We start from the raw sequence: 72,089 nt of genomic DNA, 5'->3' as shown, positions 1-72,089 counted from the left end.
GACACAGGCTCTGTGGTAATCAGAGCTATACTAAGTGACATGTTATAAAACTCCAAAGAATTAGGAAAAGGCCACAGTCTGCCTTTCTCCTCGCTGCCAAAGAATGTGCTTCATGTTTTATTGCCTAGGAAGATAAAATCGAACACTGAGTCTGATCTGCAGGTTGTTCTGCTAATTTGAAGCCCTTCTACCTTATGTGTGCTTGGATGGCATAGGGCCCCTTCTTAGCCTCCTGAATTTTAGATCACTGAAGCAGAGGCTATGAATTTTCAAAGTTAGTGCCAGGAGGGCGGGGGGGGTGCTTGCATAACTCAGTCCTTCCACCCTTCTGTTTTCAACACCTCCTGATGTTTGCATCCTTCCAGGATGATAGAGCTTGAGAACCAGAGCTGCATGCAATCACTTGCTCTGTGATCTCATCCTCTTCTCTGCATCTCCAAATTCTGTCAGTGCCAAGAAGCTGCCTCACATGTTGCCAGTCTGGAAGGTTCTTCCTGGAGCCAGGGAGATGACTCAATGATCAATGAGAGATGACTCAGCAATTAAGATCTACTGCCCCTTCAGAACATCTGGGTTTATTTCCCAGCATTCCCAACTGGGGATCAAAACCAAGGGATCACACTCTGGCTTCTGGCTTCTATGGGAAAGTGCACTCATGAAAGTATCTGCGGGTGAGCACTCACACATGCACGCACACACATAATAGAAAATTAAAAAAAAATCGAAGTGCATAGTGGCATAAAATTTAATTCCAACACTTTGGGAGGCAGAAGTAGGCAGAGTTCTGTGAGTTTGAGGCCACCCTAGTCTATATAGTAAGTTCCAGGATAGGACTTTCTATTGCAGGTCATTGGTATTTTCTGGCATGCCTCAGTTCTTAAAGGGAGAGGACCCATACTGAAACCCTACATTATGTCCTAAATTAAGCACACTTATTTAGCTTTGTAAGTAGCACAGTGGCGATTATAATAGATGCACTAAAAAGGCTTTGTGAGAATAAACTGTGCAGAGTCATTGCTAGGCACAAAAGTGATGCTTGGACCAGTAACATGGCTCAGTAGGTAACAGTGCCCGAATGCAAGTCTGACATCTTGAGTTCAATCCCTGGAACCCACAGAGGAAGGAGAAAACTTAGTCTTGAAAATGGTCCTCGGGGCTGGTGAGATGGCTCAGTGGGTAAGAGCACCCGACTGCTCTTCCAAAGGTCCAAAGTTCAAATCCCAGCAACCACATTGTGGCTCACAACCATCCGCAACAAGATCTGACTCCCTCTTCTGGAGTGTCTCAGGACAGCTACAGTGTACTTACATATATTAATAAAATAAATCTTTAAAAAAAAAAGAAAGAAAATGGTCCTCAGATGGGGCTGGAGAGATGGCTCAGTGGTTAAGAGCAGAGACTACTCTTCCAGAGGTCCTGAGATTACTTCCTAGCAACCACATGGTGGCTCACAACAATCTGTAATGGGATCTGATGCACCCTTCTGGTGTGTCTGAAGACAGCAACAGTGTACACATAAATAATAAATAGATAAAACTTTAAAAATAAATTTTTTTTTGAAAAAAGAAAAGAAAATGATCCCCTGACTTTTGCATGCCTAATGCGGTACGTGTGTGATACAAACAGATTAATAATGATAAAAGTGATAAAATAATAATTTTTAAAGTATTAAATAAAATAAAACTATTAGAAACTCGGTCCTTCATGAACATGTTGAGTGGATGAAAGAAGAAATGAATGAAAGAATGTCTGAATCTCAGTTTTCAAGGATTCTTATATAGAAATGAGCTTACCATTTCACCAAATTTGTTAGGTGCATTCTGAGTTCGAGTCCCAACCTGCTTCTTCCTAAACTGATTAATGTCAACTAAAGACTGACAGGATTTAGTCACAAATTCAGTCAAGCTTCTCACCCAAACACCCCTTCTGGTTTTCAAACCTCACAAACTTTACTATGTCTAGTCCGTGGGGAGCTGTTTTCATCATGGGGAAGTTACCTATTTCTCTTATTTCCAATGTCACCCATAGGCCATGGAGCCCAGGAAATCTGCAGGGCAATCTTGCCAATTGTGAAGGACAAGGGGACCCTTCCTCCCCATAGTTCCATGTCACACAGTTGCATGGCCTTTTACCCTGCTTCACTCAAGCCTACTGTGAGTTTACACCTCCCATGTAGGTCTGTGTTCAAGAGACTTCTATTCCAAATCATGCAATATTGGGAGAATGCTCAAAACCCCCTTCCTTGGGCTAAGGAACAGCTCAATGGCAGAGTGCTTGTCTGGCAATGTTAAGACCCTGGGTTTGACTCCCCAGGACATCAACAGCAACAGCCAAACTTAACCAACTCAATAAAAATAAACCCTCTTTCCCTTTCCTCTAGAAGCCTGTTTGTGGAATATTGAGCAACACACAGGGTCCACCTATCCCTTACAAGATTTTTGGGTCTTAGATGGACAGGGTCCTCCAGTAGAGAAAGACTGTGAATAAAGGCATTTTCTATGATTCAAAGGGGGACCTTTCTGTACTCTCACCACACACACACACACACACACACACACACACACACACACACACACACAAACACACACACACACAAACACACACACAAACACACACACACACACCAGTATAAATGTATCCATTCAAAGGATACAATTAAATCAAGTGCTGGTTTTTAGGGACATAAAGCTGAAAGGATTATATACCTGATCTGCAGCAAACTCATCTAGTGACAAAGACAGACCTGTGAGTGGAAAGTGTTGTGTGTCACTTACTTTTACATCACTGTGACGAAATGAAAGAATCAATTTAGGAGGAAAGAGTTAGTTTTTGGCTCTTGGTTTCAGTCCATGGTTGCTTGGCCCAGCACCAGTAGATTTGGGCATCTGGCAACTTAGTACATCATGGTAGCAGCATGTAGCAGGTTTACCATGGCAGAGAAGCAGGGAGGGGAAGGGGAGCAAGTTCCCAACAGTGCCTCAAAGACATGCTCCCAATGATCTAACTTTCTTCCTCAGGCAACACCTAGAGGAAAAATTCTTCAAAACTTGGGTCTTTGGCAGACATTTCACATCTAAACTACCACATGCTATAACAGAACAAGGTGCCTTGAGAAGTGTTGAAGATATGCTCAACTAGGCATGGGAAGAAGGGAAGGTGTGCTCTTGAATTTTAAACCTTGCAAGCTGAGTTTTGGACTGTGGGAATGAATTCATCAGGTAGACTGAAGTGGAAGTTAGCCCTAGTGGATAAAAGGTTGGTTGGCTTCTGTTAAGTGCAGAAGACCATGTGGTAATGTGGGTTCAAGGCATTCGTTTTGGTTTTTGTTGTCTCCAGACAGAGTCTCACTATGTAGTCCTGGCTGACATGGAACTCACTATGGAGATCAGGCTGGCCTCAAACTCACAGAGATCTACCTGCCTCTGCCTCTCATGTGCTGGGATTCAAGACATGTACCACTATGCCTGGATTTCAAAATGTTCTTTCATTTCCAATCAGGGAGATACTTTGAAAATGCAAACCTTTTTGAAGTGGTTTGGTGACTTTCCATGAGCACACAACAGGAGTTTGATCTTGTGACCTAAATCATGGGAAGATAGAGCAACCAATTCCTGCAAGTTGCCCTCTGACCTCATGCTAGGGCAAATGCACACTCCCTTATATGTATGCTCATTCCCCCCCTTCCCAAACACTAATTGTGTAATGATAAATAAAGCAGGAACTGGGGATGGAGAGATGGCTCAGTGGTTAAAAGCACTGACTGCTCTTCCAGGGGTCCTGAGTTCAATTTCCAGCAACCACATGGTGGCTCACAACCATCTGTAATGGGGTCTGAGGCTCTCTTCTAGTGTGTCTGAAGACAGCTATATTGTACTCATATACATACAATAAATAGATACATCTTAAAAAAATAAAGTAGGAACTGAATGAGGAAATACCTGAGTCAATAGACTATGGTTCAATCTCTGGGTACAAGCAAGGTTGGAGGAGAAGTGAGGCAGCACAGTCAGGCATTCTGGGCCATGAAGGATCTCTTAGAGCATATTGAAGAATTTAGAGTTTATTCGTAGACTGTAGGGAGACCCTGGAAGATATTGAGCCACTTAAAACTACATTTGCTTTTTAGAAGGATCACTATGGGAAAGAGTCTGGCACCCAGTAAAGAGGGTGATTGGAAAGTTGATTAACCCAGAGATGGGAAGATTTATTATAAAATAACACTTGCAGATGAGGAGAGACCTAAATGGATAAGGGCACAGTGGGAAATGAGGGCTCAGGACCACAGTGCCCGTGGATAATAAAGTAAAATATCCAATCCAATGACACGTGGATTCGTTGCCAACTGATTGTCATTAGTTGAAGTGGAAGAGCCTGGAAAGTGGTGGTGAAGCTTCTGCTTAGATAATTAGAGGGAGAAGAACAAAGACAGTGAACCCTGGGCAAGAGAAGCGTCCACTCCCTGTGGGTTGGCAACCACTGTGACCTCCGTGAAAGTGAGCATGTTTTACTGCCCCAAGTAGTTCATCTGACGAGGGACCTATTGAAGTCAGGGGTACCATTACTGTGCTGAAACAGCATGACCAAAGCATCTTGGGGGAGAAAAGGGCTTATTTGGCTTAGGCTTCCACCTCACAGTTCATCATCAAAGGAAGTCAGAACAGGAACTTGAGCAGGGCAGAAACCTGGAGGCAGGAGCTGATGCAGAGGTCATGAAGGAGTGAGTGCTAGTTATTGGTTTGCTCCTCCTGGCTTGCTCAGCCTGCTTTCTTATAGAACCCAGGACCGCCAGCCCAGATATGACAGCACCCACAATTGGCTGGGTCCTCCCACATCTAATTATGAAATTGCCTGAATTTCTTCATTTAGAAAATGCCTTACAGCTGGATCTTATGGAAGCATTTTTCTAAATCTAGATTTCTCCTCTCAGATGACTCTAGCTTGTGTTAAGTTGACATAAAACTAGCCAGGGCAGGATCTGTATGATCAGACTTTAGACAAGGGAGAAGCCTGCTTATATGGGCTATGAGTCCCCTGAGACATGAAGGATGAAGGTTACTCCTGGCTTGACATCAGTGCTCTTCCTGCTTCACAGTAGTGAGCAGCATCTTTCAGGGATGCTGCTTGTTCCTAAAAGCTCAAGGCTGGATCACTGTGTCATCTTTTTGGAACAAGGGACAAGGACCACATTGATCAGGTGGCAACTCTGCTGTCAAATCCCTTGGTCTTGGCCTTGCTGGGCTCCCATCTCCAGCTAATTTTTCAGAGGGACCCAGAGAGCCTGCCTAACCAGACATTTCTACAGGTCTGGCCCATGCAGGGGCCTTCTTTGCCACACTCGGGGGTTCTACCCAGGGGAGGGTTCAGGGCATAGCCCTGGGGAGGCTGGGAGCCCCTAGGAAACTTTGACCAGGACAGGAGCTAGCTGCTTCTGCGTTTACTTCTTGGCACTAGTAAGTGGGACTCACCAAAATGCAATGCAGAGTCAGCCAGTGAGATCAGCATTGGCTGTGAAGCCCAAGCTGAGTGGGAGAGGTCAGGAGAGAGAGGAGAGGAGTACTGGAACAAACAGAACCAGAATGAAACCCTGTTTTTTAAGCACTAACAGAAAAGGGAAAGTTTGGGGGCAAAGTGCCTGGCTCCCCACTGCTGTCTGGGGGGATTATGCCCAACCCTCAGGCTGCTAGAGTTAGTTTTCCAAGCAAATCAAAAAGCCTCAGGAAAACTATCTGTAAGCTTTTCACAAAGAAAGCCCCCCACAGGGCATCAGACACTAGGAATTCCACTGCACTGAGAAAACAGTCTGTAGGGACTAGGTCGCCTCTGTGATTTGGGCATTGCTTCCACTTACAGGTAGCTCAGAATCCTACAAGCAAATCCCTCTGCCTCAAACACATACCAGGAGAGCAAAAGAGTGATCCAAGCATGGATATTAGACACTTTCAGCTCCACTGGGAACGCTTTTGGTCTTAAAAATATCTCTCATTATATTTGTGTGAGCATGCACTAATGTGGAAATCAGAGCGCACTCTGCAGGACTTGGTTCTCTCTTCTCCCACTTGGTTCTGAGAACTGAACTTAGGTCACCAGGCTTTGTGGCAAGTGTTTTTCCCTACTTTTTGGCCATGTTTATTCTCCAGTCATTATTTTGTAGACGAATCTTCAGAGGTTTTCTGGATTGTGGGCTCTGGAATGGGCTCACTGCTCACTTACCTCCATGAATGACCCCATGCCTGCCTACACTCATAAAGAAATTCCCAACACTCTGGCTTTGAGCTTCTCCACTAACTGCCACATAAAGCTTCAGAATTTTGTTTGATGGAAAATCCTGGAAATCCTATTAAGCATACAAGCTACCTGAGCTCCTCTCCTGAACACTAATTTTAAAGGTCTAAATAAGGCCTCCCAGAATCTAGATTTGGAAAATGAGGTCAGGGCAAGTGTACTTACTGGGCAAGCATGACTTGAGTTCAAAGCCTAGCACCCATGTGGAGAGGAATTTTAATTCAGCAGCATGGCAGCTCTGGCACGGGATCACATCCAAAGAGATGACCATGGCTTGGACCATGGTCATTGCAACCATAGCCCCAGTAGGTGAGAAAAGATGCTGAGGACTGTACCTATGGCAACCCAGAAGTGGAGAGCCCTAGGCTGGCCATGAGAAAAGACACAGCATTCTGAACAGGTGGAGAGGGGAGGTTTTACTGGACTATTCTGTGTGTTGGAGTTTATAGCCCATCCTTGGATAATACTTCTGAAATAACGTGGGGCTGCTGTTGATGGAATGAATCCTGACGTGAGCACCCACATGGCAATTCACAACTGTCTGTAACTCTAGATTGAGGAGATCAGACAGCCTATCACAGACATTCATGCAGGTGAAATACTATTGCACTAGAATGAAAACGAATATTTTCTTTAAAAAAAAAGAAAACTATTGTGGAAAAATGAAGAAAAAAGATAGACATGAGCTCTCAACTCCTGGTCATGGTGTGTGTGTGTGGGGGGGGGGGGGTTCTCAGCAATAGGAAATAACTAATATGACTGCTGTCCTTATGAAAGGAGAAATGTGGAATGCTTGCCCAGTTCCAAGTAGGCTGTCCTCTCATTCTGTCGTCTAACAATTCCCATGCTCCCTTACCAGACCTTCCCTTATATTTGTTCTATCTTCATCTACTTATCCAGCTAATCTTATCTTCTAGTATCTGTCTCTATTAACTACAGATCTCCTGTATGACAATCAATCTCTGTGATATCTTCTTCTATGATCTAGACCTGTCATCTATTTCATCTGCATTTTGGTTTTGTTTTATTTTTAGTTTTTCAAGACAAGCTTTCTCTGAATAGCCCTAACTATCCTAGCACTCAGTATTTAGATCAGGCTGGCTTTGAACTCACAAACATCCTATTGACTCTGGCCCCTGAGTACTGTGGTTAAAGAATCAGGCTACCATGCTCGGCTACTTTATTTATCTATTGTCTTTGTTATCTACCTAGCTCTGTCTTCTCTTTTCTTACCTCTTCATGTGCCAGTCATGTACCTTATTATTCCCTATCATCTATAGATAGTATCGTATCTGTCATCCATCTCTCTTCTATTGTCTTTTACCCCTGCCCCAGTTACTATTACCTCACCTCATTTTGTTTCTCTCAAAAGGACTCACAGGAGGTCTAGATGTAGCTCAGTGATAGAGTCCTTCTCCAGCATGCACCAAACTCTTGAGTTGTAACTCCACCCACCCCCGCCCCCACCCTGACCCCAGAAGAAAATAAACTGTGCATAGAGTGTATTCCCACGTATGAGAGGTAGAGACAGGAGGCTCAGGAGTTCAAGGTTATCCTTAGCTATGTATCAATTTAGAGGAAAACCTTGGAGACACGTGAGCCTAAACACACACATACACACAACTTCAAAATGACACATTCATATGATAGAGACCCAAAACTCTGATTTTTCTTAGATTAAATCTCAATAGTACAATAGAGTTCGCATGCTTTGAAATTGTACCCTTCTGACAAGATGAGAAAACAAAGTCCTTGTTTTTGGTGTATCCCTGTGTAAGCTAGAAAAACATCTCTCAAAGGTTAAGTGCAAACGAGTTAGCTCGAGGTCTGCCTAAGTCTTGGTAGGAGTGAGTTCTGCATTTCTACCAGGCTCCCAGGCAGCTGCTGCTCTCCAGACCACAGTTGGCACACCACAGATTGAGGCAAGAGTTCCTTTATTCATATGGAACTGTGTTCATGGCTGTCATCTTGAGCCTTAGGCTTCCAACATGGAGGAGGAGGAAGCTTGAAAGTTACTGTGTCTGATTGGGGGCAGTGTGGGGAAGTGCAAGGTGGTCCAATCACCACCCTCCCAACCAGCATGTTCATTCCTCTGTAAATAAGTTTCCCAGCCTACTTGAGCAGCTTGCCTAACCTATCATGGGTGAAGACCCCATTCTGTCTTAGCAGATGGCAGACCAATGGCTTTCTCAGTAAGGATTTTATGTCGCCTCTCATTCTGCCTTCCAAAAGCTAAGTGGTGCCATGCAATTAATTTTCTAGTAACATTTATGGAGTCCATAGAAAGACCCAGTCTCAAAAAGACGAATGAAATTTATGGAGGTCCTACTCTGTGTCTGCCCCATTTTAGAGCTTCCCAGAAGCTGAGTGCAAGAGGTGAGCATCAAGCAGCAGATTCTGGAGCTGGTGAGCTGGCTCAGTGGTTAAGAGTGCCGACTGCTCTTCCAAAGGTCCTGAGTTCAAATCCCAGCAACCACATGGTGGCTCACAACCATTGGTAAAAAAATCTGATGCTCTCTTCTGGAGTGTCTGAAGACAACTACAGTGTACTTACATATAATAAATAATTAAATAAATAAATATTAAGAAGCAGAAGCTTTAGTGATAAGTGCAAATTGTTCTGTAATGGAAGCTTCTAGAACAGATTGGGGTTGAGATGTATTGTAAGTTCAGTGAAATGAGTGCTCTCACCTTGTCTGACTCAATATTTGGCCAAAAACCAATCACTTCACATATCAGTGAGGATGGAGGCAGGCAGAGAAATGGGTGGTAGGTGTCTCACTGTGCACCAAGATCTATTAGTATTATTCTTATTAATCATAGTTCTTTTTTCTACAGTCCAGTCATTATCCCCCTCCTGGTCTAACCTCCGACAGCTTCTCATCCCTTTCCTCTTCCCAGTCTCCAAGACGATGTCCCTCCCCGCTACCCCCATGCATCAAGACCTTAGTGCTGTACTCGGCTCTGTTTCTTTTCTGCTGCCTTACAGATTCTCTGTCTAATGCTTCAAGGAAGGAGAGTAGCCAAGACCACCAATTTTGCCCAGACAGGCTGAGAAAGAATTGAAAAGAGCTGGACCCTCAGGCTCAGGTTTGGGGTTGATTCTGAAAGATGACACAGACAGTGAAGCCCATGTAGCTAATTGATTCTCATACATGCTTAATTGATTTTTGCCAAGTGCTTACATCAATACCCAGTCTGCAGTTTAACCATGCCTGGATAAAATAAGACGTAGAAGAAATGCTTATTATCCAGCTCAGTCAGCAAAGAAGTAGCTGCTGTCATTGACAGATGAGTCTCTTTCTGACATCAATGTCAGTTGGCATTTGTTTATGTTAATGAGCAAGCAAGGCTGGTAAAGATGTCTCGTGTAACTTCATCTGTCCATGACACCTGTGGCCTCCTTGCTATAACAGAGAGGATTGGCAGCGTTTTTCCACAAACATCTTTGCTACCCACAATGTGGTGGCTCAGATGTGCCTGCCTGTGAATATAATCCCCAACAAAGTCACAACACTCTGCTGCCTTGTTTGGCTTAGACAATCAGTTAAGCAAGAAGTCCAGTCATGATCAGCGGCTGCCCATTTCTCTGGTGTAAATACTCCTACGAAGCAATTTCAAGCTGCCAGACTATGGAACTAGGAAGAGATGCACAGTGACACAACACCATGTAGTATTTCTACCACATACACAAGTTCCCAAACCCAGCTTTCCTGATTGTGTGGCACAGCTCACCTGAGTAGCCCCCACAGACTCCAGTTTAAGGCTCCTTTATCTAGGACTGTCTACTTTATTTCAGCAGGGAGAGTCTACAGACTTTACTAAGATGACAAAATGAACAGTCTTTGTGTGCTGTTCTGTAAAATAAGCTGAGGATAGATGTGCTTGTCATTCATTTTCTAAAGTCAGTCCTAAAGGTGACCCAGAAAACACACATTTTCAAATGTTGAGGCCTAAACTGGGCATGGTGGCACTTACTTTTAATCCCAGAACTCAAGAATGTAGAAACAGGCAAATCTCTGTGAGATTGAAGCCGGCCTGGTCTACAAGTAAATTCCAGGCTATCCAGGCTACAAAGTAGACCCTGTCTCAAAAAATAAGAACAAACACAAGTGTCTGGCCCCAAGGATGAGCTTCCTAAGGTATTTTCTTCTTTTCAGAAACAAACACAAAACATGGATAATGGGATCGTGAACACTAGAGCAGAGACTTGTGGTGTAGACATGAGCACATCTAGGGCATACCTCAGTGGAAGAACACCTTTTAAAGTGGGGATGATTCAGAGGTTGAGAGCAGGTTCAACTCCCAGCACAGAAGTTTACAATCATCTGCCATACCAGTTCCAGGGAATGTGATGCCCTCTCTGGTCTCTGAGAGCACTGCATGCATGTGGTGCACAGACATACATGAAAGCAAAACAGCCACATACAATAATGACAAAAACTTTAAAATGTGTGTGTATGTGCGCATGTATATGTGTGCACTTTTGCATGTGTGTGAGTGCACGTGTATGTGTGCACTTGTACATGTGTGTGCATGTGTGTGTGTGTGTTTTAAAGATAGGGGTAGGGTGGAAAATGATAACTTGGCAGTTAAAAGTACTTGTTGCTCCTCCTAGCACTCACATGGTGGCTTACAACTATCTGGCCAGGCAGTGGTGGCACATGCCACCACTGGGACACTTGGGAGGCAGGGGCAGATGCATTTCTGAGATCGAGACCAGCCTGGTCTATAGAGTGAGTTCCAGGACAACCAGGGCTATACAGAGAAACCATGTCTCAGAAAAAAACAAAACAGAACAACTATCTGTAACCCCAGTTCAAGGGGATCCGACACCCTCTCTAGTCTTTGGGCACACCAGCAAAAAAACTGACCCCCAGATCTAAATTTCCATCTGTGTTATAATTGTGTGCTGCCAAATCCTTCCCTGCGTCTGTCCCCAAAGCACAAACCTTGAGGCGAGTGACCCATACATGTGGCTGTCTCTCACCTTGGGGTGTAAATTTGTTGCTTTCACAACATTATCTGGGGGCAAGTACTCTATGAGGTGGAGGAGAAAGTCCCAGTGACATTTCCCTGTTCACATCACGGGTCCTTGTGGGTGTCCCTATTTTATTGCATTGTTTACCACAAAGTTCCTTTAATACTCAGACCTGTTCATTCCAAGAGTAATCATTTACAAGTTAACTGCAAGGAAACTGGAAATGTCTGTTAAACCAGTCAAGCCTTCAGAAAATTTCGGAGCTGAGAACATTACCTTTTCCCTTGGCTGGAAAGTGAGAAATCTCAGGTTCTTGGGAATTACTAGAGGCAGAACATTCCTCTGGAAAATGGACTGTTAGCCAATCTTACTGGGCACCAGGCATGGGCTTTTCTATCCTTCTTCCTTTGGTTGCCTTAGCTGGATTGAGTAAAGAATGAAGCTTATGTTGCCTACAGGATTAGAGATTTCTGTCTTTTGGTCTTGCTGGTTTGGGGACTGTAGGTGAGGCAAGACATCTTGGTGGAAGAATGCAGGGGAGGGGAGATGCTCACAGCATGACAGAGGGGAATCAGAGAGAGGATAGAAGCCAGACTTCCAGTATTCTCTTCCCTGAAAGGATCTAGTAACACTTGTCCAACAAAGGCCTGTCTGCTAGCTTCCATTACCTCCCAGAAGCACTGTTGAGAGGATGCTGATGATGTCATCAGAGGTCTACAAGTCGTTATCTAGATGTTTTTAGCTCTTCAAAGTCTCAAAAAGAATCCACTTGTTTGAGAGAGGGTCTCACTGTGCAGCCCAGGTTAGCCACAGCCTAAGAGAGATCTGCCTGTTTCTTTTGTTAGAGTGCTGTGATTAAAGGTATGGCCACCACACTTGGCAAAGGCCTAGTTTTTAAAAATAACTCTCAGTGGTAAAACTGATCTGAAGTGTGGGGCGTGGTGGCACATGCCTTTAATCCCAGCACTCAGGAGGCAGGGGCAAGCAGATTTCTGAGTTCGAGGCCAGCCTGGTCTACAAAGTGAGTTTCAGGACAGCCAGGGCTACACAGAGAAACCCTGTCTCCAAAAAAACAAAAACAAAAACAAAACAAAAAAATGATCTGAAATGAACTGAATTTATGCATAGTTCTTGCTTATCCCAACTTCTGCAATAAAAAACCCTTTCTCTCTCTGCTACTGCTCTGATGTGGTTTGTCCCCTAATGGTCCTTGTATTGGAGCCTAGACCTTGGTGTCATGGTGGGGCTCAGGTGGGGACTAGGAGGAGTTAGGGCAATGAGGGTACTATCCTTGGAAGCAATTAAGGGAGTTTTCATGGGAACCTCCATTAGTTCTCATTAAAGCGATTTCTAAAGTAGGGAGTTGATGTCTGTTTTTCTGGCTTCCAGCCTGTGATCAATCTTACAAGTAAATAATGTCAACATTATGCTTCCACCTACATGAAGCTAAATGGAAGGGGCTGCTTGATCTTAGACTGTACACCTCTGTCCTAGTTTGTTTTCTGTGCTGTGATAAAACACTGATTAAAATGAACTTGAGGAAGGAAAGGGTTTAACTGGGTTACAGGTTATAGACCATCATTCAGGAAAGGCAAGGAAGGAACTGGAGGCAGAAGCAGAGACCGGGGAGGAATGGTGCTTACTGGCTTGCCTTCCTTGATCTACTTAGCCTCTTTCTTACACAGGCCAGGCTCACCTGCCTAGGAATTGTGCCACCCACAGTGGACTGGGCCATCTATATCAATTAATAATCATGAAAATGTCATACAGACATGTCTGAATCCCAATCTGATAGAAAAAATTCCATGACTGAGATTCTCCTTCCAGTTATATCTAGGTTTGTGTCCAGTTGACAAAACTAACCAGGGCAGCTTACAAATCCACTAGCTAACTTCCTCCCCTCTCCCCTCCCCTTGCTGTTCTTATTATCTCCCGGTGTAGAGATGAATCCACAGGCTCTATATACTCCAGATAAGCACTAACAATGTAGCATTTGGGCAACATCCTAGTCAACCTCCTCTTCTTCAAAAATTTCAACCTCAGGTATATTATAGCAACAAAAACAGACCAGTACACCCAAGGGAAAAATAATAGGACTATAGTCTTCTATATGAAAAATATAGTCTCAAATATATATGGATTCATAATTTCTCAGACTTTAAAAGTTACATAGGTTTACATGGTATGTATTTTGAACGAGCCCCTAGTGAGGTCTACAAGAATACTGTATGATCAAAGACATTTATATTTTACAGCAAAACATAAATGTTTGTATGGTATGGGATAAGTGAATTTGTATATTGCCTCAAATCAGTTTTAGGACAATTTTATCCTTGAGAATTATTATATATTTTTTGAGTCAGGATTTCTCTGTATAGAACCCTGGCTATCCTAGAGCTCACTTTGTAGACTTGGCTGTCCTTAAACTCATAGAGATCCACCTGTCTCTGACTGCTGAGTGCTGGGGTTAAAGGGATGTGACACCATTCCCAAGAAGTATTATTTTTAAAAATAGATATTTCAGGTATTTTAAAAAATAAACTTAGTGGTGTCCGTGTCTCTAATGGTAATATCAGCATTTCTTTTCTCGATGCATTAAAATATGTAAATGAGGGCTGGGGTAGTAACTCTGTGTTCGAGCACTTACCTATGGGTTCAAGGCCTTGGATTCAATCCTCAGTACCACATACAAAAGAGTGGGTAGTGTTCTCTTGATTCCTGTTCAACATTTAAACCTTAAATTATGTTCATGTCTGTGTGTGTGTGTCTGTTTTTGTGTGTATCCCTTTGTGTTTGTCTCTCTGTGTGTCTCTGTGTATATGTGTGTCTGTGTCTATGTGTGTGTCTCTCTGTGTCTGTGTGTGTATGTGTGTGTCCCTGTGTTTGTATGTGTGTGTATATGTCTATGTGTATGTCTGTGTGTGTGTGTGTGCGTGTCTGTGTGTGTGTGTCTGTGTGTGTGTGTCTGTGTGTGTATGTCTCTGTGTGTTTCTCTCTCTGTGTGTGTCTGTGTGTCTATGTGTCTGTGTGTGTGTGTGTTAGACACATTGATTAGTTTGACTGGTACTATATTATGTCAAGGAAAAACACTTCTTTCTTTTAACTTCCCAAGGCATCACAGAGACCATGTATCCAAAAATAAAACCTTGAAAAGTCACAGGGAATATTCTTCAATTTCAGAGAAGAACAAAAGGACTTATAGATGGGAAGAGAGGCAGAGGGATCAGAAAATTGCCTTGTGAAGGAGATCCTGTGCTATAACACAATACCCTCAAGTTATACATGCTGAGATAGTTGTGTCCCTGAGACACTAAATGGAAGGATGTTCACAATGGTGGAAAGTGGCAGAGAGTTGCAGAGTTTTAGGATTGCAGTTTATTGCCTTGCGCCGGAATAAAAGCTACCCACTGGCACAGCTATTTTTGAAGGCTGAACTTATTCACAGGCAGTGCTGGTAAAATACCAGAAGCCATACATAATGTCTGACCCCAGCTGCTACCTCATACAGCATATTTGTACATGGGAGCCTTAAAAAGATGGAGTGGTCTACTGTCCTATGGCAGCAAGAGACCACTTTTATTTCCCATGTTGGGCTTATAATGTCCCTCACATTCCCTTCTTTTCAGACCCACAAAAGGTTTTTGTAAAGTTTCTCTAGGCTGTATTGTTGGCAGCAGTAGTAACCATGCCTCTTGCCTAGGGAGTTAGAGGGTATGATTTTTGACTAGTGTCTTCAGAATCTCTGGATTTTTAAAATACAGCTGAGAATTTCTGAATGAGATATAGATGAAAATGTCCTAATTCAGATGATTTATTGGCCCAATTGTGTCTGTGATCAGTCAGCTGTGGGTTGGAGTACTCTCTGAGGACCATCTCTACCTCTGGTTCTCTTGGGTGTCCCCCACTTCCCACAGCACATCACTGCATTCTATGATTTTCTCAGGGTGAAGCCTGGCCTAGCACTGTAAAACTGGCTTCAGGTAACTGGGAGTGTCCCTAATTGTACAAGCTTAGGGGACAGGATGCTTAATAGGGGTTGGAGTATTCTTCCAAGTCGAAGGTCATGGGTTTGAATTCCCATTTGGCTTGTACCATGGTCAACTCCCTATGCAAAACACCTGCCTTTACCCTTTATCCCTGGCTTCTTAAGGCTGTGAGAAGGAGCACAGACAGAACATGGTCCCTATCATTGCATCCCCATCTAACTGTCCCTACATCTTGTCCCGCTAAAGTGCCCTGGAGGATTTCACTGTCTTGTAGGGGGCGAGCTACCCACACTGTCTCACTGGCCCTTTCCTGAGGCTCTGGTGGGGAATTCAGGGGGTTCTGAGGCTAATGGTGGCATTGGGGAGCAAAAGGGTGGGCTCCCTTCCAGCCGGGAAGCAGTATCCCCGGTTCCACTCCACGCCCTCTGGGCAATGTTGCTAGAGGTCATGGCGGGTGCGGGGTGGGAGCCGGGCACCGCAGCTCATGAGAGGGCGTGCCCTCGAACCCCAGCACGTCTGGAAGGCAGAGCAATTCAGCAGCCCACAGCCACTGACAGGCCCTGATCACACATAGCCGTCCTTGCCAAGGCCTCCGCTTCCTGGCGGCGCGGTAGCGGCGGGCGACCCAATTGGCGGCCAGGTTTGCGCCCCGCCCCGCCGGGCGGGCCTCCGCGCCTTCTCCAGCCTGGCCCTCCCCTTTCCGCGGGAGGCGCCCCGGACAGCGGCTTGGTGGCGCGTAATTCCCAATGACTGTGCGCGCCCGCTTCTGGGCTCGTTTGCCAAGGACTCGGAAGCTGCAGCTCCCAGAGCACAGCGGGCAGACCTGCGGGCTGTGCGCGCCCCTGCTGCCCCGGGCCTCCAGGGGTGGCTCCCGCGCCCCGCGGCGACTTCCGCGCCCGCGCTTCCCTTTGTTCAAGTCCCGGAGCGGCGTTGGGGTCCGAGCCCGTGCCCTGGGCGACTGAGGCGGCCGCAGTCCGCGCCCCGGCGCCCTGGCGATGCCAGAACAGATCTCCGTGTCGGAATTCATAGCCGAGACCCTTGAGGACTACAAGGCGCCCACGGCCTATAGCTTCACCACGCGCACGGCCCAGTGCCGGGACACCATGTCGGCCATCGAGGAGGTGAGCGGTAGAGTAGCCCGCGCCGGGCGGGAGGCTAGGGTCGCGGGGATCGCGCTGCGCCCTGGGCACCCGGTACACTTCCGCGCCTGGTGCCGGATACCCAGTGCCCTCCGCCTGCGCCCACACCCGGGAAAAGTTTCTGGTACCCCAAAGCCGGACGCAGCCGGACCAGCAGTGCCCGACACAGAAGCCCTTTGTTCCCTGCTCTAGGGAGAGGCTGCTTGGCCACCTTGGGCATTTTTTGGGAACGCTCCTGACTGTTTCCATTTCCCTCGCAGGGTTTCAGGTTCTTTGCTCCCATCCTCGGAGAGGTCAACTTAGGCCGCAGAGTCTGTGGCGGCTTGGAGCCGGGGACCCCTGCGAGCTCTGCGGCCCTGGAGTGATGGCTCTCCCTGCGTGGACCTCTCCAACTTGTTCCGGAAGAATCCCCGCAGGGGCAGCTGTGGCTTCTGAGCCAACATGTAGAGCAGAGCCAGGGACCCTAAGCTGCTTAGGCACGGGTGCCCATCCCATCTTGGGAGGCCTGGCAGTTCCCACTACTTGCCACAGAGCAGCGCTGTAGAGGGATGTGGAGAATGGTCTCTTTGAGGTCCAAAAGGTCTTTGGTGGCCGCTTCTGGGCTACCTGTGTGGTGCCTGTTGACAGTATGATCAGCTCCTGTGCCCTTAACCTGGAACAGGCCTGCATAGTCATTGTATTGAGTGGCTAAGCAGCGAGTTCTCCAGATCCTGGGGAAGAGGGACATCGAGAAGGAAGCAATTTGGGTTGAAAATTGAAGCAGGCTTGGAAGAGGCTGAGTGAGTCCAGAGACCACGGCTGTCCACAGCTTGGGAAAGCCTCACTTACATCATTTTCTTTACCTCCCCAACAGAATTTAGAGTTTCGTGTTTTCAGCTCTGTAGGCTTTGTGCGTCCAGCAGGACTCACAAAAGGTAGCTGGAGAACGAGACACACATGTGTAGCAGTAGTGAACCGATGACTACATTTCCTTTGTTCAGAATTTTAACATCAAGGTACATATTTTAAAATACTTGTGTCAGAGGCTGGTGTTCACAGAGCTTTTAAATTAAGCTATGTCATTACATCCTTTCCCCTTGCTTGAACAAAGTATTCGCTATTAGGCTTCTTCTGGGCAGGGGGTGGGGTGGGGGACTAGACTATTGTTCTTTCGTGTAAAATATTTGTCTTTGTAGACCTACACAGTCAGGACTAGACTCAATGAAAAATACTAGGTTCAGCATCCTGCTCTTGGAAGTGAGCTAGGGTATCCATTCTTCTCCTTCACCCTAGTCCCCTTTCTTTCCTCTCTCCTGTCTTCCCAAAGATCTGCTTGTAAATCTTTTGTAGCAAATTCAGTGATAGCAGATTGCTTTAGTGTGATTTCCTCTTTAGGATTTACTTTTTATTGATTTGTATCTGTGTGTGACACTCGGAGTGCAGATGCCCTCAGAGCTTATGCATCCAGAATTGTAGGCAGCTGTGAATTGCTTGGTTGTGGGTGCTGGTAATGAAACTTGGAACCTCCAGAAGAGCAGGAAGTTCTCTTACAACAAACCATTTCTCCAGTCACTGCATCACAGTTTAAAGACATTTCAGTGCTTGTTCCTAGGCCTTGGAGAAAAGTGAGGAGACCAGCAAAGGAGTAGGGGTTCATTTGTTGACCTGTCCAGCAGGTCCAGTTATTTGAGGGTCTGGAGGGGACCTCCTCCTAAGAACCAAGTGGGGGGTAGAGAGAGAAGAGGGCCTTGTGCGAATAACGACAGGGAAACCGTTCTGGAATGCATCAAAGTCCCAATGTATTGAGAAAGGCCCAAGGCTTAAATGCACAAGCAAAAGGGGAATTACAGACACTTATCAGTGGGAGGGATAGGGCAATACAAGCAAAAGGAGAAGTACTTATGGGAGAGTGGGCAATAGAAATTTTTTCTTTTGGCAGCTACTCGGGGAAGCAGGAACTTGGTGGTATCAGGGTGTGGTCAGGACATAGGCAATGACTTAGGGCTGGAACATGCCGTAGTTCTCGGAATCCATGTGTTGGTGGCCCGCTTTTGACCCCCTTTTCTTCTCGGTGGGAGAGGCCCAATTCAGAGATCAAGAGTTGTCTTAATAGCTCCCAACATCTCCCCTGTATTAATATTTTTATAAAGGCATATTGTATAATAAATTTGTAGCCACGTTTTTATCGATCGCCTAAACGTCTGTTTGCTCACTGGGTGATTCTCTAAAACCACGAAGGACACAAGGACAAGTCATCTATGAGGCTTGAATTAATGGTCCCAGCCTGTTGGGTATAACTTGGGCTAGCCAAGGGATTTAGGAACGAAGCAAGCTCCGTGGGTAGAGGTAGAGGTCTGATCCCCAGTGTTTAATGTTAGGGGCCATGTACAGGATTGACTCTCAAGCCCACAGATCTTTACTCAGAGTAACCCCGACCTGCTCCTGTGCCGTTTTTTTTTGGGGGGGAAGGACCCTAGGACACTCAACCTTCATGCAATCAGACATGCCTCTCAGAGACTAACAGCTTCTAGTCTAATATCTGTGCAGTACTTAGTCTTACAACTCTCACGGGCGACGGCTTCAAGTTCCAATTTTTTGATGTGTCTAGCCTGGGATGACTGTTTAGTTTCTAATGTGGTGAGAATGTATATTACCATGTCGGAAGCACAGACTACGGCAATCTATAAATGATTTGTGGCATGAGACTGATGGCCGAATTTATGGGGAGGGGAATGATCTTACTTAAGCATTTTATGGAGATTGAGTCTTTCTCCCCGAGACGAGGGTGATGAAGCAGCATCTAAGTCTGACTCTTTTCTAGTAACCTGCTTGTTATCGCCAACGTCCAGCCGATGGTAATGAACTGAAACAAATGCACTTGAAAGAGATGAATCAATTTGAGATTTAACAAATTGGGTCAATTTCTGAAATGTCCAAGGACCGAAGGAAATCAATAATAGGAGTCCCCATAGGGGCCCTAAAAGGGAGGGCAACGAGGTCGAAAGCCAGGGGGAGGTTAAAAACCAGTTTTAGTAGTCCACCTTTCCCCTAGGCCATTGTAAGTATGGGTGTAACTCAGCTATCTATAGTTCTACGTATCTGGTTCCTCTTTAGGTCTTAAACTTCCTTCTTCCTAGATGATGGTAAATTCCTGTGTAAGGCAGTGACCTAGCTTTTATTCAAAGTGATAGTGTAAAGCCAGAGACAATTTTGAATGTCACTGAATAGGCAACTTTCTTCCTGAATTCTAAGCCCATGGTCAGCTCAAGGACTTTCTAGGATGCTATCTTTTGCCTCCAAATTTTTATCTATATAATATGTTGCTCTGACAAAGCTATGGAAATATTCCTATGCTTATCATTAACAAAATGGCAGTATGTAGCTGCTGATCTAAAGCTGTGGTAGATACCTTTTTAAAGTTTGCATTTTCAGATTATTAAACCAAGGATGATTTTCTAACTCTAATAGGTAGCAAAACATAAGCAGGTCTCTTACAAAAACATAACAGTAGATTTCTTATCTAAATTAGGATCTACACAATAAATTGATTGACAAGAATTATAATGACTATAAAGAGACTTGCCAAGATTGGTGATCTTAACTCTTAAAATTATCTAACAATAAGCATATAGGTAAGGTACACAAACTTTCATAGCTATAAGGAGCTGGCCTGAATGGCCAAAAACAGTGTCTCTGACGAAAGCATCTTGTACATTCTCTGTACCAGTCTTTTTGCCTCACGAGTCAGCTTTTTTAGTTGTTTGTATTTTAAGTTGGCACCAGGTTGGTACTCCTTGCTGCAGCCCATGGTGGAGATACGAAGTTTCTTTATCTGTTTGTAAGTGGCTGCTCTCCGATTTCTCCTCTTTTGTGCACTCAACACAGCTTTCTGGTCACCACTGTCAGGGCACTTACAGGTCACATTGGAAGCTAGTATACTCTTGTAGCATTCTGTGGAACAAACAGAAACATTCCCCCTTTTCCCCATATTAAGTATCTGAACAGGATCATGGCATGTGCCAATAAGTGGATCCTTTTTTTTTTTTTTTACATTTTTTTCCCATTTTTTATTAGGTATTTAGCTCATTTACATTTCCAATGCTATACCAAAAGTCCCCCATACCCACCCACCCCCACTCCCCTACCCACCCACTCCCCCTTTTTGGCCCTGGCGTTCCCCTGTACTGAGGCATATAAAGTTTGCGTGTCCAATGGGCCTCTCTTTCCAGTGATGGCCGACTAGGCCATCTTTTGATACATATGCAACTAGAGTCAAGAGCTCCAGGGTACTGGTTAGTTCATAATGTTGTTCCACCTAAAGGGTTGCAGATCCCTTTAGCTCCTTGGGTACTTTCTCTAGCTCCTCCATTGGGAGCCCTGTGATCCATCCATTAGCTGATTGTGAGCATCCACTTCTGTGTTTGCTAGGCCCCGGCATAGTCTCACAAGAGACAGCTACATCTGGGTCCTTTCGATAAAATCTTGCTAGTGTATGCAATGGTGTCAGCGTTTGGATACTGATTATGGGGTGGATCCCTGGATATGGCAGTCTCTACATGGTCCATCCTTTCATCTCAGCTCCAAACTTTGTCTCTGTAACTCCTTCCATGGTTGTTTTGTTCCCACTTCTAAGGAGGGGCATAGTGTCCACACTTCAGTCTTCATTTTTCTTGAGTTTCATGTGTTTAGGAAATTGTATCTTATATCTTGGGTATTCTAGGTTTTGGGCTAATATCCACTTATCAGTGAGTACATATTGTGTGAGTTCCTTTGTGAATGTGTTACCTCACTCAGGATGATGCCCTCCAGGTCCATCCATTTGGCTAGGAATTTCATAAATTCATTCTTTTTAATAGCTGAGTAGTACTCCATTGTGTAGATGTACCACATTTTCTGTATCCATTCCTCTGTTGAGGGGCATCTGGGTTCTTTCCAGCTTCTGGCTATTATAAATAAGGCTGCTATGAACATAGTGGAGCATGTGTCCTTCTTACCAGTTGGGGCATCTTCTGGATATATGCCCAGGAGAGGTATTGCTGGATCCTCCGGTAGTACTATGTCCAATTTTCTGAGGAATCGCCAAACTGATTTCCAGAGTGGTTGTACAAGCCTGCAATCCAACTAACAATGGAGGAGTGTTCCTCTTTCTCCACATCCATGCCAGCATCTGCTGTCACCTGAATTTTTGATCTTAGCCATTCTGACTGGTGTGAGGTGGAATCTCAGGGTCGTTTTGATTTGCATTTCCCTGATGATTAAGGATGTTGAACATTTTTTCAGGTGCTTCTCTGCCATTCGGTATTCCTCAGGTGAGAATTCTTTGTTCAGTTCTGAGCCCCATTTTTTAATGGGGTTATTTGATTTTCTGAAGTCCACCTTCTTGAGTTCTTTATATATGTTGGATATTAGTCCCCTATCTGATTTAGGATAGGTAAAGATCCTTTCCCAATCTTTTGGTGGTCTAAAAAGACGGTGTCTTTTGCCTTGCAGAAACTTTGGAGTTTCATTAGGTCCCATTTGTCAATTCTTGATCTTACAGCACAAGCCATTGCTGTTCTGTTCAGGAATTTTTCCCCTGTGCCCATATCTTCAAGGCTTTTCCCCACTTTCTCCTCTATAAGTTTCAGTGTCTCTGGTTTTATGTGAAGTTCCTTGATCCACTTAGATTTGACCTTAGTACAAGGAGATAAGTATGGATCGATTCGCATTCTTCTACATGATAACAACCAGTTGTGCCAGCATCAATTGTTGAAAATGCTGTCCATCTTCCACTGGATGGTTTTAGCTCCCTTGTCGAAGATCAAGTGGATCCTTTTTATCTGTCCTAGACACTATTATATCCAGTTTTTCCAAAAACGAAGATGTGATCCAAATAATGTGCACAGGGATATAATTTCTCACAAAAATGTGATCCAAATAATGTGCATGGGGATATAATTTCTCCCCTTCTTTGTTTTTAAAGAAGGTATAATTTTTAAAGTTTTAGAATACCTTGTCTTTGAGAATTATAAAATATCTCAGTAACATGTGTAACATTAAATTGTTGACAAAACATCCCAAATCTTTGGCTGTTATAGCCAGTTTTAATTTGATTTAGAACACCAAGCAAGCAAAAAATAAATCAACACAGGCAATGACTAACTATACTTTTAGTTGCTTTTCTTGTTAAAGTAGTTGTAATTAGAAAGACTAAAGAGGTATCACATCATATGTGCTTATTTTAATTTTTTTTAAATCAAAAATGAGTATCCATTTGTAATAATTGATTAAGTATAAGTCCCCGAGAATTAGCACCAATGTGTGGAACAGGTAGAAACTGAGGACACTGAGAGCAAATCTTTACAATATGGCATGCACATTTATTTATTTATTTATTTTAAGTACTAAATTATTATTTTAAGTTACTAATTTGATGATGTAAAGAATGAGATTATATGGCCAATTATTTTTGTATAAGATCCATAATCTACCTGGGATATAAATCTAGCGTGGCATTGCCTTAAGAGGTCTTTTCTAGGCAATCTTTAACATTTTAAAACACCACCTACAGCACTTAATTTAATTATCTGTGCTGAAGCAGGCAGAAACTCAAACGAATAAACATGTGATCCAATTCACGTATACTTTTTTCTCATAGAAGGGTTGTTTTTAATTACAGTAAATGGGATGCATGCATGCATGAATTTATAGGAGATACAAAAGCATGCATATAAGGATTTTTAAACTTATTTTTAGGATGAGTATCAATTTTATTTAAAATGATGGTATGTAATAGGTCAAATATCAATATTTTGCAGTAACCAATTGCTGTTTGGAACAAGGAATTCTTAATTAGCACCACAGCAGCTTTATAATAGGATGTTAAAACTTTGAGGTGAATAAGGATGATTTTACATTAATGTTTTTTCTTGCCAGAGAATAGCTGTGGACACATTTAATAACAATAACTAGAATATGTAGCTAATATTTGATTACCACCAATTATAATCGATACCAATAGATTATAGAAGTTTCCTATATTTTCTGTTAAATCCTTTTTGGTTCTCACCAGTTAATTTGAATCTCACTTGATAGCACCTAACAAAGGCTTAGGTTCTCTTGTGGTAAGTTTAAGGTGAGGTCTTTAGCCAATTAACATCTCTTGGAAGCTTTTGAAAATAAAATTTTGAAGCAAATTTGTACCACAATTTTTTAGTATAATTAAAAACCCTAAATATTAAAAATATTGCCTCTGAATCTTATGGAGCAACAACTATTTCCTAGAACTTTAAACTTTCCTTTAGAGGCATTAGCTAAAATATTTTTTACCCAGGAAACAATATACACTGAAAGATTCAAAGTCTTAGCTTCTTGTATTGAAGCCTGGACAATGACAATTTTTTACATATTGTAAAGCTATGTTAGCCATACCTACAGGCAAAATTATCTAGTGATCACCAGTTCATTAAAAGCAAAACTCTTTGAATGTAAGCATTATTTTAAACATCTGAATAGATTTGCAGCAAAGCTAAAAAGAAATTTTCTTGAATACAGGGGAAACTTTCTTAGGCACTGTTTGCAAAATAAAAGAAGGTTACAAGCTTTTCTGGGGCTGCCTTGTATTAACTCAAACGTAAAATATTTTTTAATCTGAGCATTTTGGCCTTCCTGTAATAAGGACCGATTTTAGAGGAACAATTTAACTGTCTGTCCACGCCTCTGATTTTGGACAATCTTTCTTAGATGACTTATACCTTAAACATTTTCTCTTATAACCTTTTATGGTCCTGTAAGACCGCAACCATAGCCAAACTGATTGTGTGAGGGTCTAATTTCTGCACAAAGATGAATATATCTAGTTAACTCTGCCTTGCTTTGTATGGCTGAATGGCCAAAGTGAGCGGCATTAGTGCATCATAAGATGATTACTCTTGTAATAATCTTAGTTAACAATATATGGGTGAGTTAAAAATCCTAAGCTTTTAATCAAATTGCAAACTGTAGTCAATGGGACACTGGCAATTTTAACCATAATTTTTAAGTTTCTGTTGCAATATTAGAATATATCTATAACTTTTGGAAAGCAAGACCTAATTTTAAACAATTTATTTTCTTTAAAATTAATACTAGAAACATCAGTATCACTTTACGAAGTTTGGCTGTCAATTCATGAATGCATGACAGTGCAAATTTTAATGTTCCATTAAGGAAACATTGTTTTAAAATCTTATCTCTATAAGTCTACTTTTTAGGATAAGAATTACATAAAATTTTATCTCAATTTAGAAGTATCTTTAGAGGACTAGTTTTCTGGGCTGGTGCTTTTGTTTGAAAATGACTCTAGCCCTGAGTTACTACTTAAGCTACTTTGTAACCAGTGTTATAACTTTTTAATCATACCCAAATAACTTATAAGCCAATTCTCTATGACCAGGATATGCAGATCATATTTATACCTTTAAGATTAATCAAAAACCAGATGAAGTGGGTACACGAATCTTATAAATTTAGATAAAAGAATTTTACTTTTTATAGCTATACTTATAAAATAAAAACACACTTTGTCATTTGCTAAACACAATAATCACAAAATTGCAGAGAATTTTTTAGGAAAAAACAACTATCAGCTTATTTGTCTTAGAACTAAGAGGTTGTAGATTCTAAGTTTTTCAGCAGGACCTCTCCTGCTGTGCTTGATTTTTGCTAAAGGGAGGGGCCTCTCAGCCTCAGTTGTGCAAACTGAGAGTGATTCAGCAGGTAAAGTTTTAACCATTTATTTTTTCTTTTTAACATAAAACATAAAACAGTCAGTCATTCAGACAACGAAACAATCATTCAGACGAGACAAAAACATACATGAATTGACACGTGATTGGTGCACCAAACATAGACAATAGAAAGAGGGTAGTGAGCTTTTCCTGTAGGGGCCAGAGAGAATAAAACAGGGCGTCCCCCGATTTCTCTCTGTCCCTGGGAGAGTTCTAAAATCCATTTTCCTTTATTTCTTCCTTTCCTTTCCTGCTTGTAAGAGGTAGCTTGTCAAACCAAGATTAAAATCTAAAATTTTCTAACAGCTTCTGGCAAGTATCCAAAACTTCTAATTTATTTAATCTGAGGGCAAATTTTTGAGAAAACACACAATCTCTATACACTAAATGTCTCAAATAGCCTAAAAGTTTACCATGCTAAAGCTTTTTTGAAGCCATTATCAGTTCACACTTAGTCAAATTCTGAGGCATTATCTCTTTGTGCCTTATCCAACAAGGCTAAAGCAGAAGCATTTAATATAGACCACAATAAATCAGTGGAAGAGCGCCCCCCCCACCTTAGTATAGGCCCACCGAGGCCTCGGTTCATCTAGGTCTGCGTGCTTGGCCACGGGCGGGCCTGCGATGGCAAAGTGTTCTTGCTCAGACCCGCTGCCTTAGGCCGCAGGAGCCCCGAAGGCCCAGCCTTGGCCTTCACGCCTAGCCGATGGCTGCCTCGAGGGCGAGGGCTCCTGGCCTCCGCAGGGTAGGGACCGAGGCCGAGGCTGTGAGGGAACCCGGGCGAAGAAGGCCCGCACTTTCGAGCTCCCTGTGCTCTATGCTGAAACCCTACACAATCTCCCGTGGGGGCTAAGGGGTTGTCTGCAGTTGCTATTAGGGGAGACGGGCCTCGCAGGGGGTCCCTCTAGCCGTTTCCCTGGACCACAGTTACTAGGGTGTTGTCTTTGTGTAGGGCATTCTCTAGCAAAATGTCCAGGTTGGTTGCATCTATAGCAAGTTTTTTCTCCTATATTTAGTTGTAGAGCAGTCCCAATGGCCAGGTTAATAGACTTAGAAACTTGTTGAGAAAACACATCTACCTCATTTTAAAGCTTGATCATACCATTTATATCTAAACTCTTGGTTTTACTTCTCAGGGCAGCCCTAAATTCTGACTTCTAAGTTAAATATTGGCCTCTAGTGAGGACAGACTGAACAACTTTATTTCATTCATTGGCTATCAAGTAGCCTTTTCCTGCTAAACCTTCTAATATAGATCCAACTTTATTTTAAGTTAAAGGGTGTATTTTAGAACCATTCAATACCAGCCATGGACATCTCTTGTCCACAAAACAAAAATATTTTATTAAATTCCCCTTTTTTAAAACTCTTATCCCTCTCTCCTTAAGAGAACCCTTTATCTCTTGACTAAATTCCCCATGGTTAATGGGACAACAACTGAATGCCTAGGCTTACCTCCTGACGTCTGTACTCGACACTCGAGCGAAGTGTCGGTGGACTGTCCCACTGTTTCTCTGTCTGCGTGGTACCTCTTTAATCCTTAATTCGTTGTCCGGAGGGCAGTCGTACCTCGTGCCCCACGTCGGGCGCTACTTGACTCGTCCAGCAGGTCCAGTTATTCGAGGGTCTCGAGGGGACCTCCTCCTAGGAACCAAGTGGGGGGTAGAGAGAGAAGAGGGCCTTGTGCGAATAACGACAGGGAAACTGTTCTGGAATGCATCAAAGTCCCAATGTATTGAGAAAGGCCCAAGGCTTAAATGCACAAGCAAAAGGGGAATTACAGACACTTATCAGTGGGAGGGGTAGGGCAATACAAGCAAAAGGAGAAGTACTTATGGGAGGGTGGGCAATAGAAATTTTTTCTTTTGGCAGCTACTCGGGGAAGCAGGAACTTGGTGGTATCAGGGTGTGGTCAGGACATCGGTGATGACTTAGGGCTGGAACATCCTGTGGTTCTCGGAATCCATGTGTCGGTGGCCCGCTTTTGACCCCTTTTTCTTCTGGGGGGGGGAGACTCCCAATTCAGAGATCAAGAGTTGTCTTAATAGCTCCCAACAATTTGTGTCTGCAGTGGTGGCAGTGTAGAAATGTCCTTTGAACTTGGTGTCATTCCCTCATACTTGAAGCATGGGTCTCCTGTCATCTCCAAGGTAAAAGTGGCACTGTCCAGCATGCCTTAGTGGTAGAGACAAGGTCTACTGTGAAGATTGGCTGGCTGGAGGACTTGTATTGAAAGCAGTCCTATTTTGCTTTTTTGTTTTTTGTTTTTTTTTTTTTGTTTTTGATTTTTTATATCTATTTATTTATTTATTTTCAAGACAGGGTTTCTCTGCATAGCCCTGTGTGTCCTGGAACTCACTTAGACCAGACTGGCCTCGTACCCAGAAAATCTGCCTGCCTCTGCCTCCCGAGTGCTGGGATTAAAGACGTGTACCACCACGCCTGGCTATAACCAGTATTTTTATGTGCTTTAATTCTATGTTAAGAAAATGTGCTTTTGCCAGTTGGTTGCCAGCCAGACATATAAATAATAGTATACAGATTGTGCAGGCTGTGTTTATATTTTTAGGTAATATACATAGATGTATAAAATAACAAATGAAAAGGGAGGTAATGAATTTGAAAGAGAGCAAGCAGGGATATATGGGTTGGTTTGGAAAATAGAAACGATGAGATTATATTACACTTTCAAAAATAAAAAAAAGTAATTGTAAAGTAAGAAAGCATTAAATGGGCTTATTTAAGATTATTCCTTTTTGAGATAGGTCATATAGGCACAATGGAGTCATGTGAATCTGGGTTTCAGCAGTTGACAAAACAGGAGTTCTGACCACTCTGGTTGGTTCTTCTATGTCCTTTCACTATACAGATGTGGGTTTCCTTAGTGCAAGTACTAAGTACTTATTTCTTCAGAATTCTGGTACATAGTGAATATCAGCTGTAATATCCTGCAACATGAGATAACCCGTCCTTGATTTTTCTAAGTTCCCTTGGCTGAGAGCCTTTCTATATTAGACATTAGAGGGACAATCTATTAAATTTCCTTTCTATATCCATAGAGAAATTCATTCTGAGTTGAGATATGTTTACCTAGAGAACCTGTCCTAATACAACTGTGGCTTTTCTCTACTTTGCCACTGATGGCGATGTGCTGGCTACCAAGAGGGCTCAACAGTGTTTCCCTTACGTTCCTGGCTTTCCTCCCAGGGTTGGTTGGTACCTATCATCTGGTGAAAGGGAGCTGTAGTCTCCCTGAGCCCAGCACTGAGCCACAAACAGAACTCTTGTTTCCTAAAAATCCCTCTTTAATGTTCATTGCCTGGGCACCCTTCCACTCAGATTAATAACCTCACTGCACCTTGGGTAATGGGCTATGCATGCTCTTCCGCTGGATTTCAGGAAGAAGAAGGCAAGTGGGGGCTACCTTGCCAGCAGAGTCTCGCCCAACACCCGCAAGGGCCCACACAGGACTCCCCACGGGATCCAAAGACCTCTGGTGAGTGGAACACAGCGCCTGCCCCAATCCAATCGCGCGGAACCTGAGACTGCGGTACATAGGGAGGCAGGCTACCCGGGCCTGATCTGGGGCACAAGCCCCTTCCGCTCCACTCAAGCCCCGGGCTACCTTGCCAGCAGAGTCGCCTGACACCCGCAAGGGCCCACACAGGATTCCACACGGGATCCTAAGACCTCTAGTGAGTGGAACACAACTTCTGCCAGGAGTCTGGTTCGAACACCAGATATCTGGGTACCTTCCCTGCACGAAGAGAGCTTGCCTGCAGAGAATACTCTGCCCACTGAAACTAAGGAGAGTGCTACCCTCCAGGTCTGCTTATAGAGGCTAACAGAGTCACCTGAAGAACAAGCTCTTAACAGTGACAACTAAAATAGCTAGCTTCAGTGACTACCAGATGGCGAAAGGCAAATGTAAGAATCCTACTAACAGAAATCAAGACCACTCACCATCATCAGAACGCAGCACTCCCACCCCACCTAGTCCTGGGCACCCCAACACAACCGAAAATCTAGACACAGATTTAAAAACATTTCTCATGATGATGATAGAGGACATCAAGAAGGACTTTCATAAGTCACTTAAAGAATTACAGGAGAGCACTGCTAAAGAGTTACAGGCCCTTAAAGAAAAGCAGGAAAACACAGCCAAACAGGTAGAAGTCATTAAAGAAAAACAGGAAAACACATCCAAACAGGTAATGGAAGTGAACAAAACCATACTAGAACTAAAAAGGGAAGTAGACACAATAAAGAAAACCCAAAGCGAGGCAACGCTGGAGATAGAAACCCTAGGAAAGAGATCTGGAACCATAGATGCGAGCATCAGCAACAGAATACAAGAAATGGAAGAGAGAATCTCAGGTGCAGAAGATTCCATAGAGAACATCGACACAACAGTCAAAGAAAATACAAAATGCAAAAGGATCCTAACTCAAAACATCCAGGTAATCCAGGACACAATGAGAAGACCAAACCTACGGATAATAGGAATTGATGAAAATGAAGATTTTCAACTTAAAGGGCCAGCTAATATCTTCAACAAAATAATAGAAGAAAACTTCCCAAACATAAAGAAAGAGATGCCCATGATCATACAAGAAGCCTACAGAACTCCAAATAGACTGGACCAGAAAAGAAATTCCTCCCGACACATAATAATCAGAACAACAAATGCACTAAATAAAGATAGAATATTAAAAGCAGTAAGGGAGAAAGGTCAAGTAACATATAAAGGAAGGCCTATCAGAATTACACCAGACTTTTCACCGGAGACTATGAAAGCCAGAAGAGCCTGGACAGATGTTATACAGACACTAAGAGAACACAAATGCCAGCCCAGGCTACTATACCCGGCCAAACTCTCAATTACCATAGATGGAGAAACCAAAGTATTCCACGACAAAACCAAATTCACACAGTATCTTTCCACAAATCCAGCCCTTCAACGGATAATAACAGAAAAGAAGCAATACAAGGACGGAAATCACGCCCTAGAACAAGCAAGCAAGTAATCCCTCAACAAACCAAAAAGAAGACAGCCACAAGAACAGAATGCCAACTGTAACAACAAAAATAAAAGGAAGTAACAATTACTTTTCCTTAATATCTCTTAATATCAATGGACTCAATTCCCCAATAAAAAGACATAGACTAACAGACTGGCTACACAAACAGGACCCAACATTCTGCTGCTTACAGGAAACCCATCTCAGGGAAAAAGACAGACACTACCTCAGCGTGAAAGGCTGGAAAACAATTTTCCAAGCAAATGGACTGAAGAAACAAGCTGGAGTAGCCATTTTAATATCGGATAAAATCGACTTCCAACCCAAAGTTATCAAAAAAGACAAGGAGGGACACTTCATACTCATCAAAGGTAAAATCCTCCAAGAGGAACTCTCAATTCTGAATATCTACGCACCAAATGCAAGGGCAGCCACATTCATTAAAGACACTTTAGTAAAGCTCAAAGCATACATTGCACCTCACACAATAATAGTGGGAGACTTCAACACACCACTTTCTTCAATGGACAGATCGTGGAAACAGAAACTAAACAGGGACACAGTGAAACTAACAGAAGTTATGAAACAAATGGACCTGACAGATATCTACAGAACATTTTATCCTAAAACAAAAGGATATACCTTCTTCTCAGCACCTCACGGGACCTTCTCCAAAATTGACCATATAATTGGTCACAAAACAGGCCTCAACAGATACAAAAATATTGAAATTGTCCCATGTATCCTATCAGACCACCATGGCCTAAGACTGATCTTCAATAACAACATAAATAATGGAAAGCCAACATTCACGTGGAAACTGAATAACACTCTTCTCAATGGTACTTTGGTCAAGGAAGGAATAAAGAAAGAAATTAAAGACTTTTTAGAGTTTAATGAAAATGAAGCCACAACGTACCCAAACCTATGGGACACAATGAAAGCATTTCTAAGAGGGAAACTCATAGCTCTGAGTGCCTCCAAGAAGAAACGGGAGAGAGCACATACTAGCAGCTTGACAACACATCTAAAAGCCCTAGAAAAAAAGGAAGCAAATTCACCCAAGAGGAGTAGACGGCAGGAAATAATCAAACTCAGGGGTGAAATCAACCAAGTGGAAACAAGAAGAACTATTCAAAGAATTAACCAAACGAGGAGTTGGTTCTTTGAGAAAATCAACAAGATAGATAAACCCTTAGCTAGACTCACTAAAGGGCACAGGGACAAAATCCTAATTAACAAAATCAGAAATGAAAAGGGAGACATAACAACAGATCCTGAAGAAATCCAAAACACCATCAGATCCTTCTACAAAAGGCTATACTCAACAAAACTGGAAAACCTGGACGAAATGGACAAATTTCTGGACAGATACCAGGTACCAAAGTTGAATCAGGATCAAGTTGACCATCTAAACAGTCCCATATCACCTAAAGAAATAGGAGCAGTTATTAATAGTCTCCCAACTAAAAAAAGCCCAGGACCAGACGGGTTTAGTGCAGAGTTCTATCAGACCTTCAAAGAAGATCTAATTCCAGTTCTGCACAAACTATTTCACAAAATAGAAGTAGAAGGTACTCTACCCAACTCATTTTATGAAGCCACTATTACTCTGATACCTAAACCACAGAAAGACCCAACCAAGATAGAGAACTTCAGACCAATTTCTCTTATGAATATCGATGCAAAAATCCTCAATAAAATTCTCGCTAACCGAATCCAAGAACACATTAAAGCAATCATCCATCCTGACCAAGTAGGTTTTATTCCAGGGATGCAGGGATGGTTTAATATACGAAAATCCATCAATGTAACCCATTATATAAACAAACTCAAAGACAAAAACCACATGATCATCTCCTTAGATGCAGAAAAAGCATTTGATAAGATCCAACGCCCATTCATGATAAAAGTTTTGGAAAGATCAGGAATTCAAGGCCCATACCTAAACATGATAAAAGCAATCTACAGCAAACCAGTAGCCAACATCAAAGTAAATGGAGAGAAGCTGGAAGCAATCCCACTAAAATCAGGGACTAGACAAGGCTGCCCACTTTCTCCCTACCTTTTCAACATAGTACTTGAAGTATTAGCCAGAGCAATTCGACAACAAAAGGAGATCAAGGGGATACAAATTGGAAAAGAGGAAGTCAAAATATCACTTTTTGCAGATGATATGATAGTATATATAAGTGACCCTAAAAATTCTACCAGAGAACTCCTAAACCTGATAAACAGCTTCGGTGAAGTAGCTGGATATAAAATAAACTCAAACAAGTCAATGGCCTTTCTCTATACAAAGAATAAACAGGCTGAGAAAGAAATTAGGGAAACAACACCCTTCTCAATAGTCACAAATAATATAAAATATCTTGGCGTGACTCTAAGGAAGTGAAAGATCTGTATGATAAAAACTTCAAATCTCTGAAGAAAGAAATTAAAGAAGATCTCAGAAGATGGAAAGATCTCCCATGCTCATGGATTGGCAGGATCAACATTGTAAAAATGGCTATCTTGCCAAAAGCAATCTACAGATTCAATGCAATCCCCATCAAAATTCCAACTCAATTCTTCAACGAATTGGAAGGAGCAATTTGCAAATTCGTCTGGAATAACAAAAAACCTAGGATAGCAAAAAGTCTTCTCAAGGATAAAAGAACTTCTGGTGGAATCACCATGCCAGACCTAAAGCTTTACTACAGAGCAATTGTGATAAAAACTGCATGGTACTGGTATAGAGACAGACAAGTAGACCAATGGAATAGAATTGAAGACCCAGAAATGAACCCACACACCTATGGTCACTTGATCTTCGACAAGGGAGCTAAAACCATCCAGTGGAAGAAAGACAGCATTTTCAACAATTGGTGCTGGCACAACTGGTTGTTATCGTGTAGAAGAATTCGAATCAATCCACACTTATCTCCTTGTACTAAGGTCAAATCTAAGTGGATCAAGGAACTTCATATAAAACCAGAGACACTGAAACTTATAGAGGAGAAAGTGGGGAAAAGCCTTGAAGATATGGGCACAGGGGAAAAATTCCTGAACAGAACAGCAATGGCTTGTGCTGTAAGATCAAGAATTGACAAATGGGACCTAATGAAACTCCAAAGTTTCTGCAAGGCAAAAGACACCGTCAATAAGACAAAAAGACCACCAACAGATTGGGAAAGGATCTTTACCTATCCTAAATCAGATAGGGGACTAATATCCAACATATATAAAGAACTCAAGAAGGTGGACTTTAGAAAATCAAATAACCCCATTAAAAAATGGGGCTCAGAACTGAACAAAGAATTCTCACCTGAGGAATACCGAATGGCAGAGAAGCACCTGAAAAAATGTTCAACATCCTTAATCATCAGGGAAATGCAAATCAAAACAACCCTGAGATTCCACCTCACACCAGTCAGAATGGCTAAGATCAAAAATTCAGGTGACAGCAGATTCTGGCATGGATGTGGAGAAAGAGGAACACTCCTCCATTGTTGGTGGGATTGCAGGCTTGTACAACCACTCTGGAAATCAGTCTGGCGGTTCCTCAGAAAATTGGACATAGTACTACCGGAGGATCCAGCAATACCTCTCCTGGGCATATATCCAGAAGATGCCCCAACTGGTAAGAAGGACACATGCTCCACTATGTTCATAGCAGCCTTATTTATAATAGCCAGAAGCTGGAAAGAACCCAGATGCCCCTCAACAGAGGAATGGATACAGAAAATGTGGTACATCTACACAATGGAGTACTACTCAGCTATTAAAAAGAATGAATTTATGAAATTCCTAGCCAAATGGATGGACCTGGAGGGCATCATCCTGAGTGAGGTAACACATTCACAAAGGAACTCACACAATATGTACTCACTGATAAGTGGATATTAGCCCCAAACCTAGGATACCCAAGATATAAAATACAATTTGCTAAACACATGAAACTCAAGAAGAATGAAGACTGAAGTGTGGACACTACGCCCCTCCTTAGAATTGGGAACAAAACACCCATGGAAGGAGTTTCAAAGACAAAGTTTGGAGATGAGATGAAAGGATGGACCATGTAGAGACTGCCATATCCAGGCATCCACCCCATAATCAGTATCCAAACGCTGACACCATTGCATATACTAGCAAGATTTTATCGAAAGGACCCAGATGTAACTGTCTCTTGTGAGACTATGCCGGGGCCTAGCAAACACAGAAGTGGATGCTCACAATCAGCTAATGGATGGATCACAGGGCTCCCAATGGAGGAGCTAGAGAAAGTACCCAAGGAGCTAAAGGGATCTGCAACCCTATAGGTGGAACAACATTATGAACTAACCAGTACCCCGGAGCTCTTGACTCTAGCTGCATATGTATCAAAAGATGGCCTAGTCGGCCATCACTGCAAAGAGAGGCCCATTGGAGTTGCAAACTTAATATGCCCCAGTACAGGGGAACGCCAGGGCCAAAAAGGGGGAGTGGGTGGGTAGGGGAGTGGGGGTGGGTGGGTATGGGGGACTTTTGGTATAGCATTGGAAATGTAAATGAGCTAAATACCTAATAAAAATGGAAAAAAAAAAGAAAAAAAAAAAAAGAAGGCAAGTGATGTGAGGCAAGCTCAGGCAAGGTCTGAAGTCAGGTCCTGGTAATGCAGGATCATTGCTCACAGAGAACAGGAGCAGGCAGCTGACTAGCCTGAGCTGGAATGTGTTGGGAACTAAAACGGGGCCCTGGGGAAGAAAGGAAAGGGGAGAAGACCAACACCCTGCCAGAGTTCCACCTATGCTCTGGACAGAGATGTGGGAGAGCTGCCATACACTCCCCTCTCAGCCCCAGGTGTGCATCTAAGCCTTTGACCCACTCTTTGGGTCTGAACAAGGGGCAGCCCAGCCTGGGAGCCCCGGGGCTGCTTTTCTAAAGGCCTGGGGTTATGGGAGAGAGGAATGAGGGATGAGAGGTTCCCACACCGGTGAGAGTGAGCACAGTGGATCTTGACTGGAGCACTTGAAGGCCTTCCATGGGTTGATTAGAAAGGGCTCATTAGGAGAAAGCCTATCCTTTCCTCGAAGCGCAGTGGGCCTTGATGAGCAGAGACATTCTATGGTTTTAGAGCTTTATTATAGAAAGGCAGGGAGAAAGAGAGAAGGTAGAAGAGAAAGAGAGGCCCCCCTAGAAGGCTAGAAGGGGGAAGGCTAGATAGAACGAAAGTAAGAGGGAGAGAGGAGGAGAAGAGAGGAGAGGACAAAGAGAAAGGAAAGAGGAGAGAGGAGTGAGAGAAGTGAGAGGTAAGAGAACAAAGGAGAAAGATCAAGAGAGATAGGTGGGGCTGAACAGTCCTTTTTATGGGCTTTACTGTTGCTAGGTAACTGGGGAGGAGTTTAGCCTGAAGGTCAGAAGCTTGGGACATTGCCTACATGACTTTTATCGAAGCTTCTCTTGTTCTCTTGTGGTGGCTGGGGTGGGGGTTGGGGAAGGTAATTTAGGCAGGAGCTTGAGTTCCAGAAGCATGAGGTAATTAATGCCTTCCTCATCAAGTAAGGGAATTATCACCCTCCCAGTGTTCAGACCTTAGCTCAAAGGGAGACCAACCTGTTTATGCTTAGCCCAGTGCCCCACATGAATGTTGAGTTCTCCCCCAGGGCTGGGAGGGGTGAGTGTCCTCTTGGAGGACAGGCTCAAATGCTAATGTAGTGTAAACCACACCTGAGATCTGAAAAAGCTCTGGCCCTGGACATGAAGCACACTTTAACCTTGAGGAAGGGTGAGACCCACTGGCCAATCAAGGAGGCGGGATCTTCTGGGTGCCTTTCCCCAAGTTCACTGTGGCTGTGCAGGCTTGAATGGTTCTCTGTGTCCTGCTCTGAGCTCTGCTGTTGGGTCCTGTGAGAGGACCTCAGGGAAGCTCTGATTTCAAGGCATGGTGAGCACAGGTTTACTGCCCACAGAGGGTAGGGGCAGGGTGCTGAGCAGTGGAAGCTGGGGTGGTGAGTCCTCTCTGGGGCTGGATGGGAAGTATAAGCCATATGTGAGCACCTGTGAGGTCTCTCCTATTGCTCCTCACTTGCACCATCGGGGGTGACCTCTGAATAACTTCCCTATCATTGCCCAAATCGTTTGGACCTTAGGCTGGCTTGTGAAAACAAGGGTGGTTTCTTTGAGTCTGTAGCACACGTGTCCAAACCCCTTTGTCTAGGGCTAGGAAGATGTTCCAGGGCCTGGAACAGGGGTTGTGTGCCCCTGGTCTTAATTTCTGGGTAGTTACAGCAGTCTTGGAACCCTGCTCCATGGCTCACAGCTGCCATTTTCTCCTCTGTACAAGTGGTAGAATCTGCTGCGTAGCCTTCACTGCCCCCTCGTGGCCCTCTATTATGTGTGTGGCACTTTAGTATTCCCTTACTGAGAGAGGAAGTGAGACTGTTTCCATCCCAATTGATATAGTTACTCACCTTCCAACTTGGGTTAAGTCCTTCTTATCAAAAGGACCTGTACCCATTAAATTGCCCCTGACAGAGAGCTCTTTATGACCTCATTCAGGGCAAAATCAGACTCTGCAAAATGGTGGAAAGGACAAAGACATCATTTTTCCCCCTTCTAAACAACCCTGTTCTCAGTCTATATGTGACTCTGTAGTTTTGAACTTGGAGCTGTCAGTATATGGGAAGTTGTTTTTCATCCCTTCCAGCAAAGTTAACATATCTTCCTTAGACCAGCAGTCTTATTTCCGGGTCTGTGGGGCAATCTGCACCTCTATTCACCTTCCAGCTGTTTGGCCACCTCTTTGGTCTCACTGAACTGGGAATCCAGGGTTAAGAACACCTAACCACAGGGCAGTGCAGCCTCTCTTCACCCCATTTCCCTGTATCTTCCCATGCTCTGATCAAGGAGCCCTTCCCATTTTATCCTGGCTCAGACACTACTCCAACTCCCTGATGTGGTGGCAGGGGTCCTGTAATTGATATGGTTAGATCGTTGGTTTTGGAATTTTACAACTTTCTCATTTATTATTGTCTCTGTGACATAGTTGTTTCAACTCAACATTTCAGACTACAGTCATCTGAAGGAGCCTCAGTTGCTGGTGTGCCCTCATCAGAATGGCTGGTTTCTATGTCTCTGAGATATAGTGTTGATAATTGATATAGGAAGACTCTTCCATGAAGGGTGGCAATATTGGGAAGCAAGTGGTCTTGGGTTGGATGAGAGAGCTAGGTGAGAATTGTAGCTGCCTGTGGCCATGTGAACTGGGTTCCCCAGAAAGGCAGCCCAGGGCTGAAAGAGATCAGAGGGCAACAAGAGAATGAGGCCAAGACAATCCTTTTTGTTCAAAGCCTCTGAAGTTTACTAAGAGTCCCTGCTTATAAAGAGGGTAGGCCCATCCTCTGCCAGCCCATTCTTTGTGCCTAGAGCCAGCCCATAGGCGATCTACAGGGCTTGTCTCCAGATAGTCTCCAGGATCTTTCAGCAGGAAGCAGAGTATTGGAGAAGAGCAAATAGAGCCATCAAGGTCAGAAGGCTCTACCCTAGGTGTACTGGCTGGTTTTATGTGTCAACTTGACACAGCTGGAGTTATCATAGAGAAAGAAGCTTCAGTTGAGGAAATGCCTCCATGAGATCCAACTGTAAGGCATTTTCTCCATTAGTGATCAAGGGGGAAAGGCCCCTGGTGGGTGGGACCATCTCTGGGCTGGTAGTCTTGGGTTCTATAAGAGAGCAGGCTGAGCAAGCCAGGGGAGGCAAGCCAGTAAGTAACATCCCTCCTTGGACTCTGCATCTGCTCCTGCTTTCTGACCTGCTTGAGTTCCAGTCCTGACTTCCTTGGTGATGAGCAGCAGTATGGAAGTGTAAGTCGAATGAACCCTTTCCTCCCCAACTTGCTTCTTGGTCATGGTGTTTGTTTAGGAATAGAAACCCTGAATAAGACACTAGGTAATCTCCTTCTTAGTGGCAGCAAGGACAAAGTCTGGATCAGCCTGCTCCAAGGCTGAGGGAGGCTACAGAGCATGAGAGAGTGACCAAGCAAGAAAGCAAAGCAGGAAGTAGTGTTTGTTAAATGTTTTCCCCTTCATTTTCTAGCTTTAGTTTCTAGTCTGAGCTCCCAGTATGGTGGCCTGTGATCTGACAGAACCATGTAAAAACAAACATTTATTACCCGAGTTGCTTCTGCTCAGAGGAAAACAATCACATCAGCAGAGTTGCAATGTAGAGCAACAACAATAACAACAACAATAGCAATTGTTTCAAAAGCTAATTTTGCTGCTGGACAGAATCTATGCCCTCTTTTAAAGGAATATGGAAAATATCAGAAATTGAGATCCCAAAAGTCATAGAAAGCTGTACATGGAGCTTAATCAGTTGTTCCCATAGGGTCTGGAAGATTGGAGTGTTGACAGTAATGCAGCCACACGAAGTTGAGGTCATACTATTTCAGTGGAAAATAGCCTGAAAACTTTAGGAAGAGGTCATTTGTGTGATATTTTGGCCAAAAAAAAATCTTTTGTACTTGGCTTATGCCCTGAGATATTGAGTATTGAGTAAAAATTATTGCCTGATTTGTATATTTTTATTCTATTGATAAGTTTTTGTTCAATCTTCCTATTTCTTTATTCAAATTACATTCATATCGGTACACCCATCCCATTCCACCTTCCACAGTCCCTCATCACTGACTCCCTTTTATCTCCCCATGGAGGGTGGGAACCACTTGAGTATCCCCCAACTATGGCATGTCAAGTCTCTATAGGGTTAAGTCTCTGCAGGGTTAGACACATCCTTTCCCACTGAGGTCAGACAAGGCAGCCCAGTAAGGGAAACAGTTTGCACAGACTGGAACAGCTTAAGGGATATGTCCCGCTCTGGATGGTGGGGGCCTCCGTCCCAGCCTGCGTGTGCTCTTTGGTTGGTGGCTCCATCTCTGAGAGTCTCCTAGATTCCAGGTTAGTTGACTCCTAATGGCCCTCCTATTCTTTCAGAGGCCGTCAATTCTTTCGAGAACTCTTTTAAAATATTCCCTGAGCCCTGTCCAATGTTAGGTTGTGGGTCTCTGCATGTTTCAGTCAGATGCTGGATGGAGATTCTCAAAGGACAATTATGTTAAGCTACTATCTGCAAGTATAACAAATTATTCTCAGTAATGCCAGCCTTGGTGCTTGCCCATGGGATGGGTTACCAGTTTGGCAGGGTATAGTTTGGCCATTCCCTCAGTCTCTGTTTCATCTTTGTGCCTGACTTACTTGCAGACATAACAAATTTTTGGAGGAAAGGTATTTGGTTTTCTTGGTGTACTGAAAACTTCACTGCTGGTTCTGCCTGACTGCAAGATGTCACCTCTTCATGGTCCATAACTCAATGCTATATATCTCAGCTAAGATCACCTCCCTATCCGCATTTGTGGCCTCCTATTCATAGTCTCAAGCACATTCGACAGATGCCTCCACCCTAACTCCGCTCCCTCCCAGCATCTGCTAATTTCATTTCATTTTCCTGGCTTTCTGGCATTCTCTTGTCTCTTACCACACCTGTTCCTAACACTCCCCTTCTTTCTTGACTACAGTCCCATCCACTTTTCTCCCTTTTACCTGCCTCTTCTGTCTCTTTTATACCCTCTTCTGTGTGAGATTCAACCATGCTCATTTGTGCCTTGTCTTGTTTACTGTCTTTAGGTCTATGAAGTGCAGTGTGGGTATCCTGTACTTATGGTTATTATTCACTTGTAAGTGAGTACATACATGCATGTCCTTTTGGGCCTGAGTTACCGCATTCCAGATATTAGTTTCTAATTGTACCCATTTCTCTACAAAATTCATGATGTCCTTGTTTTTTATATCTGAAGAGTATCCCATTTTGTAAATGAAACATGGTTTTTTGTGTCCACATTTCAGTTGAGGAACATCTGCCTTCTTTCCTGTTTCTAACTTTTATAAATAAAGTGGCTATGAACTTAGTGGAGCAAATGCCCTGGTGTGTATATGCCTATGAAGGTACCCTAAGTGTAGTACTTCCCCTGCTTGTACGTTTTAAATTAATGGGAGGAGTATTCAACGTGTTTCCTCATCCCAGGATGGAACCTTAAACAAAACTTGCTGCAAATGTGGTCCAAGGGAGGCAGGGTCCATTAATTTAGAAGCCAAGCGTCACAGGTTCATCCACATTGTGCCGCTTCTGGAAACTGAAAGATGAAAATAGCATGGTCATAGATTCTTTCTCTATGGTTTCAGTTTAGCACCACTCCAGCCATCTTTTAACAGAGTCAGGATCCCAGGGAATACTCTGTTTGAGTTCCTTGAATTTAGGTGGTGAAGTTGATGCTTGAGTTGCATTTTCTGACCACAGGTTGTGGAGAAAATTAACACATTGAGAAATCTGCCATGGAGAGATGCTTACAGGGAGATGAAGTACCCTAACTGAGAGATGTATGAGAGGTTACAGGAAGAGCACCATCTATGCCTTTAGGAATTGAAGTCCAATGTGTTTGAGACAAAGCTATAGGATTTGGTGTTTGCCCTGCTGTTTGTCTTGCCTTTGTCCAATCTTCTCTCCCTGTGTGCACATTCCTATTGATTGGAATGGAAAGGGGTATTCAGTGCCAGTTTATGTTGGAAAGATATAACTTGCTGTTTGATTTTGCAACTTTGCTTTCTGATGTGGCTGTCAAGATATTGTCTTGAGTGTCAGCAGAGACTTTAGACATTTGAACAGTGCAGGAGCCTTTCTAGATTCATCTTGGGGAAGATGAAAGTGTATATACACTCAAAATTTTCCTTTTTCTTTCTTTCTTTCCTTTTTTTTTGTTTATCCTATAATTTAGATATTCATTATCACCCTGATCACTGTCCCTACTCTAGGTCCCTGTCCTCACAGATTCCCTCCTCCCAATCTCCTCTGTTTCTCCTTTGAGTGGGGTTGGGGCCCCCTATGTGCTCCATGGGTACATAGATTTTTTAGGATGGCATATGCTCATGACATCAATACTGCCTGAGGCTTCAGAGTCATTGGATTCTGGGTGTTGATGTTTCCCCAAACTCTTGTGTTTGTTTTGAAATTTTTAAATAAATAGGAGTGTTTTGCTTGTATGCGTGAATATGAATATCATGTGTGCCTCATCGTTAGTGTTGTTTGAAGGTGGACTCAGAACTCCTGTTCATAAAGCCATGTGTCCCGTGAATGCTAGTATTGACCACTGTTATCTGGAAGACCAGCAAGAGCTTTCCATGGCTGAGTTATCATTCTCTCCTGCCTTATGCTGCTTTTTATGTTCTACACTTATATTAATAATATTTTCATCTGTCCATTGGTCCATTAAATGTGCCTTGATTGCTAGTAAAGTTTTACTAATGTTGCTGTTTAAAGCGGTACACTTCCTGTTTCTGCTAGATGGGTACAGAAGTGCAGGTAATGTATACTTCTTTGTAGGAACTGTAGTAAACAACTGAGTTCTTTTCTATCATTTTTGTCTCCATGGTTGATTTTTTCAGTGGAGTAAGGGTCTTAATATGTAACCTTTGCTGTCCTGGAATGTGTTACATAGAACAGACAGGGATCCAGCTCAATGACGTATACCTGCCCGTGACTCTGGCATTAAAGACATGAACAAATACACCCTGCTTGTCCATGATTTTTCTAGTTAGTGATTCGTCATACAATTTCTAGGATGTGTCCTCAGTACTGTTGATCTATTTCACCCTACATCTCCCTCTCAATTGGAATTCCTCTCGAAAGTCTTTACCCTATTTATTTACAATGTTCATAAGCAACACAGGTGAACCTTCAACTCAATTTCCTTTAAAATGTTATGGTAGTTAGATTATAACTTCTGTGTCCAGAAGTCAGTGGAGGAAGCACCACAATTATATGAATATATGGTCAAGGAAGCGTACATTTGCTTCACAGTGATGTCAGTACCATGCTTTGTGATGTACACATGTATGTGACATTTTAGGATGTGGTGACTTATGATGATGTGCATGTGAACTTCACTGGGGAAGAGTGGAATTTGCTGGATCCTTCTCAGAAGAGTCTCTACAAAGATATGATGCTGGAGACCTACTGGAACCTCACTGTTATAGGTATTACTGAATTTTCTTTTTCTTTTCAAAATAGTGGGAAGACATTTCTCTTGGTTAGTGATTCTGCTCTGTTATTACAGTTGAGAACAAGGAAGACTGAGCTGAATAAATAGTGTCCAGTGATGTGAAAATTCGCAGTACCTTTAATTTTGCCTTATTTCCAATACTGTATCATTCATTATTCCGGTATTGTCTTTTAGGCTACACTTGGGAAAACCATCATATTAAAAGACATTGTCAAAGTTCAAGAAGAAATGAAAGGTAATTTTCACGTGAAAGCTTATGGAATTATGCCTCTAAGGAAATTTTACTATGATATGGAAGCTCTAAATCAAAGCAGGAGTGTAAAATGTTAATACTTCAAGTGTAACTATAATTACAATATTTTTAATATTTATTAATTTATTGTATATAAGTACACTGTAGCTGTCCGCAGATACTCCAGAAGAGGGCATCAAATTTTGTTACAGATTGTTATGAGCCACCATGTGGTTGCCGGAATTTGAACTCAGGACCTTCAGAAGAGCAGTCTGTGCTCTTTACCACTGAGCCATCACGGCAGCCCTAATTATACTGTTCTTTAAAAAATGTATTGCCTAGATATAGTTATCTGATTTATCTATCAAAGCATTCCTTTTTAAAAAAAAAAAGACGAGGAAACATTGCCTTAAGGGATACCTTTATTCAATTTGTACCTCTACTAGAGCTATACTGATCTGACAATGTGTATAGACTTATAAGACTTAGATATTACACATTGAATAGTGATAAATATATATCCAAAACCTTTGAACAAGCAAATAATCCATGGGAAAGTTGGTGATACTCATATCTTTATTGTGAAATTGATCATTTGTTTAGGGTACAGTTTATGAGAGTCAAGAGTGTTGTCATAGGAGAAACCTTAATTCATATATTACAGGTCTATGAGGAACAAAAAGTCAAACAGTGTGAATGCAGTGTGGAAACCTTTCATCTGTTACTCTTCTATTAATATATATATCATGTGTCACAATTGATGAAAGCCATGTGAGCATAGGGATATTGAAACAAGCAATGTACCACTTTCTATCCCAGAACTGTGAGAAAATTGTCAGATTCTGCCTTTGGTAGACATTCTGAATATGAGAAAAGTTGCAATCAATTGGTTTTCTAATTTTACTGGGAACTTCCCCAAGCTCACACTGTAGAAAATCTTTATGGGTACTAGGAATTTGGAAATTCTTTTGTTTGTCCTGGTTCACATTCAAATGTGGGACAATTCACGCTACAGGAAAATTTATGAAAGCAATTAGTGTTATAAAGCTCTGGGTTGTTCCATTTTCCTCATATAGATGAAATACATCATATAAATATCCCGTATAAAAGGATGTTATGAATGTCAGCCATGTAATAACCATCACAGATATCTCGAAAGATGCAAAACAACCCATAATGAGGGAAAACCCCATGAACATATAAAGTGATAAAACCAGTTGATCTGGTACATCTTTATCAGTAGACCAATTTGTAAACTTTATTCATCTTGATGAAATGATTGAACAGGGAAATTAATGTAGTAAACATATCACATGTGCCAATTTTCATTGCAGGTATGTAAGTAATCATAGTGGAGAAAAACTCTATGAATGTAATGAACGTTCTAAAGCCTTTTTCTGTCCCAGTCATCTCCAAAGTAATATAAGAAGACAAATTGGAGAGAAAACACATGAACATAACCAATGTGGTAAAGCCTTTCCAACACCCAGTCATCTTCAATACTATGAAAGAACCCATACTGGAGAGAAACCCTATGAATGTCATCAATGTGGTCAAGCCTTTAAAAAATGCAGTCATCTCCAATGTCATAAAAGAACACATACTGGAGAGAAACCCTATGAATGTAATCAATGTGGTAAAGCCTTTGCACAACTCAGTAGTCTCCATCGTCATAAAAGAACGCATACTGGAGAGAAACCCTATGAATGTAATCAATGTGGTAAAGCCTTTGCACAATACAGATATCTCCAGTGTCATAAAAGAACACATACTGGAGAGAAACCCTATGAATGTAATAAATGTGGTAAAGCCTTTACAAGTCAAAATGGTCTCCAATATCATAAAAGAACACATACTGGAGAGAAACCCTATGAATGTAATCAATGTGGTAAAGCCTTTTCACAATACATTTATCTCCAATATCATAAAAGAACCCATACTGGAGAGAAACCTTATAAATGTCATCAATGTGGTCAAGCCTTTAAAATATGCAGTCATCTCCACTGTCATAAAAGAACACATACTGGAGAGAAACCCTAAGAATGTAATTGGTAAAGCCTTTGCACGTCACAGTCATCTCCAACATCAGAAAACTAAACGTACTGGAGAGAAGCCCTATGAATGTTATCAATGTGGTAAAGCCTTTGCAGGTCACAGTCATTTCCAATATCATAAAAGAATACATACTTTCCTGATATAGCTGTCTCTTGTGAGGCTATTCCAATACCTGGCAAACACAGAAGTGGATGCTCACAGTCATCTATTGGATGGAACACAGGGCCATCATTGGAGGAGCTAGAGAAAGTCCCCAAGGAGCTGAAGGGGTCTACATCCCTGTAGGTAGAACAACAATAGAAACTAACCAGTACCCCCAGAGCTCATGTCTCTAGCTGCATATATAGCAGAAGATGGCCTAGTCTGCCATCATTGGGAAGAGAGGCCCCCTGGTCTTGCAAATTTTTTAAGCCCCAGTACAGGGGAATGCCAGGGCCCAGAAGTGGGAATGGGTGGGTAGGGGAGCAGTGTTGGGGGAGTGTATGGGGGACTTTCAGGACAGCTTTTTAAATGTAAATGAAGAAAATATCTAATAAAAGATTGAAATGTAAAAAAAAAAAAACCATACTGGAGAGAAACTCTATGAATGTAATCAATGTGGTAAAACCTTTGCAGGTCACAGTTGTCTCCAGTATCATAAAAGAACCCATAATGGAGAGAAACCTTAGAAATGTAATCAATATGATAAAGCCTTTTCTCAAAGTTATTGTCTCTATAATCAATGTGGTAAAGACTTTTTACTACTTTATAGTCTCCATTATTTTTAAAGAACACATAGAAAACAGAAACCTTAGGAAGGTAATCGGTGTTGTAAAGCATTTGATGTCACGGTCATCTACGATGACATAAAAGATCACATACAAGTGAGAACCCATGTCAATGTTATGAATGTAGTAAAGCCTTTGCATGCCATAGTTCTTTAGGCATACACAAGACAAACCACATTGCAGAGAAACCCCAATTTAAATGTTTGCTTTTCTGAGAGTTGGTTTGGTCATGAGATCTGTTCCTAGCCATTGAAAGGCTGAGGGAGAAACCTGAGAATATTTAGTAAAGTGTTTGCACAATTTTGTAGTCATGTTCATCATGGAAGAATTTGAACTGGGTAGAAACATTGTGAATCTATTTAGTATGGTGAAGCTTTTTCATTGAGCTTCTTTTTATGTACATTCTTCTTTATATGAGACTATTCGTATTGGTGACAGATGCTATGAATGTCAGCAGTGTGGTAAAGCCTTTACATTGTTGGGTCCAGTCAGGTTCATCACAACTCACACTCCACGACAGTGCAAAGGATAAGAATTTATTGGGCTGGGTGGTGGTGGTGCACTCCTATAATCCTAGCACTCGGGAGGCGGATGCAGGCAGATTGCTGAGTTCGAAGCCCGACTAGTCTAGAGTGCATTCCAGGACAGCCAGGGCTACACAGTGAAACCCTGTTTGGGAAAGCAAAAAAAGGAGGAAAAAAAAAGAATTTATTGGAATTAAGTCACTACTGATCAGTGAGAGACACAAAAGTATACTCAGAAGTTTATCTTCAAAACCCCACCGCCCACACCAAACCTGAAACAGAAAGTTGTATAGCTTTCAAACACAAAAATCTCAAAGTCCTGGGCCAACTTACAACTACATTTTCTCCAAAATCAAAACTTATTTTTATTGAATGAGTCAATAAATGGTGATTGCGAACTCCTTGTATTTTGTTGTTGTTGTTGCAGCTGCGGGTGGTGTTGGTGTCGGGCTGAGTCTGTGCTTTCCCTTCTTTTGTAGACAGTAAGAGATTATTTACTACCTCTGTTTTCATGTGTATCCTTAACTTTCTCGGTTAGATTCTATCTCTATCTCTTTGTGTTGGTCAGTATATTTAGAGAGAGGTTGTTTAAATTTGAGTTTATCGTGGACTATCTTAATTTTTTCCATTCACGGTGTAGTCATTTTTTTACATATTAAAATCCAGGCATCTGTTGTTTCTGTGGCACATGTGTGCAAACCCTTCTGGCGTCTACAGACTCCAAGCAGAAGACATCTGTGATCTTAATAGATCTTCCTTTATGTTTTTCCTGGCTTTTTACCTTTGGAGCTTTTAGTATTCTTTCCTTGAACTGTGTGTTTTGATTATTACACAAGGAAGAGACTTTATTTTATAGTCCCTTCTGTTTGGTGTTTTGATGATTCTTGTGTTTTCTTTATGTTAGGAAGTTTTTCTTCTAGAATTCGGTTTTCAATACTTTCTGAGACTTTGAGCGAGGATTCTCCTTCCTCTCTTCCTAAGTATTCTTATGTTTAGTCCTTTTACAGTGTCCTGGATTTCCATGATATTTTATATCAGGAAGATTTAGACTTACCGTTTTCATTGTCTGATTTACCCATTCCTTCTATTGCTTATTCTATGATTGAGATTTTTCCTCCATGTCTGTGTTCTGTGGGTGAACCTTGCCTCTGTAGTTCCTTTTTGCAGTCCTAAATTTTTATTTCCACTATTTCCTAAGATTTAGTTTTCTTTTTTGTTTCTATTTCCACTTTTATGTATTGAATAGTTTTGTTTACTTCACCCTTTGGTGTGTTCTTTCTTGGCTTTATTTATAGGAATTTTGGCTTCCTCTACTTTTTGGTTTGTGTTTTCCTGGCCTTCTTTGTGGAATTTATCAATTTCCTCCAATTTTTTTCTGTTTTCCTGGATTTCTCTAAGTGATTTGGTCATTTCCTCTTTAAGGAACTATGTCATCTCCATACACTTGGGGTTATAGTGTTTTTCTTGTAATTTAGCTTTGTTGCAATATTTAAGACCTTCTTTGACAATATAAATGAGCTCAGAGTCATTAGTCAGAGAGTGATAAATGCTGGTCCTTATTACATTATCAAGTACCAATGTCATGGAATGGAATGGCGCTATCTAAGCTAAGTATTCAGCTTAGATTTAATCAGATGTGTGATTAATTCCGAGTTTTTTCTTTCTCCTTATACTGGACAGGTAGCCAAGTGAGGCACTTTTTGAAAGAGTTACTTTTTGTGAGACACCTGTTTTTATCAGTATCCTTGGAGTCATCATTAAAAAGAAAGAGCTGATGGTGACAGGTTGAGCAACTTTATGTTTTTTATGTTTAATTTTCCAGCGTGTATTTATTCATATCAGGTGAATGAAGACAGACCAGATTGATAGATATGCAAACTGGGGACTTTAGCTTGACCCAAGCAACATTGAATTTCTGATTTTGGAGATATGTCCAATGTACCTTCAGGGTTTAGTCAGCTCAGATAATTATGACACAGGCCATTGGCTGTAGTTGTGTGTCATGTGACAGATCACAGTAACTGATATTGCACACAGGAGCCAGGTCAAAGAGTATTGAATTAATGCCATTTTTTTCTGCCAGATAACACACACACACACACACACACATATATATGTATATGTATGTATATATATATATATATATATATATATATATATATATATATTCAATTATGTTTCAATTTTTCCTTTTTTAATTAATTTTCTTATTTATTTAAGTACATCCTGTTCCTGTCCCATTGTGGACAGAGAGACAAGGCAGTCCTCTGCTACACATGTGCCTGGGGTAATGAGCCACCCCTGGATGCTCCTTGGTTTTTGGCTGGGAGTTCTGACGTGTCCAGGTTAGCTCACAGTTTTGTTCTTCCTATCTGGTTGCCATCCTCTTCACCCCCTGAAGTCAGTACACTGACCTGTCCTTATGTGACATTTCCCCCTACAACAATATATCAATATATAGATATATATGGATCTATATATTTCTATATCTATTCATCTCCATATCTATATATCACCTATAAATCTATATATCTACATATCTATACATCTATATGTATATATCTATCTATACACCTATGTATACACTATACACTATACATATATATACACATATATCACTAAATCTATACATATATCATCTATATATTCATATAGATATAAATCTATATATAAAAGTCTATCTTTAAATTTATATATATATTAATCTATCCATCTATAAGTCTGTCTATATGTGTAGTCTCCCCTCCCCCAGCCTGAAACCTGCTTGCTCAGGGGTGAAGCTTCCCACTCAATCGTTCTGCCACGCCCACTGCTGGAACCTGCCGCTTTGCTGTTCAGAGCCGTGCACGTGGTCACCCTGCTATTGGAACCAAAGATTAATTGGCGGGAATCGGGCCCCTTCCCCTGCTTCATAACTGCGTAAGGAACAGTAAAATTGAGCTTTGATCAGAATGCCTGTCTTAGCTGCATTTCCTTCTCTCTCCGCCTAGCCCCTCTTCTCTTCCAGGTTTCCAAAATGCCTTTCTAGGTTAGAACCCAGGCTGTGATCTGCTGGCCAGACACAACATTTGGCGAACCAGTGGGGGACTGAGAAATGGCAAAGGAATTTTGGAAGAGGCACTGCTGGTTTGGAGCTCCATGGAATAATTAAAGGATAAAGGAAATTCATACAGGAGAAGGTATGGGCTAAGCTGAAACAGCGTTAAACCCGAACGCTGGTTCACTTAGGTTCAGCAGTGAAGCTTAAGAGGAGCTGGGAACTATAACAGGCGGTGCGCCGTGGCTCTCCGAAGCTACATTTTTAGGCATGAGAAAAGAAAGGGTTTATTAAAAGGAAATTAATAATCAGGTGGATTGCATCATGAGGGAGGAAATTGTCCCAAAAAGCAGAGAGTAATTTCAGGAGTGCCATGCTTTGTTCTCTCTGGGCCTTATAGCAAAAGCAGTACTCAGTTCCCTTTTGTGTCTTGTCTAATGTCTGGTGCACCAATCTGTTCTCGTGTTCAATTCATGTATGTTTGTGTCCAGTCTGTATGAATGAATGTTCTATGTTTTATGTTGGATAATAAAGATGGTATAAAAAACTTTATCTACAAAGCCGAGAGCTGCCAAGTGCTTCAGCCAGGAATCAGACACATGGCAGGAGGGCCCCTGCTGGAAAAACTGTTCCGTTTTAGGAGAAAAGGGCGAGTGTATAGTCTCTTAGTTTCAGAGTAAAAAACCTGATAAATGGTTTGTGACTAATGTGTTTGACAAATGGTAAAGTTCCTTTTATTCTATGATTGTAGCTACAAAAATTAATATTCTCTGATTGGTCTAAATGTAACTGCTTCATTTGGTTCTTTTTTTATTGATAATGTGCTCTGTATGTTTTCACATTCAGCTCATAAGTTGTTGGTAAAGATTAATAATTGTTACATTGCTACAGATGTTTAGTGTTAAATTTAATAACTCAAGTTTAGAGTCCTTCCAACACGTGGCATAAGGCAGGCCAAGAGGCTGGGTCTCTAAAGATATTTCTAGTTTAGATAATAATTAATGTGGTTCCTATCCTAAATAGTAAAATTTAAGATAAGATTTAAAGCAATGCCTCTTTATTAAAGCGTTAAAACTTGCTTTAATAGGTATTCATAGGTATTAATTGGCATCCAAACTTCATAATATGATAGTAATGCTTCTAATATTAATTTTAAAGATGATAAATTGTTTTAAACTTGGGTTTTGCTTTCCCAAGGTTTTAGGTATTATCCTAACCTTGCACAAGAAACTTAAAAATTATGGTTAAAACTGCCATTGTTCCATTGACTGCAGCTTGCAGTTTGATTGCAAATTTAAGATTTTCTACTCACCCATATATTGTTAATTAAGATAATTATAAGAGTAATCATCTTTTGAAAGCGCTAATACAGCTCACTTCATACAAAACTGTGACAAAGTTATCTAGTTATGTTTGTCTTTGTGAATAGATTAGACCCTCAAACAATCAGTTTGGCTATAGTCGCTGCCTGGCAGGAAACTGCGGTACGGGCAATTTTTTCACAACACTGAAGTTGTAAAGAACGTTTTAACTGTAAGTCATCTTAAGATAGAATATCAAAAGTTAGAGGCATAGACAGTTATATTGTTCCTCCAGAATCAGTCCTATTACAGGAGGGCCAAGATGCTCAGATTAAAAAATATTTTATGTTTGAGTCAATGCAGGGTTCTGGGCAGCCCCAGAGCAGCTTGTGGCCTTTCTTTGTTTTGCAAACAGTGCCTGAGAAAGTTTTTCCCTGTGTTCAAGAAAATTTCTTTTTAACAGTGTTACAGATCTATTCAGATGTTTAATAATGCTTAAATTCAAAGAGTTTTGCTTCTAGTGAACTGTAATCACTAGAAAATTTTGCCTCTAGGTATGGCTAATATAACTTTACATTATATAAGAAAATTTTTTATTGTTTCTGCTTCTATACAAGAAGCCAAGAGTTTTAATCTTTCAGTGTATATTGTTTCCTAAGTGGAAAGTATTTTATTAACTAATGCTTCTCAAAGGAAGCTGTTTTCCTGCTACTCTCTGAGCCAGCTCCCCCACTGGAGGCTGGAGACTAGCCTTAGCTTTACAATTTGCAACTGAATAAAGTACCTAGACTTCCCCAAAAGAAGATCTACTTTCCTATTTTTTCATTGTCTAGATCTTGTGTTTTTCAAGCAGGTTAATCAACATTCTCCAGCCAGACCAGCGGGCATGCATCCCCGCCCCCAAGAACACACAGGTGGCAACTGCTATCTTCATTCCAAGGACATTCCAGCACGTTGCTTTCAGTCTGAATTGAAATTTAGGTTTACCAAGAGGGCTAGAAAAGTAGAAATTTCAAATATTAAAAGAGATTGGTTTTTATTTTGATAAACAAGCTTAGTCCCTTAGCTGGCCTCTGGTTTTCCACCCTTGCTGTTACTGCAAGGTCCCCTTAGTTCCTCAGGCTGTGGGAATAACAGGACTGAGGAGGATGACTTCCAGCTCCTATTTCAGCCACAAATCATGGTGTTACTAATGACATAATTCTTGCCTAGGCCTTGCTAAATCTGAGGTTGACAATTCTCCTTTAGGAGCTGCACAGTACTCAGAACTGTGCATACTGGTTTGTGATCATACGAATACAGTATTGCTACCGCTTGGTACAGAAAATTACTGCAGGAGGAGGTCCAGCTTGACCAGTTCTGAGTCCCCTGTGCGTTATACCCGGTTTAAAGGAGGTTGGTATCTAATTCCAGCTAAAATACAAAAATATCTAAGGCTCTGCCTCCCCTCCCCAAAAGATACCAAGAGCCACAGGTATGGGTCGTGTCAACACCCACGAGAGGAATCAGGTCAATGTCTACCCAAGCCAAGGTTAATAGCCCACTCATCTACGGATGAAAAAATTCATTTGATCACCTCAGTTAAGCGTTGCCTTTTTAAACTTAATTAATAGGGGGGAGAGAGTTTGGAGACCGTACTGTTGGAAGGGCAAGCCCTTCACAGCCTCCCACCCTAAAAAAGCCAATTGGCCTTGTACTATGGAGCCAGTCGTCACCCCCTTCTCCCTGTTTCCCGCCTGTCATCCAAAAATGTGGAGGAATATCAACTCAGAGTTATTCTTAATAAAGTGTATTTTTAATTTGTTCAGTCAAACTTAGCCAGGGTTCCAACACCCTACTTAAAATTCAACTAGGAAGTTACCTATTCAGCACTAATTAGCATTATAAAGTCAGAGCCTACTGCTTAGGGCTTTTCTGTTAGTTGTTTACTAGGATAGAAAGGACAGTCCTATCCAGATACGGTTTACCATAAGAAAAGTTAGGGAATCCCATGGAGACAGGTTTTTTCTTTAGCCCTAAGAATTCAGGCAGAACTATTAAGCATAGATAATTTTTTTTTTGCCTCAGGCCAGCCTTTTCCTTTTTTATTTTTATTAACAGCAGGGAGGAGATGTAGTCTCCCCTTCCTGAAACCTGCTTGCTCAGGGGTGGAGCTTCCCACTCAATCGTTCTGCCACGCCCACTGCTGGAACCTGCCGCTTTGCTGTTCAGAGCTGTGCACGTGATCACCCTGCTATTAGACCCAAAGATTAATTGGTGGGAATCGAGCCCCTTCCCCTGCTTCATAACTGCGCTTTGATCAGAATGCCTGTCTTAGCTGCATTTCTTTCTCTCTCCGCCTAGCCCCTCTTCTCTTCCAGGTTTCCAAAATGCCTTTCCAGGTTAGAACCCAGGCTGTGATCTGCTGGCCAGACACAACATATATGTTTCACTTGATGTAGCCTTGTCTAAAAGGACTGTTATGTTCTAGGTTTTAGATGTTCAGCCTGAGAGGAAACAGTATGAGTAACAGTTAATCTAATACCAGATCCTCGACTCTGGACCCATATTTTACGATAATTTTGGGGATTATGATTACATCATTCCTACCTCCTGTGATCAATCAGTAAACACATCTAATGCCTGCAGCTGGCAAGAAGAAAGGTTGATGGCATTTCAGTTCCCAGCCTTGGTGTCTTTGGAAGAGACCATGAAGGAGAGGGAAGAAGAAGCAGGAAAAGGGTCCCATGGGTGGATGGATTGGGAGAGCATGGCCAGGAGGGCTAGCCTGAGAGTATGAGCAGCCTGGGCAGAATATGGCAAGTGAGCCGGGCGTGGTGGCACTCGCCTTTAATCCCAACACTTGAGAAGCAGAGGCAGGCGGATTTCTGAGTTCTAGGCCAGCTTTGTCTACAATGTGAGTTCCAGGACAGCCAGGGCTATACAGAGAAACCCTGTCTCAAAAAAAAAAAAAAAAAAAAGAATATGGCGAGTGATATCTCAAGGTTCTTACTAAAGAAGTAGAGAAATTAGCATAGAGGAATGGTATATGCCCCATGATGGTGCTTTAATGCTTATAATTATTATTAGTCATAATTATTATTTCTTATTTTATTATTTGATATTATTTCACATTATTATTGTTTAATATATTATTACATCATATTAATATTATTTCTTATTTTATTATTTCATATTATTTATTATTTCATATTATTTATTATTACTATTTCTTATTATTAGTTTATTACTCTCTTCTTCGATTATTATTATTATTATTATTATTATTATTATTATTATTATTTAATACCTCTATAATTTATGTGGTGGTAAGAAATCCACAAGTAATATTTACCACAACAACTTGGCTGTAAAAACAGCTTGTGCCCAATGACTGAAATGCAATTGAAAGTAAGGTGTGATTTTGCACACTTGTAACCTCAGAACCCAACAGACAAAACAGAAACATGGCCAACAGTTACTTTCTTGCGATAAGAAACAGTTATTTTCTTCAGAGGAAGAAAGTTCTCTGGGATCTCTGCTAATAAGGTCTCACACACACACACACATACACACACACACACACACACATACATACACACAAACATGCACACACACACATACTACATACATACATTCACACATATACACACACACACCACACATAAACATACATGCACCACACATACACCAAACACACACATAAATATGCTCCCACAAAAACACCCATACACATATATGCCACTTACATACATTCACACATACACATGCACACACACGACATACTTATATTCACACACATATACCACACATACACATGTACACACACAACGTACAGCCACACATATAAACACACCACACATACCCCCACACAAACAGTCACATACATACCACATACATTCATTCACACATATACACATACACCAGACATTCACACACATGCACACACACATACACCACAGCACATGCACACACATAACATATACAGATATTCACACGCATACATACAAACACACCACACACACACCTCCCTTTTTGATTCTGGTTCATTTTGCTTAATAATGATTTCCAGTTCCTTCTGTTTCTGTGCAAGTATCATGATTTCACTTTTCTTCCCGACTGCATGAAATCATGTCATGTGTACACCCTGTGATCAATTTGGTTAACAAGAATGAATGCATAAAGCAGGCCTGGGCTGAGGAATTTGCATTGGTGTTCCACATAGCCAAGAGTGACAAGGCATGTCCCAGAGTCTCTTCTCCCTCAGTGAGCCCCTTGGAGCATGGCTCTTGACCAAGGTTGTGGGGAAGGCAGGATGAGGAAATCAGTAGCTGACATTGTTTGTATACCTACTTGCCTGGTGATTTCTGCTGCAACCACCAGGTTGTGTGTCTGATGACCTTCCACAGGTTCCACCATCTGCCTGCACTTTGACCCCATGGCTGTCAAATCAGAACTCCTGGAAGCTATTGAATCTGGGGACTTTGAAACACTTTGAGAAAATATGGACAAGGTGGAGCACGGGGTATCCGAGGTCAGTGAAGCTGGGCTGTATACATTGTAGAAGACATGCATCTGTGAACCCAGAACATGCAGCTCAAAGCATGAATGCTGTGTAGGCTGTAGCCTGAGTGAGGGCAATGATGTCCATGCTACAGATGCCCCATTCTGGTGGAGGGTGTTGACCAGATGGCCCAGGGAATGTCTCTGTGCCTGTCTCTCAATGTTTCTATGAGTCTAAAACTGCCCTAAAATAAAGTCAGTTAAAAATACATATGGGACCCAAGGAGCTAAAGGGGTTTGCCACCCCATAGGAGAAACAATATGAACCAACAAGTACCCCCAGAGCTCCCTGGGACTAAACCACCAACAAAAAAGAATCCCATGGCTCCAGCTGCATATGTAGCAGACGATGGCCTAGTCAGTCATCAATGGGAAGAAAGGCCGTTGGTCCTGTGATGGTGCTATGCCCTAGTATAGGGGAATGCCTGGGCCAGGAATCAGGAGTGTGTGGGTTGGGGAGCATAGGAAGGGGGGCGAGTTATAGGTGATTTTCAAAGGAGAAACAGGAAAGGGGATATTTGAAATGTAAAATAATGAAAATATCTAATAAAATATACATATGTGGACTGGTGGTGTGGCTCCATGCTTAAGAGTTCTTACTGTTCTTTGAGCAGACTCTAGTTCATTTCCTCCCTTTTTGAGAGGCTCACAATCACTGATAACTCCAGCTCTGGGGGATCGGATGCCCTCTTCTGGCCTCCATGGGCACCTGCACTAGCGTGCATATTCCCAACCTAACGTGCCCATATCTGTTAGGGAAGTACATGGCTTTTCTAGTCCAGATCTTGGATTTTTGGTCTGAGTCTGAATTCAGGGGTAGTCCTTTGTAAAGCACTGAGTATTGAGTGCCTGCTTTGTTTATAGCTACTGGTTAGGCACTGATGCAAGGTAATGAATGAAGTGATGCCCTCTTGACTTCATGGTGTCCAGTCAACCTGGCTGGGTGGGAAGAGGGCAGACACCCAGTCTCCACCACTATCCCTAGTCTGCAGAGCAAGGGAAGTCCTAGGTCCTCCTGCTCTTTAGAACAGACTCTGGGGCAAACCAGTGCTTTGTTCAGTAAGAACATTGCAAGTATGATCATTGCTGTGAATGGAGAGACTGCACCATAAGGGGAAACAGAGACAGTGCTGTAGCCTAGGAAGAGAAGTTGTGCTCGGGTGACAGGACTTTCCTGTCCCATTCTGACTGCCACTTAGCTCTTGAGTCAATTACTAGCCTCCCTGTGAGCCCCATCTTCCATCTCGAGGAAATGGAGGTAACACTGGGCCTCCCTCCTTGGTCTGTCCTGAGGATCTCAGGGGACAATGACAGCTTTCAGTGAGGTACAAGACTATTTAGGAACAGTCCCATAATACTGTTCACTGAGAAGAGGCCTCCAGTCCCCATGTTGGGAACAGAAGTAGGAAAGAGATGGCCTTCTGAGCTGGCTCTACAAGGGTGGCTAAGTTATATTCATCATGCTGACTGTGTGTATCTTTGACCAGATTGGTGATGGTAGTGTGCTGTCTGAGTTGGGATATATTTTTACTCCATGTGTACATTTTCTTTGTGCCATTTTCTGAGCCAGCGAAGCACGTCTGGGCAGTATGGGCTTTGAGGAAAAGGCCTGGTTCGGGTCACTCCCAATAAAATCCAGAGCAGGACCTTGGGTGCTCTTTGAGCCTTCCCAAGACCAGCCAGGATACTCTATCAAGCATCCTAATGACCAGAAAAGAAAAAGGTCTAGGAGCCACACACAGCTGCATCTGGATAGCCCAGTTACCTGAATCCATAGAGCAATGGCCATGACCATCACCCACATTGGCTTTGTGACAATGTTATTCCAGCTGAGGGTCACCAGTATCTCACCAGGCTTCTGTTAATGGGGGATCATAGGAATTAAACACACACACACACACACACACACACACACAGAGAGAGAGAGAGAGAGAGAGAGAGAGAGAGAGAGAGAGAATATTTATACACAAATGCACACATAGTACACACGTGCATACTCATGTAAACACACACACAATCAGCTTTACTTGGGTACTTGGGGTAAGTGAAGGGATGTTGTGAGCTCACCCAGGTGCCAGTGCACTATGTGACCTGTGGTCTTCTTTTCCACGGGCATGTCTAGCAGCTTGTCGAGCCTGTGCATCATCCCCCAGTGGTTCTGATCCCTGCTCTGCCTTGGCCTCCACTTGGCCCTAGATAAGTCACCCCGAGGCCAACAGGCCTGCAGAGCATTAGAGCTATGGATGAAAGGGGTGCCATTTGCAGAGACTGTGGGGACAGTCTCTTCAGTGATCTCAGAGGACAGGTCAGGAAATTGAGGCTGAGAGGTAAGAAGAACCCTGTAAGTACAAGGATGAGCCAGGCATACTTAACCATGAGGCCAGCATCACCACCATTGTTTCAGAGTTTGTCCATGTTTCATGGTTCTTTCTAATCCCAATGGCTGCTACCTCAAGAGGTCTGCAAGATGCAGAGGCAAATGCCAAGTGGTACTTTTGTCCCTGGCTCTAGTACAGGCAGCTAGTTCCCTAGAGACTTAGACCAGCGGTTCCCAGCAGACCTGGGAGTGGCTGGGTCTCCCTCACCCCTACCCCCAGCCCCAGATATCCAAGCTCCTATAGCATTCATAGAGGGAATTTCATGGCACAGGTGTCCTCAGGACTTCCTGTGGGTGGAGTTCTTTTCTGGCCTTCATCTTCTGGAGGGAGAGGATATCTCCTGCTGCCTTTTTCTTCACTCCCCCACATTCCATAGACACTCTGTCCAGGTTGTCAGTGAGTCTGAAGGAGATACCCAGAAAGAGGCCCTTGTCTTTGGAAAGAGGGTCTTTGGGTCCCCTCAATCGAAAATAAACACAATGGAATATGGCAGTGGCAGCACAGAACTTCAATCACACCATTCATGAAGCAGAGGCAGTTGGGTCTCTGTGAGTTTGAGGCCAGCCTGGTCTACAGAGTGTGTTCCAGGATAGCCAGGGCTACACAGAGAGACCCTGTCTTGGGAGAAGTGCAGAATAAAGAAAAGCAAAAAGAAGGAAAAAACATTCTCATGTCGACCTCTGTATCCTGCATGGGAAAGCATGCCTGTGTGTATGTGTATAAGGGTGCATGTGTGTGTGCATGAGTGTGTGTATGATGGTTTTTTTGTATATGCTCGGCCCAGGGATTGGCACTATTAAAAGGTGTGGTACTTTTGGAGTAAGTGTGGCCTTGTACAAGTAGGCATGTCACTGTGGGTGTGGGCTTTGAAACCCTCATCCTAGCTGCCTGGAAGTCAGTATTCTGCTAGCAGCTTTCAGATGAAGATGTAGAACTCTCAGTTCCTCCTGCGCCATGCCTGCCTGGATGATGCCATGTTCCCTCCTTGGTGATAATGGACTGAACCTTTGAACTTGTAAGCCAGCCCCAATGAAATGCTGTCCTTTGTAAGAGTTGCCATGGCTGGTCATGGTATCTGTTCACAGCAGCAAAACTCTAACTAATATAATGTGTAGCACACATACACACACACACACACACACACACACACACACACAGACAGGAAAAGGGAGTTCAGTGTCTGATTTGAGGAAGTGCTCTGAACAAAGCAGGACCAGAGTCTGAAGTTAGATGAGAATTGATGCTAATCCTAGAGGCCTTTTCCAAGAGAAAGCACATACACCCAAGGACTGACCCTGTCTGAAACAGACAGCAAGAAGGGCAGAGGGGTGGAGGATCTGCAGGTGCAGAAACACTGGGCCTGAAACAGACTTACCAGGGTCCAAAGGGGCGAAAAACACAGTAGTGATGTCCCCAAAGTGTAAGTCTTAACAGAAGGTCAGAAATGCCATTCGGAATGTTGGGGAGAGTGACCATGGAGTCTGGGAAATCTGCCCCCAAGGAGTGGTGGGATGTTTGTGTCTGAACAGGCTGCAGGGTGTGAGTAGGAGCTTCCTGGGTGACTGGAGTGGGTGTGACCTTGAACAGCCTAGCTTAGTGAGGAGAGTCACCCACATTGCTCCCTTCCTGTTACAGTAGCAGTTTTTATTAAGAAAAAAGTACTTGGGGATTTCCTGTTCTTTTCTTCACCTTCTCTGGATCCCCAACTCTTGTGGGGCCTCTTGGGCTTGGGAAAGAGCAGAGGGAGAGAGGTCTGGCAGTGCAGGGTGGGGCTTTCCGTGCAGCCTTGCCAGCTGCCCCTCTTTCTCCTTTTACATTGCACTTTTACCTAGTTGCTCAAGTTTTATGCATATGGATTAATTTGTGTGTGGTGGGCAAGTGATCCAGCTCATGTAGGTCAGAGGACACAGCCTCTGGGATTCAGTTCTCTCCTCCTACCACGTGAGTTCTCAGGCTTAAACTCAAGTCATCAGGCTTGGTGCCTGGTGCCTTTTCCCAGGGAGTTATTTAGATGGCTCTGATGCCTTTTTTTATTATTATTTTAAAAAACAAACAAAAAAAACAGACCCCCCCCTCCAAAAAAAGTCATTGATGCTCTGGGGAGTTGGGAGTTTGAGCTCTTGTCATATGGCTTGGGAGTCAGGAAGGTTTTGCAGTGACTAGTGCCTTGACATGGGACTGTGGCTCAGATGGCAGGCTGAGGTTGCATGCTGGTACCCAGAAATACCATATCCTCCCTCCCATAGATCTCACTGGTTAGCTGTGTGTTGTCCCACTCAGAAGAGGTGGGTACATCTCTCACTGTAGCCTTCGACCTCCCTGGCTGGGGTCAGGATGGCTTCTCCAGAGAGGTCCAGAGTAGCCCTCCAACCTATGTCTGTGGACCTGAGGAGGACTGTGGGATGGGAACACATTATCTCTCACTCATGATATCCCTGAGTAAAGTGATCGATCACTGGATGCCATAGGATGCTAATTGCTGTGAATAGGATCCCAGTGTAGTGGCATCAGCTCCAGAGTCCTTGGTACTGCACAGCACTGTACAAGAAATAGGATGACATTCATATATAATATGAGAGTTTTCTACAACCACATTGAAAGAGAAAAGAAAAACGGGGTGAACAATGTCCACAGTCTGTTGGATTTAACGCTTTTTATATCAAGCGGGCCCAATAACTGTGTATTTTACACTAAGGACTTACTTAGTTTGGAATAGTGGTTCTCAAACTTCTAATGCTGTGACCCTTTAATACAGTTCCTCATGTCATGGTCACCCCAACCAAGAAATTGTTTTTATTGCTACTTCATAACTGTAATTTTTGTTATCGTTACAAATCATAATATAGATATGTGCTTTCTGAGAGTTTTAGGCAACACCTATGAAGAGTCCTGCAATCCCCAAGGGATTGGGACCCACCCATTGAGAAGCACTCGTTTAGACCTACTATGCTTTCTTGCCTAGTTTAGAAATTGAAAGGGGTGTCTGCAGAAAGCTAGGGAATCTGACAGTCTGGGCCCTCATTTGTCCGTTCAGCCTCAGTGCAGCTTGTGTGGCTCCAGGTGCATCTCCTGTAGCTGATGGCCATTCTGAAGTGGCTACACTGAAGTGGAGGCTAAGGTTGTTTGAGTGTCAACTACAGCAGGATGGAGCAGGACAAGGGGGAGGACGAGGAAGAGGACGAGGAACAATATTCTGCCGGTCACCCTAAGGAAGAGCACAGTTGAGGCTGATTTCCCCCTGCCACCTTCTGTTCCACCTGACATGGAACAAGCTCTCCATCAGCCAAGCCCAGATGGTCTGTTGAAGTTCAAATTCACAGAGGATGCACCCAGTCTCTCCTGAGTCCAGGACTTCATAGGGATTTGGTACCCACGTCTCCCACCACCTTCCCTCCAGGGTCTATGTCTAGCAGTCCTTGAGGTTTGGCAGTCTGACTGATGAGATTGCTGCGTGGTGGGATGAACTGTACTATGCATGTTCCTAGCCAGCACTGAGCTGTGGTTAATGGGACATTGGAGCTCCCAAGGGCCTTTCCCAGCGACAGCACAACTGTGCTGTTAGCAAAGCTTTTTACTCGCAGTACCAAGCTCCGTTAAATATTTTCACAGAGCTCACCAGCTACTTGTTTGGTCTTTCTTTAATTTACAATTCAGTGTGTTAAGGACAATAAGAGCATAACAGACCCTGGGAGAATGGGTAGGGGCTGTTAGCTCCCTCCCCCAATTCCCATTACAGTGAAGTCACATGTCCTTGATGCTCCAAGGCTGTTGTCTGTCAGATCTAAGCCCTGCTAGAATCTGAAGTGAGAGGTGGCCATGTGAAACCAAGAGACCCTCATTCCTCCCTCCTAAAAGGATGAAAGTAGGGTTGTCTGATCAATGAAGCCTGGGTTTGTCTGATGGCGGGAGCTAGGTAGGTATTTTTCTTCAGTTGAGTAGGCACAGTGATTTTTCTCTCCCTGCATAAGCATTCTTTTTTTGCCAGGTGTTTTCCCAGACAGCTAAACATCACTAAGGCTGGCTCGGTTGCTTAATGAATGACAGAGGGGTAACGGGGTGTGTACCACTGAGCCCGTCACACATCTTTGCTGCTGTCTCAGTGCCTCCAGGAGAGGTAAAATGAGTTCTCTCATATTAAATGTTTTATCCAGGTCTCTGTTAGGCATCTACGGGCGAGCCCCAGGAAGCATCTGTGAGGGCGCCAACATTTGTGGGCTCCACTTAGCAGGTTCATGAATGTGAGCATTAAGAGATCATGGCTTTGACAGCCACTTTATTGGCCAGGATCTTCTTTGGGTACCACCTAAATGCATCTTGGAAACTCATTGCCTCTCAGGATGGTAGCTGGGAAGGGGGCCAGGATAGATCCAAACCCAAAGGACAGAGCCCAGCTTCTAACCTAGGTCTTTTCTTTCTCAATGGGACTCTTTCTGCTAACTCCTAGTGTAGGACCCCCGATATAGGGACCCCCCACTCTATCCAGGGATAGGGTGCACCCACGAACATGCAAGAATCTTGTTGCAATACACATGAGGCTTTATTGGCAGAGCTCTGGGCCGACAAATACCTCACACAGAAGGCAGGGGAGTCGACTCCGAGTCTCCAGAGCTAGGGGTTTTTATGAAAGAAAAAGGGATAGGGGTGGGAGGAATTTCAACAAAGGTATGGGATTGGCTCATTCAAACATTAACAGTAAGATTACATGTCAGCCAAAGGGCATCAGGACCTTGTTCCTGTGGGCTGGGGGCTTATCTTTGTTCACATAGCAACCAGTTGATGTATGACTTTACTCTGGCACCAAGGGGCAGTAGACAGAGGGGAGGTTCTGGCCAGATGGTGTCTACTCAGACAAGATAGCCTTGCCTGCATCCTTGCATTCTTTTTCATCTTTAGAAGAGCCCTGCCCTGGCATCTGGGCTCCTAGACAACTCTTTTACATGAATCCAGCAGTCCGGCGGCTTCCTGATCATGCTCTCAAGGGAGTGCGGAGCCACCACAGTGATATTTTGGCCCATGGTTAATTTATCAGCATCCTTTACCATCACCACTGTAGCTGCTATCGCATGCAGGCAAGAAGTCCATCCGCTAGCCACAGGGTCCAGTTTCTTTGATAGATAAGCGACAGGACGCTTCCAGGGTCCCAGAGTCTGAGTGAGGACCCCTCGGGCTATTCCGTTCCCCTCCTCGATGTATAGGGTGAACGGCTTATTTAAATCTGGCATTGTTAGGGCCTGGGCCTGAAGCAAAGCCTTTTTCAGAGTTTCAAAAGCCGATTGATGGTCTTGGGTCCAAGTAAATTCCCCTTTTTCTTTAGTTAGGGGGTACAAAGGGGCTGCTAGGGTGGCAAATCCTGGTACCAACAGTCTGCAGAATCCTGCTGTTCCCAGGAACTCTCTTACCTGACAGGGAGTGGTTGGAGTTGGAATCTGCATCACTGTTTGTTTTCTGGCATCAGTCAGCCATCGTTGTCCATCTTTCAGGATGTATCCCAGATAGGTCACCTGGGTCCAGCATAACTGCGCCTTCTTAGCTGAGGCTCGATATCCCAACTCACCTAACTCAACCAGGAGATTCCGAGTTCCCAGTTCGCACTCTTTGTGTGTCCCTACAGCTAGCAAAAGGTCTTCAATATATTGCACCAGAGTCACTTGTGGATTATTAACTCAAAAAGAGGCCAAGTCCTGGTGTAAGGCTTCATCAAACAGGGTGGGCGAATTTTTGAACCCTTGAGGCAGCCTCGTCCAGGTGAGCTGTCCTGTCCTTCCACTCTCTGGATCTCTCCACTCAAAGGTGAATAGTGGTTGGCTATTGGAATGCAATCTTAGACAGAAGAAAGCATCTTTAAGATCTAAAACAGTGTACCACTTTCGCTCAGGCGACAATGTGCTAAGCAGGCTATAAGGGTTGGGCACCGTGGGGTGGATGTCTTGTACTCATTTGTTTACTTCTCTAAGGTCTTGGACTGGGCGGTAGTCGTTTGTTCCTGGCTTCTTTACTGGGAGCAGAGGGGTATTCCAAGGGGATTTGCAGGGAACTAGGATTCCCTGCTGAAGTAATCTGGTGATAGGAGGACGTATACCCTCTCGTGCTTCTTTGCTCATAGGGTACTGCCGAACACCAATGGGAGTGGCTCCCGACTTGAGCTCGATCACAACCGGGGTAACTTGTCTTGCCACACCCATTCCTCCAGTCTGGGCCCATGCCTGAGGAAATTGATCAATCCAGTCCTGTAGCCCCTCAGGGGGGTTTGACTCATTTTGATAAATCCAGTATTCTTCTCCCAATTGCAGAGACAGTGCTAAAGTCTGAGGCTGTTCTATTCTCCACGATACTATCGGCCCAGGAAGGGCAAAGGTTATTTGTGCCTTTAATTTTGTTAATAAGTCTCTTCCTAGCAGGGGCATAGGGCACTCTGGAATGAACAGGAATGAGTGAGTCACCTAATTCCGTCCTAGGTCTACTGTCCTGGTCATAGTCCATGGGTATGACTTTTGTCCTGTGGCCCCAATTACAAAGGTTCTCTCATTTTTTCTTAATTTGCCTAACGGGGTCTGAAGAATTGAAAATTCTGCATCTGTATCAACCAGAAAATTTATAGGGTTCCCCTCCACTTCTAGGGTTACCCTAGGCTCGTCTTCACCTAGTCTTCACCTTCTCCAAGAGACAATACTTGTGTCTCTTGCTTCTTTTTAGGACACTTGCTGGCCCAGTGGCCTTTCTCCTTGCAGTATGCACACTGATCTTTTTCTAGGCGTGGTCGGTCTCTTCTGGGTCTCCATGGCCCCTGCTGTTTTTCATCTCTCAGATCCCCTGTCTGTATAGTCCTACCCCTTTATCTACCACTGTGGCCAGAATTCAAGTCAGAGCCTTCTCCTGCCTCCTTTCTCTATTATCTTCGTCTTTTCTCCTCTCTTTCTTTTCTCTTTCTAACTTTTCCTCCTCTGTTTCTCTCTTGTAATACACCTTTTCAGCCTCTCTAACCACATCCCTTATAGTATAATCTTGCAATCTTTCAATTCGCTGCAGGTTCCTTCTAATATCAGGAGCTGATTGCCCTATGTAGGCCATAATCACTGAAGCCCACTGTCCCTCTGACATAGTATCAAATGGGGTATACCTCCTATAAGCCTCCATGAGTCTCTCTAAAAAAACTGAAGGGGGCTCAGTTGGCCCCTGGATAACTTCTTTTACCTTAGGCAAATTAGTGGGTCTACGAGCGGCCCCTCTGAGACCCGCAACTAGTGCCCATCGTAATTGGACAGCCGTTCCCTACCTTGTGCTGTGTTATAATCCCACTGAGGACGAGTCAAAGGAAATCCTTCGTCTATCTCGACTGGTGTCTGGACTGGCCGACCGGCCCCATCTCGGATGTTCTTCCATGCCTCGAGGAGAATTCTTTCTCTCTCCTAGGTGGTGAACAGGGTTTGTAGGAGCTGTTGGCAACCATCCCAGGTGGGCTGGTGTGAGTACATCAGAGACTCTATCAACCCTTTAAGCCCTGTAGGATTTTCTGAGAAAGGGGGGTGGTTTACTTTCCACTCATAGAAATCAGAGGAAGAAAAAGGCCAGTATTGCAGAAGCTGTAGATCGTTCTGGCTGGCAGGGGGAGCTCCAACAGCCCTAAGGGGAAGTGCCATCTTAGAAACGACTGGCCTGTCACTGGGGGCTCCCCGCTGGCTTCTTGTTCCTGCTGAGGGACCTCCCTCCCCGATCCCTAGAACCAAAGTTGGAGCCATGGAGCTGAGGGTTGGGGTACAGGTTGGAGAACCGGGAGATAAGGTGGTGGTAGAGAGTCGGGCCATTCAGGGGGCCACTCTATTTCTGGGTAGATTTTAGTAATGGCTGCTGGCTGCAGCGGAGTAGATTTTTTGCTGGCTTCTCCAGGGAGTAGTTTCGATTTCCCCTTCTCAGCATTTTCTCGGACTATCAAAACCTTGGGACCTGGACGTAGGGGTGGGAGAAATGGACAAACCCACGCTGGGGGAAATCACGCTAAATCTTCCCACACTGTGATGTATGGTTGCTGGACTGGGTGCGATCCTGGTCCTTCCTGAAAAACAACGGCCTTTACGGCCCTAATGGTGGGGAGATCAAACGTTCCTTCGAGAGGCCAACCCACCCCAAAAGTGTGCCATTCCGAGGTACAGTAAGCGTGCCAAGGTTTCTTCTTAACTATTACTGATAGATTTTGTCCTCTTGCCCTAATGTCCGTCCAATGGTCCTTAGTCAAAGATATTGGGGTTGAGACAGTCTGTCCCATGACAAAAACCAGAAACAGAGACAAAATGAAGACAGAGACAAGGGATACCAGAACGTCCAAGCATACTCATCCCTGCCTGGACCCATACAACAAGCGAAACGCTACCTCTGACGGGCTGGGATTCAGCGTCCACTCCTGCTCTGGCAGAAAGAGCACCTGATCTCCCTGGCTCTGCCAGAGGACAGCTGGGTCGTCCCGGCTGTCTCTGACCCTGAGCACTTCCTCCAGGGTCACCCTTGGAACGTCTTCCCAGGGTTGCAGCTTGTGGACTCAAGACATCTCCTTCCACAGCCACTGGACCCACACGGACCTCCGTGGCAGCTGCCAGAATACTAAAACTTGAAAACCGAGACACAGATTCAGCGGCACCGCACTCAGACACACCAAACTCACACAGACGCACCTCCAAGGGGTATTCTTGGGGTTCTTTGTGCTCCCAAATCCCAGACAAGCCCCCAGATGTAGGAACCCCCCCATATGGGGACCTCCACTCTAATCCAGGGATAGTGTGCACCCACGAACACGCAAGAATCCTTCTTGTTGCAATACATACGAGGCTTTATTGGCAGAGCTCTGGGCCGACACATAACTCAAACAGGAGGCAGGGAAGTCGACTCCGAGTCTCCAGAACTAGGGGTTTTTATGAAAGAAAAAGGGATAGGGGTGTGAGGAATTTCAACAAAGGTATGGGATTGGCTCATTCAAACATTAACAGTAAGATTACATGTCAGCCAAAGGGCATCAGGACCTTCTTCCTGTGGGCTGGGGGCTTATCTTTGTTCACATAGCAACCAGTTGATGTATGACTTTACTCTGGCACCAAGGGGCAGTAGACAGAGGGGAGGTTCTGGCCAGATAGTATCGACTCAGACAAGATATCCTTGCCTGCGTCCTTGCATTCCTTTTCATCTTTACAGGAGAGCCCTGCCCTGGCATCTGGGCTCCTAGAAAACTCTTTTACATGAATCACAAGTTACAAAATCTCATTTTCCTTCACTAGCTGAGCCATGTGAGACAGCTTACCACTCACTGGAGGCTTTGTCATCTTCCAAAATCCCCTCTGGGCCTTCAGTTTTGACTCTAAATTCCATCTTTTTGGCTAGAGCACCTAGTTCTCCTGCCTAGGAATGTGCATTTGTAGCACTGGGCACTTGAAAGTAGGGACCACAATCCAGCATGACTCAAGCATCTATACTTCAAGAACCCAAGAGACTGGAAAACACTGGAAAAAGGTCCTGACTGCCTGCTCAAGTATGGGTTTCTCTGGTGATGCACTCTCCCAGGTGATGGGGTGTATCTGTCAAGAAAGAGGCTAAGGTGGAGGTGGGGGGCTTTCTGCTGCTGGGAGCCTGCTTTCTTGTCCTTTTTGGAGAGTTATTTGGCTAGCTTGCTCTATGACTGTTGGTCCTCTGTCTGAAGCATCTGTACTGAATCCTTGTCCCCTTTGGATGGGAATAGGGGTCACTGTCACTGACTGCAGTGGCTGAGAGTTCCTGTGGCTCAGGGCTAGCTGCTGGATATTGAAGAGTCTAAGCAGCTCTTAGCATTGTAAAGGTGTGTTTTCCCATCTGGGTGTATTGGATCATTGCAGGGCGGGAGGACTATGCTCCACGGAGTCCCTCCAGGACTGAGGCTTCTTTACATAGAGCCCTTCTTTACTAGAGTTTCGTAAAAGGGTCAATCTTACCCTCTCTTCCTCCTTATCTCATACTGCTTATGCCATTGGTCTCAGGTGCTTAAGATCACCAGACACATTCCCATTGTCACAACCCTTTATTTGAATGACATTGCATGCAGGAGCATGTCTTCAAGCCATTGCTCCTCAGAACAAGGTCCTGAGGATCAAACTCTTCCTTTTCCCTTTTCTACATCCCATGGACCCTCAACAGCTCAGAGGTAGCCCTGAAACATGGATTGAAGGCTCCCGGGTGGTCTCCATCCTCCTGATGCTTATGCCTTGTTCTTTGCATCCAAAGAGGGTCACTTGGGATCTGCTTGAATGTGAGTTATGTCAAAGTTCTTGCTGCCTCCAAATTAGTATTAGTACATCGTGGGAACAAGACCATCTGTGTGTGTGTGTGTGTGTGTGTGTGTGTGTGTGTGTGTGTGTACTATAACCACAACAACAAGAATGTCCAAAACCAATGCAAAGCATGAATTCTAATTAGCAGCCTGATACCATGGAGGAGGCAAAGGCTGGGCAGAGGCACAGCCCTGTGTTCTGGAGCTCCCACCTCTGAAATATTTGGTAAGGAGCAGATCTTCAAGCCATTGGGAAGGGAATGAGAAATAAGGGAAACTAAACCTCTCCTCCAACACCTCCAAGGCTGTGTGCACTGCAGCCTCCTCCCGGCAGATATCTGCACAGCAGGTACCAGGAGTTTGGCATTCTAGTAGCATCTGTTAGATGATAAATCACAGACACAGCAGTGATGTGTGTTCAATATGGTGAGTGGATGCTGCATGCATGAGCTGGAAACCAAGGGTCTATGGCAAGGCTGTGGGGTGCAGGGCTGTTGATCATGAAGAGGAGCCACAAGTACAGGGCTAGGTATGGGGGGCAATGCAGCTGTTTCCACATTGCCCTCTCTGGGACTATCATACTAACACAATCCCATACCCGGTTATCCTGGAGTCAGGTCCTGGCTCACTTAGGAGAGGTTCTGCAGCTCTCTGATGATCAGTTCTCTGGATAGCAAGATGTATCTGATGGTGACATTTCTAAGTGAACTCCAGGCCAGTGACACAGTGTAAGTTTCCCTGTGTGAATGGTTCAGTGGTGAGGAACTTGGAGCTACATGGATTCACCGGGTCTAGGTCTTTTCTCTCCAATACTAGTATTTGAGCAGGGGACCCCACACCTCCCATCTTCGTCCAACCTGGCTTCTCTACCTTTTACCTGCTACCACACCAAACTCTTCCCTCTTTCCTGGGGTTTCCTGCTCATCTTGTTCACAGTTTTGTCTCCTGCCTGAGGGCCTCCTGAGGGCCTGCCTCTGACAGTAACATCCTAGTAGCCACCTCCTGAGCTCAGCTCATTGTCCCTTCCTCTAGGTACTCCAGTTCCCTTCTCCCTCCCATGCCCTCCTTTTCGCTCTCCCTCATTTATTCCTTCCTTCCCTCCTTCTTTCCTTCCTTCCTCCTCCTGTCCTTCCTCCCTTCCTTCTCCATCAATATTCCTGGATTTCCCCAGACATCTCTTTTTGCACCTCTTGTCCTGCTCACTAAGGGATTCTTTGGACCAAACATCACTAGGTATGCAACCCTCCCACTGTTGGCTGCCCTATTCTTACCTACACCTCCATGTTCCCAGGGTGGCTTCAACTTTATATGTGTTTTGTTAATTGAGTTTCCAAAATGAATCACCTACAATAAAACTAGGGCATTTCTATCACTTCCCAAAGAGTCATGATATGGTGTTACTCTATTTTGGGGTGTGGATTAGAGCCCTGGGTAGTGGACTCCATAGAGAGCAGCTCATCTGTATGCTCATCCTAGGCCTGTGGTGACCTCTCAGCCACCAGCAGTCACATTTGTCCTCTTAGGGCAGAGTCTCTGTGGCTGGAGAAGTTGATATTGTGTGCTCCTGTTCAGAGCTGAATGTAGTTAGCTTCTGGGGTTACTTCCAGCTAGCACTGGCCACCCTGTCATGCTCAATGTCCAGTGAGCAAGGGAGAGGTTGGCTGACTCGTGGTAGAAGCAAGGCTGTGAGATGGGAAGTGCATGTAGCAAGAAAAGAGAGTATCTGGTAGTATGCCATCACCAGGGGACTCAAAAGAGCCTGCAGCCCTTTATGCAGGTCCTCCAGGACCCTAGTTCTGCGTTTCAGTTGTTTTTTGTTTTCGAGACAGGGTCCTCTCTCTGTAATCCAGGCTGGCATGGAGCTCAAAGTTATCTGGCTGCCTCTGCTTTCTTATTGCTGGGATTAGAGCTGTGTACCAGTGCCAAGTCTCTGTCTCTATTTCTTGTTCCTGAAGCCCCTCCCAGACAGGCCTTAGCTTATAGTGTTCTATCAACTCAGAAGTTCTTAGACATGCCACCAGTCAAGAGTAAGAGGCTGGGCGACTATGATTTGGGAATTCTTCTTCTTTGAGTAGAAAATGAAATCTAAGGGGACTGAGATCCTGGAGAGAGGGCTCTTGCTGTTCTTGTACAGGACCCCAGTTCAGTCCAGTTCCCTACACCCACATGGTGGCTTAAAATTTCTGTACTCCAGTTCCAGGGATCCGGCATACTACTCAGGCCTCTGCTAGCAGACAGGCAACCTCAGAATGTATTATATAACAAGAAAAACATTTGTAACATACTACATAAATAAATATTCTTAAAGCTTTGAAAGAGAAAAAAGGAAAAGAACACATGTACACATTTTGACATCTTAAAACTGCAAATGACGTTTAATCACAGCACTAGGGAGGCAGAGTCAGGTTGATTTCTGAGTTTGAGACTAGTCTGGTCTACAAAGTGAGTTTCAGGAGAGCCAGGGCTATACAGAGAAACCCTGTCTCAAAAAACAAAACAACAACAACAACAACAAAAACAAAACAAAAAAACCTGCAAAAGAGCCAGGCTTTCTGGCTCACACCTATGACTGCTAGACAGGGGAGGCAGGAAGGTAAGGGTGCAGGTTGTCCTCAGCTACATAGTAAGTTTGAAGTCAGGGTGAGCTACTGTGGGGAGCAGATGTGGCAGCAGTCCCAAGATGGCGCCCGGGACTGCAGCCAAGTCTTATGACTTTTTCCTGACTTCCTCATACACCTGAAAATAAGCCATGACCATCGTGAGAACTGCGCAGGTGCACCATGATGCAAGATCGGACCATATGACGAGTGATGATTCTGGCCAATGGACTGCTGTTACATGGACTGGGCTGATGGGGCATGGATGAGGCGTTATATAAGGGATTGCGATTCAGGGCGGAGAGATACACAAGAGACTATTCCTGGAGAGAGATTCGTGCATGCATGTTGAAAGGTTCCTGAATAAACTGCTTTGAGAAGAACTTAGTGTCATCACTTTTTTCTGCTGGTTGGAATCAGAGGCGACAAATGGTGGCCCGTGTGGGGACGTTCAGAACTCATCCCAGTCAGGGCAGCTAGCTGGTAAGGTTCCCGGGTAAGTGGGACAATTTAAGTTCTTGGATTGAAAGTATAAGGTTCCCGGTTTTGGGACAAGTTGCACCAAGCACCATGGGGAATTCAACCTCAGGTCAAACAGTTAGCCAAGCTGTTAAGGACTTGCTGAAAGTGAAAGGAATCGGGCTGAAAAAGGAGACCCTGGAGAACTTTTTAAAAGTAGTGGATCAGGTTGCTCCTTGGTTCTCCGTATCAGGACTTCTTACAGGGCTCAGGTGGGAGAAGTTAGGGAAGGACTTGAAGTTTGCAGAAGAACAGGGAGTTCTTGCTAAAGGGGTGCTGCCAGTGTGGAAGCTAATACGGGATTGTATCGAGGATAAGGAAAGATGTGGAGCAGAACTCCAAAAGGGCAATGAGGCACTGAGTCAGGTGAGAGAGGTGTGATCCCAAAAGTCAGAGGCAGAAGGAAGTTCTAGTGATGGGGATATGTCTGAGGACAATCTGGAAAGTATAGCCTACAGTCTAAAGAAAGTAAAAATGAAGGTAGAACCTTCAGGGCCAGGGCCGCCGTGGCAGCCTTCATAAGCCCCTGACAGAGGATCCGGGCGTAGTCTACATTCAGAAACCTGGAGGGAACTGGGAGCCCAGTGATTTCCTGTATTTCAGGATGCACAGGGAGGTCATTATCATGAGCTGCTTGATTGGAAGATTGTTCAAAGTATAGAGGAAGGGGTTTGTACTTACGGTGTCAGTGCTGCTTTTGTAAGAGCACAATTAGAGAACCTGCACTGCTACTGCATGACTCCAAGCAATTGGCAGAATCTGGCTCGAGCCTACTTGACACCAGGCCAATATTTAGACTGGAAGGCATTTTTCATTGAGTTTCCCAAGCAAGCAGCAATAAATGCTGGCAACGGCCAGCCAGCCTGGGATCAAGACATGCTGCTGGGACAAGGGGGATTTGTAGCAGCTCAAACTCATTATCCCATCCAAGTGTATGTCTTGACTGGTTGTTGGAAGGGCCCTAACCCAGTGTTGTTTTGGGAGAGAGGGTCTGTTTGTGTGTTTCCCCAGGATCACCGACAACTGCTGTGGATCCCAGAGCAGCTGACCAGAGCAATTCAGGGCAAGCAGAGCGATGAGGACGTGGATATTCCTTTGGCTGGGAATGCTCCCGCTAGTGAAAACTGAAGAGCTACATTGGGGAATTATGTCTGTGTTCCTGAAAACCATGCCATTGACGCATTTGGCACAAGTGTTTCCTCAATTCTTTACATCTAATGCTTCACTACAATTGCCTTTTTTATCATGGGATGGAGAGATAGCTCCAGTGCGGGAATCTATGCTGCTTCAGATAAGGGGATTGTTGTGTTTTCAGATGATTCAAAATATTTCACAGATGAGTGATTGTGTTCAGCTGTATCTACTAAAGTTAATGCTACCTGGATTCGAGGGGTGTGGCCTGCCAGTATATCCAAGGGCAATAGCACTATACCCTCCTAACCTAGATGGACCCTTTTTTGTAGGAGTGTTCGTGATTCCCTTCCACCTTGGACCAGCTGTCAATCTAGAAAAGTACCTTGGGCAGTGAAGAATTATTTTTCGTTTTCCCCTTATATAGGTACAGTCCATAATAGTTCCTTTTCAGGGTATAATTGGACATATCAAAATCCAGCTCAAGTAGGAGCTAGTAATCCTTTTAATGTATGGTTG

At 43.6% G+C, this 72,089-nt stretch overlaps 1 pseudogene across 1 annotated transcript; it reads left to right on the top strand.

The window, feature by feature from the left end:
* Window positions 1-15,965: 15,965 nt before the first annotated feature.
* Window positions 15,966-55,229, top strand: Gm20472 (predicted gene 20472; annotated as a pseudogene). The gene is made up of 5 exons (NR_169039.1): window positions 15,966-16,370; window positions 42,053-42,179; window positions 42,380-42,440; window positions 48,774-48,962; window positions 54,510-55,229. The product of NR_169039.1 is annotated as a predicted gene 20472 (transcript).
* The last annotated feature ends 16,860 nt before the right edge of the window (window positions 55,230-72,089 follow it).

The sequence above is a fragment of the Mus musculus genome, chromosome 12 (assembly GCF_000001635.26).
Source record: "Mus musculus strain C57BL/6J chromosome 12, GRCm38.p6 C57BL/6J".
Classification (NCBI taxonomy): Eukaryota; Metazoa; Chordata; class Mammalia; order Rodentia; family Muridae; genus Mus; species Mus musculus.
This window is presented reverse-complemented; position numbering and strand designations above follow the sequence as displayed.